General features: G+C 37.6%; 3 protein-coding genes and 1 non-coding gene across 10 annotated transcripts in view; 3 read left to right on the forward strand and 1 right to left on the reverse strand.

Annotated features, from left to right (window-relative positions):
- The first annotated feature begins 17742 nt into the window (after window positions 1-17742).
- Window positions 17743-39542, forward strand: LOC107815577 (mRNA export factor GLE1-like). 7 transcript variants are annotated; one of them, XR_012695348.1, is made up of 17 exons: window positions 17743-17962; window positions 25071-25171; window positions 25478-25645; window positions 25749-25904; window positions 26365-26485; window positions 26614-26762; window positions 28216-28387; window positions 28828-29011; window positions 31477-31586; window positions 34947-35017; window positions 35226-35307; window positions 35584-35670; window positions 36493-36576; window positions 36797-36928; window positions 37164-38666; window positions 38748-38870; window positions 38949-39542. XR_012695348.1 is itself a non-coding variant. In XM_075222575.1 (17 exons), coding segments are annotated over exons 3-17 (1917 nt in total). In that variant the 5' UTR covers window positions 17788-17962; window positions 24497-24593; window positions 25071-25169; the 3' UTR covers window positions 39222-39542. The 7 variants fall into 7 exon arrangements, 5 of the variants coding, with proteins under 5 accessions (XP_075078675.1, XP_075078677.1, XP_075078679.1 ...); XR_012695349.1 differs by having other exon boundaries at window positions 31474-31586; window positions 37338-38666; window positions 38949-39388; XM_075222575.1 differs by lacking the exon at window positions 37164-38666 and adding an exon at window positions 24497-24593 and having other exon boundaries at window positions 17788-17962; window positions 31474-31586.
- On the forward strand, window positions 29145-29250 carry LOC142165582 (U6 spliceosomal RNA). Its single transcript, XR_012696242.1, has one exon. It is a non-coding gene; the product is annotated as a U6 spliceosomal RNA (small nuclear RNA).
- Window positions 39543-41211: 1669 nt separating the features above from the next.
- Window positions 41212-44040, forward strand: LOC107809309 (uncharacterized). The gene is made up of 5 exons (XM_075223646.1): window positions 41212-41424; window positions 42534-42633; window positions 42727-43337; window positions 43379-43390; window positions 43774-44040. Exons 1-5 carry the CDS (start codon window positions 41212-41214, stop codon window positions 44038-44040), a joined length of 1203 nt encoding a protein of 400 aa, XP_075079747.1.
- A 27054-nt stretch (window positions 44041-71094) lies between these two features.
- The window catches only part of LOC107805067 (uncharacterized), a 2027-nt gene continuing 1032 nt past the window's right edge, over window positions 71095-72089 (reverse strand). The window contains exons 3-4 of the mRNA XM_075223647.1: window positions 71487-71930; window positions 71095-71379 (exon numbers count right to left, since the gene is read on the reverse strand). Coding sequence (XP_075079748.1) covers window positions 71095-71379; window positions 71487-71930 — 729 coding nt within the window. The remainder of the gene's footprint in view (window positions 71380-71486; window positions 71931-72089) is intronic.

Below are 72089 nucleotides of genomic sequence, written 5' to 3' on the forward strand. Positions count from 1 at the left end.
ACATGCCCGGATTCCAAAAAAACTCACGAAATCCGACAACTCATTCCGATACAAGTTCAACCATACCAATTTTATCAAACTCCGATAATAACTTGACCTCCAAATCTTGAATTTTTGTTCTTGAAAAGTTTTGCAAAACTCTAGATTTCTTCCATTTAAATCCGAAATAAATGATGAATATAATCATAGAATCATGAAGTATAATTTCTTTCGGATATAGGACACTTACCACAATTCATATGGTGAAAATCCCCTAAAATATTGCTTTATTCTGAGCTCTATAGCTCCAAATATGTTAAAAACGGTCGAAACCTCGAAATATAGCTTCTGCGTAGGTATTTACCCTTCGCGATCGCGGAAAATGCTTCGCAATCGCGAAGCACAAATGCCTAGCTCTTCCAGACAGTCTCTAGTATAATGGCCATAACTTTTTGTACAAAACTCCAAATTGCAAGTGGTTTAACATTTTGAAAACTAGACTCCAACTTTCATGTTTTGCTCATCTCCCAGTTCCTTATAGATTACAACATATAAGCTTCTAAAATCAGCCATGTGCAACATAAATTTCTTTTTCGCGATTTCCAAACTCTTCCCGGATAGGCTGTAGTGTACCACTCATAACTTTTTGTACACAACTTAAAATGCCAAATGATTTATTTTTTGTTAAAACTAAACATAAAGGGCTACAACTTTTATTTTTGGATCAGTTCCAAATTCCTTATAGATTGCGAGATACAAGCTTCCAAATTCGGATCAGTGTAGTAGAAACTTTCCTCTACGCGATCGTGAAAGGCCTTCCGCAATCGCGATTCATCGGCCATTTTTGTCCCACTTTACTCATCGCGATCGCGACCAATTCCCTGCGATCGCATAGTATATTGCTGTAGCCAAAAAAACAGCAGCTAAAAATGGCCTAGAAATGGTCCGAAACCACCCCGAAACTCACCCGAGCCCCTCGGGACCCCGTCCGAACATACCAACATGTCTCAAAATGTATCACAGACTTAGTCGAGGCCTCAAATCACATCAAACAACGCTAAAAAACATGAATCACACCCCAATTCGAGTCTAATGAAACTAAGAAGTTTCAATTTCTACATTCGATGTCGAAACCTATCAAACCACGTCCGATTGACATCAAATTTTGCACACAAGTCACATTCAACATTATGGACCTACTCCAACTTCTAAAATCGGAATCCGACCCCAATATCAAAAATTCCACTCCCTGTCAAACTTCTCAAAAACCTTCAAACTTATAACTTTTGCCAAATGACTCCAAAATGATCTACGGACCTTCGAATCCACTTTTGGGTGCGCTCCCAACACCAGAATCACCATACAGAGCTATTCCCAGACTTGGAATCCCAAACGGACATTGATAACATTGAAATGCACTTCAACCCGAATTTATGAAATTCTTCCAAAATGCTAACTTCTACAATAGGCACCAAAACGCTCCTGAGTCATCCAAAATCCGATCCGAACACACGCCTAAGTCCAAAATCATCATACGAACCTGTTGGAACCTTCAAATCCCGAATCTGAGGTCGTTTACTCAAAAATCACACTTTAGTCAATTTTTCCAGCTTAAAGCTTCTGAAATGAGAATTTTCTTTCCGAATCAACTCCGAACTTTTGGAAATTCAATTCCGACCACGCATGCAAGTCATATACCTGAAGTAAAGCTATTCAGGGCCTCAAACCACTGAACAAGGCGCTAGAGCTCAAAACGACCGGTCGGGTCATTACAACTAGTATAGCCCTTATGTATTTTCCTTGTTGATAGATATTTCTGGAGTTAGAGCGTTTTATATAAACTCTTAGCTTGTGATTCATGGGGTTCTGAATTTTGGGAGTGTTAGGTTGGGATTCTTGTATTGTTATATGCCAGGCGGCATCTTAAACATTGTTTCATTTTGTTATTTCGGTTTTAAATTAGTTTCTTTCCACAAATTGTTTCTTTTCCACATTTGTTAGGCTTACCTAGTCGTAGAGATTAAATGTCGTCATGATAGTTCACATAGGATGAACTGGGGTCGTGACAATTCCAAGCGCATTCCGTCAATACAGGCGGTCCCTCCTGTGTCACCCTTGTGTGCCTGAGCAAAGTTCTCGATCATTGCTGCAAGCTTCCCCAGCTCTGGGCATTCGCTTGCCCGATGTGATCCTTTACAAAAGTAGCACCCTCCTTTAGGAACATACTCGCTACCGTTTTCGACCCCATGCCATTTATCTTGGACCCCTGTTTGTTGTGGGATGGCCCTTTTGATATGTAGATATTTTGACCACTTATTTGCACCCTTTTACTTTTGTTTTAGCCCAAAAATGCTTAAAGGTATTCCCGAGAACTGATATAATGTGCTTATTTGCAGGATTATTGGAAAATGAGCCAAAGAGGTGAAAATCAATTCAAGAAGGAGTAATTTTGGATAAGGACTAAAACAACACCAAAAGAGCAAAGTACGGACCACACAATATTGTGTGCGGGCGCAGACCATGAAGGAACCTCTGATAGATTCCCTTTACAAAGTGCGTACCACACAATTATTATGCAGCCGCAGAAGATGAGGTTCAGAGAGATGAGATTTTGGTCCTTGAAAAAATGCGGACCGTGATCTCGGCCAAACCCACACCACAATTAAGTAGTGAGACGGTTGATGCAATAATAGCCCAACAAAGGTCGGGATCAAATCCACAGGGAGTTAGAATATTGGATTAGGTGTATATCTAAGTTGATTGCATGTTTTGACTTCAATTGTACTTCCACAATGTTGAGTGGTGTACTACTTCTACTTTACTCTATTGAATGCAAAGATAAAATTAAATGACAATATTTTTGGTTTTGAGATGTTTTTCAATTGATAAAGAAATCTAGGGTCGTGACTTCCACCTAGGTGGTTACCTAACTAGTTAACAACTATAGGGCAAGTTTGATTTATCGGGATCGTGTTATAGCAATCACACGCAATTGCTCTCTATACCTCTCGGTAGTTTGAGTGATTTTGCCCAATTTGGCTTTCTCAAGTCCAAATGGGTATTGCATAAATCAAGTGATATAAGCTCAAGTCAGGTCTTACTATCTCTAGATTTGATCCTTTAATTGGGGCTATCAATTTCTTGAGTTCACACTAATTCCTTGTTAGCCAAGTTTTCTAAGCCTAGTCTCTCTTTATCAAGCAAATACTAGGTTAATTAGGCATGAATCAATATTTGCAACCATTAATTCTAGCAATTAAGCATAAACAAGGCTAAATATCACTAACTCAATTACAAACAAGCCCTAAAATTAAATACTCATTAAGTACCCACACTAGGGTTGAGTCACAACCCTAGCTAAAGATTTAGCTACTCATAGAAAATGAAGAAATACAAGAAGAAATTAACGTAGAATGCATAATCATAGATTAAGCAAAGAAGAACTAATGTTAAGAAGTCAATCTAATACAAATTTACTCAAATAAGTAAAGAAAAATGCTCAGGTGCACCTCTGCAAACTAAACTTGACCTAAAAATGACAAAAACTTTTATTTATACTAAGCTGAAAATATCTGACAAAAATGCCCTTACGGAGGTTATGAGACCGCATAATTCTGATGCGGACCGTAAAATGGCCTTATGCGGCCGCACAATTCCGGTGCGATGTGCACACTTGGGAACTTGAGACTGGAACTTGAGATCTTCTACGGTCTGCATAAAAATGGTTGCGGCCGCACTTAGGATTCTGCGGCCGCACAAAAGTGATGCGGTCCGCACTGTTCAGCTTTTGGACTTTGATCAACTCTCTAATTCTTCAATCCTGCGGACCGCATAATAATGATTGCGGCCACATTTGTCCTTCTGTGGTCGTACATTTTTGGTGTGCTCCGCACTGTCTGAGCTGTCTAAAACCTCCTCGCTGAATCTCATTATGCGGCTACACTAGAATTGTGCGGTCCACACTGCTAGCCTCTTTGCCCATTTTTGGTTCTTGTTCACTTTTGACTCCTTTATGAGTTGATTTTGACTTATTTGGCTCGTTTCCCAATATTTCTACAAGTAAGCACATTTCATTAGTTTTCGGAAATACCTTTAAACATTTTTGAGCTAAAACACAAGTAAAAGATAGCAAATAAGCGGTCAAAATCCCTACTTATCAACTCCTTCAAACTAAAACTTTTGCTTGTCATCAAGCAAATAAGGCACTTCCCACCTCCACTAGAAAAAGAGATATTTCAGCTAGCCTAAGGTGAATCAATTACGCATCAATTGAGACCAACAATTACCCACAACACATATGAATTATCAACAACCCATGATATGACTTTTTTGAGTACCATAGTTCAAGTGTGACTCTAGAGCTTCAAGATTCGACTCTAATAATCAAGGGAGCTCGCTCTTTCACGTAGGTCATTGTGGATCCCAGACTCCTCCTCCTCTACTCTCCATTAGCAAATCTTACTATAGAATGAAACACTCGAAGCAAGGATTGTGAAAAGTTTGCTCATCTCTCTTAAAATAATGTCACAAGTCCGGCTTTAAGTACCATAAGCTTGCCCCTAATGTAAATCACCACTAATGTAAGCTCACTCAACTTGAAATCATGTAGGGCTTTTACGGGATGTAACAAAGGCTTTTGGATGAAGGTAGGATTTGTTGGAATAGAATGGTTTCATCTTTCCTTAAGCACTCCATTTTCTCTTTTCGACTCATACTTTCTCAACTCGTGAATCATTTTCTTTTTCCTCGGGGGAACTAGAGAGACGTAACGTGACTCTTTCTTGATCATGACATTCTTTTTTTCTCCTTTTCTATTTACTTCAGCTTTTCCTCCTTTTCTTTTGGATTCCCTTCAACTCTTCACTTTATTCACTTTTTTTGGTATTTTTCTTTTTGTTCTTTCTTTCTTTTCTTTACCTTCCCTTTTCTTTATTTCTTTCTCTTCTTTGTACCTTTCATCACTTTCAAACTCCTCGTCTCTCTCCCAAACTTATGTTTTTGCCAATTGTTTCTCAAGAATACTAAGAAAAGATCGGGTGCAAAGAGAGGGTAATTGTAGAACGAATGAAGACTTGTAACGTGGTTATTGAAAGAAAAAAGGGCTTCCGCTTAAAGGGGTTGACTAGGGATATCATATTGGTAGGCCATGGAAGATTTCAAATTTCAAATCGGATCAAGGAGAGCCTACGATCATTTATCAAGCCAAACTACCCTTAGAATTTCGCCTAGACAAACATTTGGGGCAAGTTCTAGACCACTAGCTCGGGTACTTGGACTTGCAAGTAAACATTTCACCTCTCGCGCTTCTGGATTGCTAAAGAGAACAGAGTCGAGGGACCACAACAACCCTAGCTAAGATTGATAATCCCAAATGGCTCGATTTGAACCACTCAATGACTGCTTAAGTCAACACAAGAGTCAAAAGAGTCACAACTAGAGCTATTTTCTGCCAACAACTTGTTTTTAACCATACGATCATTGGTAAATGTGTTGGTACCAAGTGAAGCATGCTTGAAACCCTTTTTATTCATTGCTAATATATTTACCAAAGCATAAAAGAAAACAGACTCAATCCCTTAAGAAGGTTTTCACACCATCCATCGTTGGGAAGAGCCACCCGGTTCGCACAAAAATCCGTCTTTGGAAAGAACCGTGGCATAAAGAAAACCAAAGGTTTATTGTTCACTCAAACGTAAAAAGAAGCTAGCAAATTAAAAAGAAGCTACTAAAATAAATAAGAAGGTGTACTATTAAGGAAAAACAACTAAAGAAGCTATGAAATAAACTACAGAAAGTGAGATAAAAGAATATACAAACCGAAGTCAAATGAATATATATACATAAAGGAGAAGAATATATACATAAGGGGAATAAATATTTACATCAAATGAGAAAATATATACATACCAAATGAAAATAAAGATGAAATAAAAATAGTATTAGAGTTATTATATCCCAAATGCCAAATCATTAGAATAGACCACCCCCCCTCCAAATGAAAATCAAGCGTTGTCCCCAATGTTTAACAAAAATAAGAACAGGGAAAGGGTAGAGAGTTAAGAGAACTTCCTATGTGGTCTTTGTTTGCATAGGATCATCAGCAACCTCAGCCTCAAGTTGTATCTCATCATCACCAGGCTGTGGGCCAATTAGGTTGCTGAGCGTCCAGATAATCTCCTCAGCAGTGTGGGAAGTGGCAACCGACTCATCAGACTAGCCGGCTGCTGCCTCTAGTGCTATATGTGTTGTTGATGGGGCTGACTCCATGAGCAGATCCAATGGAAAATTCCCTGTAGATGCAATCTTCTCGACCTCCTTTGTCAACTTCTCCATAGACCTCTTTGATGCTTGAGACTTTTTCATCTTCCTGACCTGCTTGGTCAAGTCTGCAATGGCCTTTCCATGTGCCACTAGAGTATCTGTAATAGACTTTTGGTTTTCTAGAATCTTCTTCAATGCTTCCTCCACTGACAGAGGTACATGTGACGGTGCTGGGGCTGCTGGGGCTGAGGACTGCGCTGCAACATCACTGAAAATATCAGTCAACTTTGTAGTAGCTGCTTGCATCAAGTTGTTGCGACTCACCAATGTTTGGGAGACTTGTAGCGCAGTCTGAGGATAGGTAGATGAAGTTGGCACTAGCAATGGAACTGCTAATCTAGCAGAAGCTGGTGGACCGGAGGATAAAGATGGCGGCATGGCTGCTGCCCCGGTAGAGGTACCTACTGCTGTGGAAGGCTCAGTAGCTGAATTAGTAACCACTACCGCTGGCTTCTCAGACTGGCCAGTGGAGGTAGTAGCTTTGCCTTTGAATTTAAGGTTGTCAGCTCCCTGAATGTGGTACGAGAAGAAAGGCTTTTTGGCCTTCACATCTGTGTCATAGTGCTTTGACTTCACCCCTTAATCCTTGAAGTATTCAGTGAGGAAGTTTGGGTACGGATAGGATCTCTCACCCTTCTTGACAGCTAGAGTGATGTTGGTGGACATGATGACACCAACATTTATCGGATACCCAGCCATAATGGAGGCCACCAGAACTGCACGGGGAGGTTTTTGACTATTTTGAGCAATTTGTAGCTACTTTAACACTGAAGCTTCTTTATCTTAGCTTGTAATTAAATCTTATGAATTTTTGTTTCATCTATTTCTTTATTTTCTTCCATTATTATGAGTACCTAGACCCATTATCTAGGGTTGTAGCTCAACCCTAGTGTGGGTATTTGATGGGTCTTGAGTTTTAAGGCTTGAATGTCTATGGGCGTTTGATATTTTGACTAATTTGTATTTTCCATATTGAATTAGTGGTTGCAAACACTAATTTGTGCCTTTTTGACTTGGGCTCTTCTTGATAAAGAGAGCTTGAGTCTAGGAAAATTAGTCCAACAAGGAATTGGGGCGTATTCAAGAGATTGATAGCCCCAATTAAAGGGTTAAACCTAGAGATAGTAATACCCGACTTGAACCTAAATTGCTTGCACATATTATCATACCCAATTGGTCCTGAGAAAGTCAACTAGGGAAAAATCACTCAAACTACCGAGAGGTATATAGTGAGAAGTTTTGTGCATTGGTTATATCGTAATCCCCAATATGACAACCTTGCCTTAGATTTGAGAACCCGTTAAGTATTCACCTAGGAGAAAGTCACTTCCCTAGTGCCTCTTTAACCATTTAGACAACCTTTCAAGTATCTTACTCTTAGCTTAATTTAGCATCTTATTAGCATAATATTAGAAGTAATCAAAAGACCAACTATGATTGGAAGTTCAATTAAGAGCAATTACGCATCTCTAGTTTAGATAGGAATCCAATTCCCACTTCTAGCTCCTTGTGGATTCGATCCCGACCATCTCGGGTAAAAGCTGCTTCGACCACTCTCACTACTTTGTAGTGGTGCAAGGCTGGTTCCGATCAGCCGCGACATTAAATCAGGTGCTTCTTGGGAAGCAACCCATGTGTCTGTTTCTTTATCTTTTTCTTCTTCTTTAGATAGGTTTTGTTTTATGCTAACTAGTTTTGAAGTATATGCAGGAATGAGTGTGCTTTGCAGGGATTGTGCCCAGAAAAATGGATAAGTGTTGGAAAAGTGCAGACCGCATATTTATTGTGCGGACTACACAATATTGTATGCCATGGCAGAGAAGAATCTGCGGCCGCACAATTTTGTGTGCGGCCGCACAACTGGAGACCCCAAAATGCATCTCTCTAAAGTTTGGTCTGACAGAAAACACAGCCATTCTGCGGCCGCACTTGAAATTGTGCAGTCCGCACAAATTTCTATGGCCACACTCATTTTTTGCGGACCGCAGAGCTTCATCAAGGTCCAGGTAAAGAGTGCGGACCGCACTCAAAATTGTGCGGCCGCACTCAGCTTAACTTTTGACCAACTTGGTCAACCTATAAATAGAACCTCAGTGCACTATTCATAACTTTACACACTTTGAGTTCTTGAGACCTAAGCAAGCAGAGTGCACGACAAATTAGTTCATACTCCTAACTCATTTCATCAGTGTAGATTCCTACTTGCATTTTTCATCACTGGTATGTTCAATGCATTTTTGGATTTTTTAATTTCTCTTAGTTTTTGTTCTTCAGTGATATAGTTATTTTTAGGCCTAAAATGTCAAATGTTAGTCATCAACAACAACAACAACAACAACCCAGTATAATCCCACCTAGTGGGGTCTGGGGAGGGTAGTGTGTACGCAGACCTTACCCCTATCCTGGGGTAGAGAGGCTGTTTCCAAATAGACCCCCGGCATCCTTCCCTCCAAGAACTTCCCACCTTGATCTTGGGGAGACTCGAACTCACAACCTCTTGGTTGGAAGCGGAGGTTGCTTACCATCAGAGCAACCCCTCTTGTCATGTTAGTCATGTGTGCTTAAAATCATGTGGGTAATATCATATGTGTTTATTGGGGGACTAGGTAGATCATTAATCATGTTTATTTATAAATACCGTGCTAAATTGTGTCAAAATTGCAAAACCTAAACTTAGTGCTATGTGATTTCAAATTGTGGGGCCGCACACAAAATTGTGTGTGGTTCGCAGATTCTGAGTTAGGGCAAAAGTTTGAGCATGCAATGTGCGGACTGCACTTAAAATTGTGCGGTCCGTGGAAAAGTGTGTGTGACCGCACTCAAAATTGTGCAGTCCACACAACAGGATGTGCGAACGCACTTCGAAATTGTGCGGTCCGCACATGGCAGTCTACGGCGCACTCATTTTTGTGCGGTCCGCACTGTCTCTTATATAGACTGTTTTCCTACAACTGTAATGCAACTGTTTGCACTGTTTGGAACTCTAACTGACTTATATGCCTTGTATTGCAGACAATGGTTCGATCACGAAGTAGAGGCGATACTTCTAAAGGGAGGGGTGAACCCTCCCGAGGCCGAGGCAGGGGCAACCTCCCAGTCTCAGTCCATAGAGCAATAAACAAGAAGGCAACCGCCATCAGAGTCCCTGAACCCTCAAAATCCAGTGAGTATCTCCCGTATAGGGAAGCTTCAGAAGGCAACTCTGTACAAGCACAACCCGATGCCCAATCTCAACCCAAACAAGTTATGGGTAGACTACAATTGAGAGATGAATCCTCCTCCTCTGCTAGTTCTTCTGAGGGTTCAGAAGAGGTCAGCCAAGATTCTAATCCCTCTTCCTCACATGCCCCCGCAACACCTATCCCCGTTGATGATGATGATAATTATAATGCTCCTGTTGATGGTAGAGGGGGTGACACTAGAGTGGGCAGCCTAGAGAGGTTAAAGAAGAAGGAGATATGGGAAGATCGATTTGTGAGCTTGACAACCTTCACTAGGTTCAGAGAATGGTGGCCCCAGAGATCGCTCACACTTGAGCGGCAATTCTTAGTGAAGGACTTGGATAAATACAATCCCAATGTCTTTAGGCAGTTCATGGAGCGCAAGGGGTGGATGTGGTTCACCTGAAGTGTTATGGATGCTAATGAGCACTTGGTACGTGAATTCTATGCCAATGTGGCACACATATGACCAAAGTGAGGAATTTGAAGGTTAGATTCGACCAGTGCACATTGAACACTTATATGGGATTTGAGGAGATAAAAGCAGTCTAATACATGGAGAAGCTTGCTATGGGTGATGCAGCTCACCCTTGGCTAGCAGAGATCTTGACGGCTCCAGGACCACCACCGCCGTAGATCACAGTGGGAGTTTCCATTGCACGAAACACCCTAAATTTTGAAGCAAAAGGGTGGCAAACTTTTGTGTCCAGCCGGATAGACCCGAGCAGGAATGAGAACAATCTTCCGCTTCCCCGAGTAGTTCTGGTGGCATCTATCATGGCCAGGTACCCAATCAATGTGGGTGCCATCATATCAGCCAACATGTCAGTGGTTGTCTGAAAAGGTAAAAGCTCATATCCATATCCAAACACCCTCACTGAATACCTTAAGGATGCCAAGGTGGAGCCGAGGAGATTTGATACACAAGTGCGGGCCAAAAAGCCATTATCATATTACTCTTTGCAAAAACCGGGGAACCTAAAGTTCAAGGATAAAGCAACTACCATCGGTGGCCAGTCTGATGAACCAACGGTGGCGATTACAGATTCAGCTGCTGAGCCTTCTACAACAGCCGACCCTTCCACCGAGACAGTTGACATGCCACCACCTCCATATTCTAGACCATCTACATCAGTACTAGTGCCTGCCTTATCCATATATCCACTCACTCCACTATGAGTCTCCCAGACATTAGCGAGTCTCAACAACTGGATGCAAATAGCTACTTCAAAGCTGTCTGGCATATCCAGTGTCGTTGTAGCACAGTCTTCTGCCCCAACAGCATCACAGGTACCTCTGTCAGTGGAGGGGGGAAACATTGTCAAAAATCCTGGAAAATTAGACGACCATCATGAATACATTAGTGGCATATGGGGGAGTCGTTGAGGAGTTGGGAAAACAAGTGAAGAAGATGCGGAAACCTCAAGCTTCAAAGAAATCAGTGGATAGATTGAGAAAAGAAGTGGCCAAGATAACATCTGCTGGGGATATACCACTTGTTCTGCTGATGGAGTCAGCACCATCAGTGCCTAAGGCATCAGAGGCAGCAGCTGGCCAATCTGAAGAGCCAGACCTTGCTGCCCACACTATTGAGGAGATACTTCAGATATTCACAAACCCTGTTATTCCCCAACCGGAGGATGATGATATCCAGTTGGCGGAGCTCGAGGATGCTGATGATCCCATACACACTGAGACCAAATAGGGAGTTCTCTTAACTCTCTACCCTTGCTTATTATGATTTTTGTTAAGCATTGAGGACAATGCTTATTCTTATTTAGGGGGTGGTCTATTTTGATTGATTTGATATGACATTGGCTTGTAATAACTTTAGTACTCCTTTTCTTTTATATTTATTCTCTCTTTTATTATGTATATATTCCTCCCTCTCTTTTGATGTATATAGTCTATTCCCTTCGGGTTGTATATTTATTTGTCTTACTTTCAGTAGTTTATTTTATAGTTTCTCTAGTTTGTTTTTCTTAGTAATATAACTTCTTATTTATTTTAATAGCTTATTTTTGATTTGGTAGCTTCTTTTTATGTTTAAGTGAGCAATAAGCTTTTGGTTTTCTTAATGCTACGATTCTTTTCAAAGGTAGGTTTTGTGTCAACCGGGTGGCTCTTCCCAACGATGGATGGCGTGACAACCTTCTTAAAGGATTCAGTCTGTTTTTGATATTTAGGTAAAAATAGTAGTATTAATGGATAAAAAGGGTCAAGCATTTTTCACTTGGTACCAACACATTTAACTACGACATTATGGTTAAAAACAAGTTCTTGGCAAGAAATATCTTTAATTAGATCCCTTTAGACTCTTGTGTTGATTTGGGCAATCATCGAGTGATTTAGTTGAACCATTAGTGATTTTTAACTTTGAATATGGTTGTTGTGGGCCCTCGACTCTATCCTCTTTAACAATCCAATTGTGTGAGAAGCGAGATTTTTGTTGCAAGTCCAAGTAACCGTGCGAATGGTCTAGAACTTGCCCCGAATGTATTTTTACGCGAAATTCTAAGTTTTACTTGGCTTGAGAAGTGATTGTAGGCTCTTCTTGACCAGATTAAAAATTTTCATGTCCCACTAATGTTGATATCCCTAGTCAACCCATTTTAGGCTAAGACCTTTCTCTTTTGATAGCCACGTTACAAGCCCTTACCCGTTTTGTAGTGACCCTCTCTTGGCACCATAGCTTTCCTTATCACTCTTAAGAAGTCATTGACTAAAACATAAGTTTGGGGGAGAGACGAGGAGGTTGAAAGTGGTAAGAAGGCACAAAAAGAAAAGAAATGAAGAAAAAGATAGGCAAAGAAAAAGAAAGAATGAACAAAAGACAAAAAGAAAGTGAATAAAGTGAAGAGTTGAAGGGATTCAAAGAAAAGCAATGATGCAAAGCATGAAGAAAATAAAGAAGGAGAAAATGACCATCATGATCGAGAAAGAGTGATGTTAAGTCTTTCTAGTTCCCCCAAGGAAAAAGATAATGACTCAAATAGTCGGCAAAACATGAGCCAAAAAGAGAAAAATGGAGTGCTTAAGGAAAGATGAACCCGTTCCTATTCCAACATTCCCTACCCCTGTCTAATAAGCCTTCATTACATTCTGAAAAAGTCCTACGTGATTTCAAGCCGAGTGGACTTACATTAGTGGTGATTTACATGAGGGGCAAACATATGGTACTTAGAGCTGTACTTGTAACATTCTTTTGAGAGAGATGAGCGAAATTTTCGCAAATCATTGAATTGAGTGTTACATTCTTAAGTGAGATATGCTAACGGAGAGTAGAAGAGGAGAAGTTTCGGATCCACAATGGCTTATATGATAGAGCAAGTTTCCTTGATGAATAAAGTTAACTCTTGATGCTCTAGTGTCACATTTGAACTATTGTACTTGAAATGTCAAATCTTTGCCTTGTCGATAATTCATAAGTATTATGGGTAATTGTTGGTCCCAATTGATATGTGTTTGATTCACCTTAGGCTAGCTGAAATAGCTTTTTTCTTGTGGAGGTGAGAATTGCCTTATTTGCTTGAGGACAAGCAAAAGCTTAAGTTTGGGGGAGTTGATAAGTAGAGATTTTGACCACTTATTTGCACCATCTTACTTTTGTTTTAGCCTAAAAATGCTTAAGGTATTCCCGAGAACTGATATAATGTGCTTACTTGCAGGATTATTGGAAAATGAGCCAAAAAGGTGAAAATCAACTCAAGAAGGAGTAATTTTGGACAAGGCTTAAAACAACACCAAAAGAGCAAAGTGCGGACCACACAATATTGTGTGCGGCTGCAGACCATGAAGGAACCTCTGACAGATTCTCTTTACAAAGTGTGGACCGCACAATTATTTGTGCGGCCGCAGAAGATGAGGTTCAGAGAGATGAGATTTTGGTCCTTGAAGAAATGCGGACCGCACCATTATTATGCGGCCGCACTCAGAAATGTGCGGTCCGCAGAAGTCTCTCATGTCAAAGCTCAAGAGTGCGGCCGCACTCATAAATGTATGGTTCGCAGAATATGAAGTAGTGTGGCCGCAACCCAGAATTGTGCGACCGCAGAGGTCCATCTTGTCAAGCCAACATCAAAGTGCGGACCGCACATAGAATTGTGCGGCCGCAGAACCTCCGCGGGGACAATTTTGTCCGATAATTTCAGCTGTGTATAAATAGTCTTTTTTGTCAAAATTAGGTTAAGTTTTGAATACCAGAAAATAGATACTCATTTTTCCTTTACTGCTTTAAGTAACTTTGTAATAGTTTATTATTTTAACATTGGATTTTCTTCCTTTTATCATCTATTATGAGTTTAATCTTATTTTCTTCTTTAGTTTCTTCAATTTTCTCTATGAGTAGCTAAATTCTTAGGGTTGTGACCCAACCCTAGTATGTGTACCTAATGGGTGTTTATTTTAGGGCTTGTTTGTGATTGGGTGAGTGATATTTAGCCTAGTTCCTGCTTGAATTTAAGAATTAATGGTTGCAAGCATTGATTCATGCCTAATTGACTTAGACTCTACTTGAGAAAGAGAGACTAAGTCTAGAAAAACTTGACTAACAAGGAATTGGAGTGAACTCAAGAAATTGATAGCCCCAATTAAAGGGTTGAATCTAGAGATAGTAAGACCCAACTTGAGCATCTATCACTTGTTTTGTGCATTACCCATTTGGACTTGAGAAAGCTAAATTGGGTAAAACCACTCTAACTACCGAGAGGTGTTGAGTGGGTAATTGTGTGTGATTGTTTTATTACGACCACGACCAATCAAACTTACTCTAAATCCCATAATCCATTAGGTAACCTCCACTTAGGTGGAAGTCACGATCCTAGATCTTTTATAAACTTGAAAAAAACACCAAAAATATTGTTATCTAATTTTTCATTTACAAGCATTAGCATAAAAATTAAAAGTAGAAAGAAGCAACCAAACATGTGGAAGTGCATTTTGGGCATATCATACACTTAGTCTAGATATATACCTAATCCAATATAAGCTCTCTGTGGAATCAACCCCGACTCACATTGGGTAATTATAATTGCATCGACCGCTTCACAATCCCAATCAGTGGTGTGAATTTGGGCAACATCACCCTTGACATTGCCTTTGTATACCTCGGCTATGCCTTTCCCGTTGTCCTTCTCATGATCTCTCCCACCTCTCTCGACATTTCCTACTTTGGACTTGACAGGCTCCATCTTTAAGTCAACGAGCGACTCGGCTACCACCATGTCCTCGTCCACGTTGACTACTTGATGTCGTCTTAACGCCTGCTTTGCCCAATTTTGCAACCCACCCATGAAGTAGAAGAGGAAATCTTCCTTGGACAATGACAGGATTTGCAACATTAAGGTAGTGAACTAGCGCACATACTCCCGAATTATAGTCATCTGTCGGAGCTCCCTTAGCTTTCGCCTAGCCTCGTACACCACATTCATCGGGTAAAATTGCTTCTTCAACTCCTTCGTGAATTGCTCCCATGTCTCAATCTTGCATAACCCCTTCTCCATGTCAGCACGCTTTTGACGCCACCATAGCGCGACAACCTCGGTCAAGTACATTGAGGCGTTGCATACCTAAACAACTTCGTCATCCTCCTTGACTACCTCAAAGTACTTGTTTGTTGTCTAAAATACGTTTTCCACCCCGCATGCGTCCCGTGCACCGCCATACTGCTTTCGCTTAGGGACCTTCACATTGGTCCCTTTTGCAAGTACCATGCCCTTGGTAATTTCGACCACAGTTTCATACAAAGCTTTATTCTAGCAATCTCTTGTATTCGTTGTAACATTCCTTTAGTCATAACGTTTGCTCTAATACCACGTTGTCACGTGATTAGTATTTAACTAAGTATACATGTAGCACTTGATAACTTGTTCACGATCTTGCATAATTTGCTCACGTTCTTGCTATGCCAAGTCAGTTTTACCACACTCAAGATCGCTAAGGGAATATTAGAACTCATGAGAATTGCCAAATGAAACTTTTGTATCAGAGAGAAATTGATTGTTTTGCTTGGTGAGTTACAAATGAATACCCCTATTTATAATAATCACCTATGGGCTAGTGTATAAATAATAATTATTCCACAAGTCCTTCCATATCAAATAAGTACACCTTCTAGAATTTTCTACATGACTAGAGTATTCCAATGCTTTTCAAAAGAGTCTTCCTACCAAGTCTATAAATATCTAGAGGTTTCCCAAGAAAATTCTCCATAGTTGTAGAATATTCCACCAAAAGCTAGTCCCTAACTTATGTAACCCTTCCATATGGCAAAAATATATGCCAAGTGGCACCTACATGGCATGATGATGTGGCGGGTCATGACACTACAATGTTAAAAGTCTAGATGGATAAGACAAAGTCTTTGATCTGCTTTAAACTTTGGGCCGGAGAGGTTCGTCAACCCAAATTGAACTCAAATTAAAAATTGGAGAATCAATCTAAATAGCCATCAATCCAATTGCTTAAACTAAAAATAGTCGGTGGATATATAATATATGTATAATTTATATATTATATGTGTATATTGATGTATAATCATTGTATAATCTAAGTATATGGTTAGAAAAAGTAAACAATGAATATGGCTGGCTATTTTTTGTAAAGATCCCTTAAAAGTTTTGGAGAATTAATCTAAATAGTCGCTCACCCAACTGAAAATAATCAATGAATATATAATATATGTATAATTCACTTATAATTATGTGTATAATCTTATATAATTATGTATGTATACCGATTAGAAGTAAACGGTAAATCAAATCGGCTATTTGTGTAACATATATACCAAGAATCCACAAGACTTTACTCGTGCGGTGTGACAACCTATAAATTCCCTTAGTCAGATTTTTTAGAAAAATACCTTTCTGAGTTGCTTTTGCTTTTCTAGCATTTGCCCCTTCAATAGCCTTTCAAGTCCTGCTCCAGTGCTTCCTGACCTCAACGAGATTCCGGTAAGCCTTTCGCTTGATGAAATAACACAATTGCATCGGGAAAGTGAAGAGAATACTGCCAGGGTGATAGGCTCTTGCAAGAAATATATGTTCATGCAAGAGAAGTTGCTCGTAAGCAGGGAGGAGTGTAGGACAAACTCATGCTGAAAAAACTATTGATATCGTCAATATATATTCCGGAAACAAAATAAAACAAAAGACGTCTGCACATTCTTCAGTAACCTCATCAAAGTAAGGCAACTCAACTCAAACACCAACTAATGTTTCTTAAGCAATTTCAGCCACGAGGGATCACAAGCAGAGAAAATGTAGAATTAAGATATTTGTATATATCTATTATTTCACGCTAGACCTTTATTAATGTTAATGTCAAATAAGGAACAATTTTCTAAATTAGGATTAAAAGTACAACGTTTGAGTAATTTCAAATAGTGCATGAATATATTTGAACATTTTTCCTTTAATTTATTTGAAATCACTCTAAAATTTTAAAAGTTGAATTATAAATTGAGTTAATTTATCCATGGTCATTGAACTTTTGTGTTTGTTACCCAAAAATTACTTTTTTTTGTTACGTAAAAATCATTTAACTTTGTGTTCATTACTCAAAAGTCACATTGCTTTCTTTTGTTACACAAAAATTATTTTATTTTGCTCTAATTATTACAAAAGTCACATATATTATATAAATATTCATATTTATATAATACCTTATGTATTATATAGTACTAGATTAAAGTTATAAGACATAGTGTTTGATAAAAACGAAAAGTAAAAAATAAAAAGAGGTGTAAAAAATTACTTACATTGGTGGTTTTTTTACTTTAGAGTACATGAAGGCCGTGAGGAAATTCTGTCCTACTATTCCTTTATATATACCCATAAATTAGTACTTTTGTGGTTCAAGTAAGGAATAATTTATATAAGTTAAATCCTAATTGATTTTAAACTCCCAATTATTAGGAGTAGTTCAAATAAGGAAAAATTTAATACATAATATTGTAGTCGATTTAAAACTTCTAAATATTCGAAAAAAACTAAAATTACAATTTTGTCCAATGTGAAATATAGATTTAAAGGTTAAAAAAGGCGAACACATTTTGCTAAAGACCTTTGTGATTTTAATATAGTATAGATATAATATATTTTTACCTAGTATTTTATTTATAACTAAAATAACTTAATATTATTTTATTTTGGCATTCGGTTATCTGGCCTTGAGACAAATTTATCAATCTTTTGTGCTTTGAGATCGATCTATTTTTTTGTTTAGGACAAAAAAAAATCATATATAGGGAGGGCGCAGGGGTTTAACCGTTTAAGGGAGCAAAGTGGCAGTGTTTTGGAGTACTGCCATTTTTATCTCTCTTCTCCTCTTTGTGTTTTTCGCTCTCTGATCGAACCACTGATAAGCGCGAGAAAAATACCCTGGTATTCTGATTTCTGCAAGAGGAACTCGCACCGAACAAACCATGGCTTAGCTCGAGAGAGGTAAAATTAACCTCCCTTTTGTTCCGATAATTCCATCAATTTCATCCTTAATTCCCTTAGTTTCTTTATTATTTTGAGCCCATTTACTTGTTGGTTGGAATTGCTAGGGATTTCTGTCTTTTTTTTTTCTTTTTGGTTTCCTTGGAGATATCTTACAAAATTCAAATTTTCCGTTACTTCAAGGAAATTATTTTTATTTTCCTAACTTCTTCTGAATTTCTGAGGTAGCACAAAATTTGGGGTTGTAATTAATTGCTTAGTTTTTGTTTTATCCTGTTCTTGATATTGTTGTAATGTGTGAATTATGTAAGTGTATTTCACTTCTTTTTTCAAAAGATATATTATACCTAGAATATATACACAAAGTTAGAGACATAATTCAAAAGTGTATCCCTAAGATCATGGCTTTTACCCACAATCTTTGACTGTACCATCACACATAATCTAGCATACAATTTAATATTGAAATACTCTCTGACAAGAGCTAAGTCTTAACACTCCCCCTCAAGCTGGAGCGTACATGTCATATGCTCCAAGATTGCTACAAATGTATTCAATCCGAGCCCCTCTAAGGGACTTAGTAAGAACATCTGCCAATTGGTCATTTGAACCAACGAATCCAGTGACAATGCATCCAGACTCGATCTTCTGCATAATAAAATGACAATCCACCTCTATATGTTTCGTTCTTTCATGAAAAACTGGATTTGAAGCAATATGAAAGGTAGCCTGATTGCCGCATAAAAGCTCCATCTATTTGAACTCACCACATTGTAACTCTTGGAGGAGTTGTTTCAACCAAATAAGCTCGCATGTTGCGAGGGCCATAGCTCGATATTCTGCTTCTGCACTAGATTTGGCAACAACATCTTGCTTTTTTGCTTTTCTAAGAAATTAGATTAGATTTCCCCCAATTATGACACATTACCCAGAAGTAAAGTGTCTATCTGACGGAGAACCTGCCCAATCAACATCAGAATATCCAACAATGTTTGTCTGACCTTTGTCTTCATATAATAGTCCTTGTCCTGGGATCTTTACACGGAGCTTGGATAAACTGACTAACCACACTTACTGCAAATGAAATATCAGGTCGTGTGATAGTAGGATAATTTAGTTTATCGACCAGTCTTCGATATCTGCCAGGATCTTCTAATGGATCCCCCTGTCTAGGGACGAGTTTGACATTTAGATCTATAGGAGCGTCAGTAGGTTTGCAGTTTAACATGCATGTTTCCTCAAGTATGTCCAAAGCATATTTTCTTTGTGAGATAACAATACTGGTCTTGGATTGTGCTACCTCGATTCCCAAAAAATACTTTAGCTTCCCAAAGTCCTTGGTTTGAAAGTGGCTGAATAGATGTTGTTTTAGCTCAGATACTCTTTCTTGATCATTTCCAGTTATGACTATGTCAGCAACATAGACGGCCAGATAAATGTTCTTTTCTGGACCATTATGTCGATAGAAAATGGAGTGATCTGCTTCACCTCGAGACATGCCAAATTGTTGAAAAACAGAGCTAAATCTGCCAAACCATGCTCTCGAAGATTGCTTAAGGCTATATAGTGAACGTTTTAGACGGTATACTAAGTTTGACTCCCTTGAGCAACAAACCCAGGAGGTTGCTCCATATAAACTTCCTCAGCAAGCTCACCATGTAAGAAAGCATTCTTAATATCTAGTTGATGAAGCGGCCAACGGTGCATTGCTGCTAAGGAGATAAGTAGTCGGACAGATGCAATCTTGGCAATTTGAGAGAATGTGTCACCATAGTCAAGACCATAAATCTGGGTGTATCCTTTAGCAACAAGGCGAGCTTTCAGCCGATCAATTGTTCCATCTAAACCTACCTTTACTGTATAGATCCACCGACATCCAACGGTAGATTTTCCTTCCGGTAACTGGACCAATTCCCAAGTGTTATTGGTCTCTAGAGCAGTCATTTCGTCGATCATAGCACCTTTCCACCCTGAATGTTTCAATGCTTCGCCAACAGTCTTTGGTATAGGTACATTAGGTAAGGCAGATACAAAGGTATAATATAATGGGGACAATCGATGATAACTTAAGCAGTTAAATCGTACTGGTTTTTGAGTAGTGCGTATACCTTTGCGTATGGCAATTGGTGAAGTTACTGCATTTGACGAAGGCATGACTGGAGGTGATGTAGGAGCAAGAGATGAGTCATTGGGAGCTACCAACGCATTTAGATCAGGAGTGGTGCTATCATTAGTATTAGCTAGAGGACTGGCACGTCTGGAGTATACTTGGAAGGAGGAGGAGAGCCTGAGGTCCGTCTGGAAGACTAGCCTGCGGCACAAGAAGTATTGGCACTGGCAAAACTTGACGCATCAAATTTCTGCTTGTAGTGTTTAGTGAAAAATAGGGAGATGTCTCAAAGAAGGTTACATCTGCAGAGATCAAATATTTATGTGCTTTTGGATCATAGCATTTATAACCTTTCCAGTAACGAGAGTATCCAAGAAAGACACACTTAATTGATTTTGGTTGGAGTTTGTCAGTTCCAGGACTGTGATCATGAACAAAACAAGTACATCCAAACACTTTCAAAGGTAAATGATAGGGATTTTGACATGGAAAGAGAATTGAGTGAGGACTTTGATGTTGCAACACAGAAGAGGGCATCCTAGTGATCAGATAGCAAGCGGTGAGAACAACATCTCCCCAAAAACGAAGAGGAACGTGATGGTGTATAAGTAAGGTACGAGCAGTTTCAATGAGATGCCGATTTTTACGTTCGGCAACTCCATTTTGTTGAGGAGTATATGCACAAGAAGTCTGATGAGTGATTCCTTGAGATGACATGAAACTAGTGAAAGGAGATGATAAATACTCCTTTGCATTGTCACTACGTAATACCTTTACTGAAACACCAAATTGATTGTTTAACTTAACGCAAAAATTTTGAAAAATAGAAAACAATTCAGAACGATTTTTCATTAAGAATACCTATGTGCAGCGGGAGAAGTCATCAATAAAGGTAACAAAATACTGAAATCCTAAACTTGAAACAACACGACCAGGACTTCAAACATCTGAGTGAACAATGTCAAACATAGATGAAGCCCTATTGTTGACTCTTTTGGGAAACAAGGTGCGAGTGTGTTTCCCAAGCTGACAAGACTCACATTCAAAAGAAGACAATATGTAAAGACTAGAAATTAATTTTTGAAGCTTTGCAAGACTCAGGTGGACTAAACGACCGTGGATTAGATCAGCTGATGCAGCGGAAGTGAAGGCAAATGGTGGTTGTGATTTGGACATATGATATAGTCCCTGCGACTCATATCCTGTTCCAATCGTCTTCCTCGTTTTCTAGTCCCGCACAACAACAGAGTTAGCAAAAAAAAGTGACGGAACAATTAAGGTTTTTGGTTAATTTACTAATGGAAATCAAATTGAATGGGCATTCAGGAGCAAATAAAACTGAGTTTAAAGAGATAGAGGAAAGAAGTTGCACTTCTCCTATTTCTTTTACTGTAGTTCGCGAGCCATTAGCAAGGGTAACCGCAGAGAGGATTGAAGAAGGAATAAGGTTTGAGAAAGGATTCTGATTACCAGAGATATGGTCAGATGCACCAGAGTCTAGTATCCATGAGCAATTGGGTGAAGACCTGCTCAGACAAGCAAAGAGATTACCAGTTTGTGAGGTGCCAGTTGTTTAGCCACTTGATACTGCAGGTAATCACTATAATCCACCCCAGATAAGGTAATAAAATTAGCATGTTGATCATCTGTTTCACCACCATTTTGAACTATGTGGGCTGTACTGCGATTGTTTGTACGTGGTGGTCGACCATGCAGTTTCCAACAAGTTTGTCGAGTATGTCTGGCTTGTTGTAATAGTTGTAGTATGGTATGCTGCTTTTACCTTTTCCTCTTTGATAGATATTTTGTTTTTGTGGATTTTTATTTTGCACAGCTAATACAGATGTCTCCACTTTATTAGTATCAAGTATTTCTGTTCCAATACGCAATAGCCGAGCTGAAACCTCAACTGATGAAGGGACTACAGAGCTTGCCAAGATCTGATCTTTTATAGGGCTGAGATCAGATCGAAGTCCTTTCAGTGCCAAAACCATAAAGAACTTATCTCTTTGTTGCTCCTGGGTGGTGACACTTGCAGAAAGTGGCATGAGCGAGTCAAATTGATCTTTCAAAGTATCTATTTGTCATAAATAACTCGCCATATCTTGATTATTCTGCTGAAGTTGGACTAAATCTGAAACTACTTTGTATATTCGTTGTATATCATTCGTATACAAAGCTTTAGCTTTAGTCCAAACTTTATAGCAAGTTTTACAACACTGAAACAAGTTGAGTAATTTCGGATCCCAAGAGTTCCATAAAAGATTACACAATTGTGCATCAATTCGGGTCCACTTAGTCTTTACACTAGCATTTTGACTAAGTGATCCTCATAACTACCTTGTAATTTAACCGTAGTAATAGTGGAAGGATTCAAAATTGGAGAGAAAAATGGTTTGACTTCTTCTGCCGTGGAGGACGCACCTGTCATTTTGATATTTAAATTTCAAGAAGGCAAGTGTACAAAATAATGTGGGAAAGAGGACAAAAGTAATGGCACTATGTAATGAAATAGAAGACTTTGTTGGGCAAGAAAACTTGTACGAATGGCTCCCACATGTAAAGACAAAGTAATAAAGTGTGACTTGAAATAAAGAAAGCTTTACTTTGGAAAAAGCTTTTCAAAACCAAAATTTTACTCTTCTGCTTTAAACGAAAAATCCCCTCTCAAGTTACCCACCAAATCAAGACTCAACAGAATACTTTTCTTTTCTTCTCACCAAAATCACAAGATCTGGCCTGGAAAGGAGCTTACTAATGGAATCGGGTCAGAGGGTAACAAGATATGACCGAAAACTGCTTCGGAGATTTTAGAAAATGTGATGGGTAAGACCGCAATGAATGGTCGACCCTCGCGTATCTGAAATGAAAGTCAGAGATGACCGGAAAAATCTGCCGAAGAAGTGGATGCCGGAAAAAGCAACCGGAAAAGGTGGTCGGAAAAATCCACCGGAGTAGTGACTGCCGGAAAAAGCAATCGAAAAAAGTATTTGAGCCTCTACCAAGATCGTAGAGGCTTTGATACCATGTGAATTATGTAAGTGTATTTCACTTCTTTTTTCAAAAGATAGATTACACTTAGAATATATACATACACAAAGCTAGAGACATAATTCAAAAATGTATCCCTAAGATCATGAGTTTTACCCACAATCTTTGAATGTACCATTAGACATAATCTAACATACAATCTAATATTGAAATACTCTTTGACAAGATCTAAGTCTTAACATAATGGAAAGGGTTATTTGCTTAATTCTGTTGAAGTTAGGATCTTCTTGTAATATTGAGTCTTTTTAGATCCAAATTCAAATTCTTCTAATTTTTGTTGCCGTAGAATTTTTATGCAAATTAATTAGCTACTCTATGAGTTATAAATTTTGGCATTCGGTTATCTGGCGTGGACCCTGGAGTATTCCACCCCGCGCCCACAAAATGGAAAATAACGTGAAAAATCATATTGTTTGATGCTGGTGTTATGATTTGGTAAACCCTAGTGAATACCAAATTGCATTTCACAATTCTGGAAATGATTAGTAGCGACTTGGAATGCTAAACTTAGTGATTCAAATTTGTATGGTTCTGTTTTACAATTTATCAGTGCCTTTTGTCCCTACAGTGAATGAACTCAAGGAAACTATGATTCTAACAATCATTGCTTATTTATTTTACTATTTTAAGTTTTCCAAATTCGCTGACTTGAGAAATGATTAAGAAATAAGGTTTCTTAATGGGTATGTCATATGATCTAAAGAGACCTATCCGTGCAAATTTTGTTTTAGATCTATTTTTAGTTGTGACTCGTTCCCGTTCCATGAACCGAAGCAAACTAATAGTGGTATGTGGAGGTACATTCTTAGAGTGAACTTCATAAGGTCATAGTAGAAGCGCCATAGATAATTGTAACTTGTTAGGTAATGCATAGAGAGATAGTTGTCTCCAAGTTTTGGAAATGGAATTGTTCGAAATACCGACTTTTGTATAATTACTTTAGGATAAGTAGGTCCAAGATAGAATACACTTTCATATAGCCCCCGTCAAAAGAAAGCTAAGTAAGATTAAATGGGGCCGTGTGTCTCAATGAAGACAATTCAGATATATAGGTTTAGTCTACTAGGAGAATGACATGGTAGATGAGCATGAATCACATACAATTAAAGCAGATTGATGAAATGAATTAGTGCTGGAAGAGCGCTGTGCAGTAGGAAGATACTTGATGGAGTGAAAGGCAAGTTTTATAGAAACAAATGTTAGACTGGTGTCCCTAGCTGTAGTACTAGTGTTACCCTTGTGTTCCCTATTTTTAGATTGATATTTTTTTTACCTGAGGTTCTCTTTGCTTAGTTTTATTTTTTGGATGTTATTACTATTTCGTTTGCCGTCGTTCTCTGTCATAACTGCTGTGATTTTGTTGTATTGAGCAGAGGGTCTTTCAGAAATAACCTCTTTACCTTCAGAAGGTAGGGGTAAGGACTACTTACATACTACCCTCCCCAGACCCCACTTGTGAGAATATACTGGGTATGTTGTTGTTGTTGTTGTTGTAGCACTTCCACTTCCTCTTTCACATTAAGCTTCCTTTTCTTCCACCCTTCATCACTTCCTCTTCAATTTCTCAAAATTCATACCCTCAGCTTATGATTTATTCAAAATTCCGTTTATCCAATTCGGAATAGTAAAAAAATCCATTTAATATTATTGAATTTCTATAGCTATTATTTCAAGAAATCACAACTGCAAATGCAAGAAAACTTCAAAGGTAGATGCTTCACAGAGAGCAGAGCCTTTTGTTAAATAAATCTTGGAGAAAATTAATGTAAAGAATGAAACTTCGATCTCAAATCAGCGCCTTTATCCCTTTTTGCGCTATCTTTTCCCCCCTATTCATACTCTTGTCTATATTAGTAATATTAGGGTTTAGTTTTCAAATTTCCCTTATGGGTGTTCATGTTATGATCTTTACATTTTCTGTTTGTAACTTTTGCTTTTCAATTACAGGTAATTAATTATATATCATATTTCAAGACTCAAGTGTGTGAAGCCAGCGTTGTACACAACAACTTTATTTAAAGGTGTTCTTAAGGCAGGAAAAGAATAATGTAAGTTATTACTTTTTTCCTATACCCATTTTTTCACCTCTTTCTCTATTTGTGGTAGTCCATGAAAAATTGATGCCATTTTTTAGTTTTGTTTTAGGGAGGGGTTGGTTCATGTGACCTCTATGCATATGTTTGACAAAATACCTTTCTCATAGTTGTAGTGATAAGAACATCACATTTCAGTTTTTCTTTTATTGCTACAAGTTTATAGAAATTCTGGAACTATAACTTTTTTTTTATAACCTCTGTAACTATAATATTTTACTTGTTCCTTGGTTTGTGCTGAGTTATGGTTATTTTTTTCAGGGGTGCTGTTAAACTGCTACTTCCGTTGCCTAAAAATGTTGATGGAGTGACCCTGGATCCAAACCCTGATTGGAGCTTTGATGCTTTACTGGTCGAGCTCAACTCGATAGAGAAGAAGCTCAATGGATCATCTGAATTTCCAATACCTTTTACCAAAGCAGAATCTCGGTATGTTATTTTAATAAGGTTTCTTAGTGAAATCACATCAAGTATTTTAGTTCCATTTGGATAGTAATTTTTCTGTGTTATTGTCTTATCTGTTTTTACACAGAGAACTCTCGGCTTCAAAGAATAATTCTCGGAGAGGCTTTATTATGCAAGTGTCTGATGACGACATGGAGGATTTGGAAAGAGACACTAAGGATGAAGTTGGTAATCATTTTGTTAAGGGGGGAAAACGTTTTGCCTGTGACGAAATCTATCTGAGGTAAATACTCAACAATTGCAAACATTATAGTGTGTAAGAATGAGAGGAGGTCTATTAGAACAGAGAAACAAGCTGCGAAATATGTTGCTATGAATGCCCTTCCCATGTTAAACATCTCATAATTGCTTGGCTCTATAGTTGTTTAAGGCATTACATGTTTATAGCATTTACTTATTGAGCCAAGAGTTAGGACATCGACATCCTTAGCCAAATAAGGAGGATAGGTGTATGTTTGACGGGGGTGGAGTGTGGGTGCAGGGGGTGCGGAAGCACTTAATATTACCACATAAAGGTTTTTTCCAGGTGCATCATAAAGTTATTCCTATGGTTCCTTAAACTCATGGACGTCATGTAGTACAGCAAGTTATAAGCCAGTGCTTTGCAAGTGTCTTTTATTAATAATAGACTTCCGTTTCATTCTTGATTAATACTTAGTGCAGCATTTCTCATGTTGTTTCAGTGATAGCGACCATTCTGAAGAAGGCCTGGGCATTGAACTGCAACATGATCTAATGGATAAAGTGGGATTAGTAGAAAGTGCTTTATCTGAATTAGCTCATGAGCACCATCTAACTATTGCGGTTTGTAACTTCACTTATATGCTTCCTTAACTTTCTCTGTCCATGTCCACGCCTTGCTTCACTTAGGAAAAGTAAAGAAGGGATGAATATATTAAACCGAATCTCTTTCTCTTATTACCTTACAACAGGATGAAATGAGAGATCAACTATCAGCACTTGAAGCTGAGTTCATGGATGAGAATGAGAAGCTTGCCTCCACACTTGAACGGGTGGAGAGAAATATTGAAGCTCAAAGGGAAATGAACAGAAAATTTGACATGCAGTACCAACGTAAAATGTAAGGCGTATTACTCTGATTTTGTGAAAAAAAACTTGTTTTTGCATTAAGTTTGTCATCTAGTTAATAGTTTTCTCTTTGTTCAATGATGTATAACAAGGAAGATGTTTCTCAGTGGGTTTTGGTCCAATGGTGGTCTGCTGGAACTGATGGAAAAATTATCTGTTTAATCACTAAAGACCAGGGTATACATTTTATCCGTGCTGTGGACTTCACTTCAACTGCTGCTGCTGCTACTCTAGGACCAATGGAAATAATATAATTTCTGAAGACACGCCAATCAAATCTCAATTACTTAAATAGGAGCTGGTTTGTGAGGAATTCACTTACAAAAACATTCACTAAGGATGTTAGATTGACAATTGATAATGAACCACTAATGTTGTTTAGGTTGGGAATGAAAGTGAATGGGGTGATTTGCTCATCATCTATTGTTGACATGAATTACAGATGAAGGTGTAAAACAGATTCAGGGATATGGGCGGCGAGCCGAGTTACTGTATAGAAGGGACACCAACAGGAAGTCATGTCACTTTGATTGCAAGTGAATATTTTCTGATTCAAACAACATGCATGCCCTTGAGAAATTTTACTATGTGAGTTACATAACCATCATAATTTATGTGAGTCTAGTTTATTTCTTGACAAGTGGACTCATGTTCCCGTTTAACTTATTTTAAAATATAAGTTAAAAAAGGCAATGTTTAATTCTACTCTTTTTCCTAATTAGAGGCTTAACTGGTGGACAATAAAAGAAAAATAAAACAGAAAAATCTTGATTATTAATAGTATGATCTACAATAGTATTATCTAAATTAGAGGGGCCATATTTACACATACATAATAAAGAAATTAGATTACATTTTCCATTAAAAAAATAGGAACATTTGAATTTAATAAATTGCATAAAGTTCATGTTGAAGGTTACCTTCGCCGTCAAAATTCACATTGTCAGCAAATTGATTCTCCATACTTTTTAGTACAAAGTATATGTTTTCTTCTTCACCGTAGAATGAATCCTTAAAAAAAAATTAATTTTTTTATTTTATGAAAGAGTAGACCTAGTAATCATTTTGGGAAGATCTTTTCCTGTTTTATTTTTCTTTTATTGCACTAGTTAAGCATCTAATTAGGAAAAAGATTAGATTTAAACATTGCCTTTTTTATTTTATGTTTTAAAATAAGTAAATAGAACATGAGTCCATTTGTCAAGAAATAAATTAGACTCACATAAGTAATGTTGGTTATGCAACTCACGTAATAAAATTTCTCCATGCCCTTGGTCTCAATAAAAAAACTTTGCGACTGACAAATATTGAATTTTTGTTAATGTTTCCTGTTCACTCTATACATGCTTGGAGTACCTAGAATTTAAAATTTAATCACCATTTTCATGTTCCTACAATTTAATTTTAGTAAAAATATACTATAAACTTCAATTGTATTACTGTAGTGCAGAAGCACTTGATGATCACCTAACTGCTGTACAAAGGGATCACGAACACAGATCCCAAATTGAAGAAAGGAGAATAAGAGATGATGCAGCTCGTGAAGAAGCCAAGAGGAAAGAAAAAGCTCTTCAAGAAGAAAAAGCCCGGCAAGAAATGATCAGAGCAGAAGCCAAGGTATGTGTTTTACTCCTATCGAGAGAGATGCACAATTTGATATGCTCATTGGAAATTCTCTCATATGCTTAGTAGAAAAGTTTCTTCAAGGATAAAAAAGTTTAGAAAGTTATATTTATCCAATTGCATTTCTGGTCGCCTGCCGTTTTGTGATTTTAGGATTTTACAAAGTTAACTATTTGTGAGAATCCTCGTCAAACGAGGAAGTAATTGTGCTTGTGTTAATTTACTAACTTAATATTTATTGGAACTGTTTTTTTTTTCCTGTGGCATACTTCTGCTAGTGCTAATGCTCACATTCCCTGGTTCTAGCATCCCTGGCTTTCCTGTGAAAAGCTGTCTATTTGTCTCCCCTCATGCTGCATCTATTACAAAGTTGTTGTTTGTGATTGAATTTTCTCCTTGTGGGTAATAACTAATAATAAGTTTGATTCCATCAGGTGCAGGCTAGGCTGGAAGCTGAAAGAGTTGAAAAGGAAAAAGCCGCAGCTCTGGAAGCTGAGAGGAAAGCAGCAAAAGAAGCTGCAGCTGCTGTGGAGAAGAAGGTATCTGAGTCATTGATGAATGTTCCTTCGGAGGCTAACAAGGTTTCAAAGGAAGTCACTATTCATAAACATTCAGCAGGTATGTCTCACTGTGTAATCTTAGTGAGGGAGTGGAAGTGAAGATTTGGCCTTCCTCCTACCCCTCTTTTTCTTTTTATGTTAGGCATTTTATTTCAAATAAATAATAACTTAAAATAAAATGCTATGTGCATGTCCCTTCGGGGACATCCAATAAAATTAGAATGACACATAGAAAATTAGCATGATGGCCCCTGTGCAAGGATGACAAGCGCAAATCGAGAAATGGTCCTGATTTTTTTACTACCTTGCCTTGTCAAAAATGCTCTGTGCATAGTCTAAGAGGAAAAACCCTAATTGTTTCTTTAAGTATAAGCCATAAGGTTAGATTTATTTTGATCCCTTATATTCAATTTGGACATAAACAGTCCTTTATCTTTGTAAAAAGTTACTCCCTCCGTTTCAAAAAGATTGTCTTAGTTTGACTTGGCACAAACTTTAATAAAGAAGGGAAGACTTTTGAGATATGTGGTCTTAAATAAGCCATAACATTTGTGTGACTGTAAGACTTTTGAAACTTCTGGTTTGAAATCTGTCATAGCATTTGTGTGCTTATAAATGTTTCTTATTAAGAAAATATTGAAAGGTGCCAAATCTTTTTGAAACAGACTAGTAAGGAAATAGTGTCAATCTTTTTGAAACAAAGGGAGTAACACTTCTGATCCAGGGCTAGATTGCAGGCTATTCATTACGGAAAAGATAACAAAATTTAAAAGCTGGGAACTAGGCCTTTGGGAAAGAGACTAACTCTGAAGATAAAACTCTCTCCAAGATATATTCCTAATAAATATACTTATTAAAATATTCTTACTTGGGATTATCCGGGTCTATTGTTCACAGCCATGCTTTTGACATCCTCCATTGGGGGATGTGGGGTGGTAAAAAAACACAGTGGTTTTAGAGGTGAACTTGGGGAATGAAGTCTTGAGAACTACAAAATATTAAGCGGGTGACTGATCAGTATATATGTGTCTGATGAACCATCGGATTTTTACAAGTCACCTTCAAAGCTGTGAAACTTCTTTGTGGCCAAGGACCATGCAATTGCGGTGTACTGGTTTATGAGAACCAATGCGGAGAAAGTGCATGATGGAGCGGAGATGAAAATTGATTTGATGTAGAACTAGTGTTGTTGCTATTGTTCGTCAGCAAGTCTAATAAATCTGTTCGAAGGGAGAAACATGGAAATCATTTCACTGATGTTGTCTTTCTCGTCTGTTTTCTCATCTTTTTGAGCAAAATGTCAATCTTTATTCTGGATTAATGTTCTCTAATTGCTATTGCAGACTGAATAATAGCCTGTTTGGCCAACAGGCCAAGCTTCTTTTGGGCCAAAAGTGCGTTTTTTGGGATCAAAAGTGCTTTCCCCCCAAAGTTAAGGTGTTTGACCAAGCTTTAGAAGGAAAAAAAATGCTTTTGAGTAGAAGCTGAAGCAGTTTTTGAGAAACAGAAAAAATAGTTTCTCCTTGAAAGCACTTTTTTTTGAAAAGCACTTTTGAGAAAAAATACACTTAGAAGCACTTCTTAAAAGCTTGACCAAACACTAATTGCTGCTCAAAAGTCCATCTCTTTCTTTGATTGGAAAAGGTTTTTCTACCATCAATAATAATAGTATACTGAGACAATCAATTAATATGTCATAATTTGCTACTCCCTTCGGTCCAAATAAGTGATTTTTTGGCCTTTTTTTTGTGGTCCAAAATAAGTGATTTTTCCAGATTTCAAGAATGAATTAATTATTTTTTTCCTACATTATCCTTGGAGTAAATAGTGTTGGAGTATGTGTTAGGAGTGTTTATGTGAGATAGTAAAGGTTAATATGGTCAATTTCATTGCTCATTAATGTTAAAAGGTGGATTTCTTAATCTGTGTGGAAACATCCAAAAAATCACTTATTTTGAATCGGAGGGAGTAATAGATATGCTTTGCTTAGAATTAGATATGATTTGGTTAGATAGAACAGAGAAACATAATTCGCTAGTTTGATAACTTCGTCAATTGGTAAACGAATTTCCATAAGCTAATACTTGTGGCTTCTTTCTGTTCCGTTAGTGTTGTCTCTTTTCCCATTAGTTCCATTAGTCCCATTATTTTTTTTAGCCTTTGGTGGTATCTTTTCTGTTAGTGAATGGTCTTGAGACTAACCTGGACTAAAGGTGCTCACTAATTACAAAGATAAAGGAGTGTTCATGCTCAATGAAATGTATAAAAGACCAAGTTAGAGCTACCCCTATATTTAAAGGACTATTCTAGTCTTTTTCTCCATAGTCTAAATATAAAGATTTATTGTCAGAACTTTTAAGTACTTTTTATAAAGTCAACTGGATAATATCCTTTTATCAAATAATGTATTGTACGCCAATCTCCAAGTGGCAAGATGAAATATTTAGATGTTGTTTTTCTTTCTATTTCTAATGCTTGTAAATATATGCGTAGATTTCAAGTTTGCAATTTTGGATATAGCAGGAAATACAATCAGGGTGTCAGAAAATGCTCAAAAGCTGGAGGAGAAAAGATTGATGATTTGCAGTGAAATAGCTTCACAGAATGAAGCGCTGGGATCGCGTTCTAACAAGGTAACCTTGCAAAACAATATTTGAAATTTCATTGCTGATTTATCACACTATTATGCTTCTTGATGCATAAAGTAAAGTGTTCTTCGCAGAGGCTCTGGAGTGAGGGTTCCTAAACAGTTACTCCCTTTATCCTAATTTATATGGCATTCTTCCATTTGGATATCCCAAATGTTTGACACCATTTTATTAATACTGTTATTCTATTTGACTTGCACAGTTGCTAGAGTTAAAAGCCATTGGAACTATATACATTTATGTGTTTTTGCTATATCAGACTAATTTTTCAACAACTGTTTTTATATTTTTCTTCCACCACTACTAATACATTAACAAAAAGTCAAATTAACATCTTAAACTTCGTGGTCGGTGAAGTAGTCTCACATTTCATGAGACAGAGGAAGTAATGACTTTTAAAGTTAACTCTTTCCCTGCTAACATAATCATTTACCCATCCAATTATCTGTCGGGAGTTGTTGGTTCAAGCTCTTGGAACTGCTTACATTTAACTGTGCGATCCTTGCATTTTTGAAAAAGTTATTGAAACATTTTGATAAGTTCATTTGAGTCTTCTTTTAGCTGAAATAAACAACAAAAACAACTAAGTATGTCTCAATCCCAAACAAGTTGAGGTTGGCTATATGAACCCTCGCTGACCATGTTTCTCCATTGAAGCTCAACTCATGTCATCGTCATACCAAATAAAAATAAAAGTGAAAAATAAGTTAAGTACATCTAAACAGTAATAATAATAATGATATTAAGATTTCTTTATATTTTTACTGGTTCTTTTTTGAAAGGTAAGGTAATTTATATATAAACAAGCACAAAAGATGTGCTGCAAACAGGTGAACAGTATTTACAGAAGCAAAAACAGCAAAAGTATGCCCCTTCTAATCCTTTAGGGGTTCTGACATTTGTAGGACTGATTCTGTATCATTTGCATTCTCCATTCTACACCTTGTGCTTTTACAAAATAATACATCTGGATTTTATCCTAATGATAGAATTAGCAGAGTCTTCAAAGCATCTTCTATTCCTTTCGGTCCAAATAATCCACCAAATACAAGATATCGTATTACACCATCTAAGTTTGCCATTACTAAGCCCAATTATGTTCCAGAAGCTAAGCAAATCAGTTGTTGAACTAGGCATTACTCACTGCAGACCAATTATGTTCATAAAAGCTGCCACAGTTGGACAGTAACTTGGCAATGCAAAGACACATGCCGAATACTCTTGGGTTGTTTCCCGCATAGGAAGCATTTATTGCATAGAACCAACCCTCTTTTTTTGTAAATTCTCGTAAGTAAGACAATCTTCTTTGCTCACTATCCAGGTAAAACAAGCTACCTGAAAGGGGCTTTTGTATTCCAGATTTTCTTCCAAAAAGACACACTAAACGTTCTTTTACTGTTGTGATGCCATCTTCTAAATCAGTAAACTGTTTGAATGTGCTTAAGTGGTTGTAAAATGTTGTAGCCCTGTCGATCTCCCAGTTTAATGAAGGCTCATTTCCAATCCACATATCCCCTTCAGAAGGATATCCTCATCCCATTGCCCACCTTGAACCTATTCTAGACGTGAAACAAGACCAGCGAGCTCTAATTATTCTCCAAATTGAGACTCTATATGCAGCTTTTACTTCTCTGGTGCACCATTGATTCTCAACTCCATTTTTGTTCTTAATCACACCAACTCAAAGGGCATCAACCTCCGAGTTATATCTCCATAGCCACTTCATCAACAAGCTTTTATTGTGTTTTCTGAGGTTTTTAATCCTCAGTCCACCATTTTCCTTTGCCTTGATAGGTTCTGTTCACTAAATTAAATATCCTCTGTTCTTTATTACCTTTCCAAATAAAGTTCCTCTGTAGCTTGTCAATTCTTTTTTCAACCTTACTAGGCAAAGAGAAAAGAGACATCACATATGTTGAGCCCAGCACATTGTTAACTAGTACCAATCTTCCTCCTTTGATAAATACTGTTTCTTCCAGTTTACTAGCCTTCTTTCACATTTCTCCTAGACTGCTTCCTATATACTATTAGCTCTATGCTTGGCCCCTAAAAGGCAATACCAAATAGACAGTTGGCTGAGTGCCAACCTGACACCCTAAAGTTCCAGTAGGTCTGCTGCAATTTGTGATGACATTAACTGGATATGAAAAGCTTATTCTCCAGTTAACATGAAGACCATAAATTGCTTCAAAATATACAAGTTTGAGCTGCAGATGCCTAAGTTGCTCAATCTCCGCATCAGACAACACCGTAGTATCATCATCATACAATAAATGTTAGATTTCCATGGCATTTGGCTACTATTTTGACTCTGAATCCTCTTATTTCTCCATTCACATATGTAACAGATAGCATTTACTAAAACATTCCATCACCAGTAAAAATAAGAAAGGAGAAAGAGGATCTCCTTGTCGTAAACCTCTTTGAGCTGCAAAAAAAAAACCCCACCGGTTTCTCATTAACAAGGACAGAATATATACCTGTACTGGTGCAAAAGGAAATCCACTTGATCCATCTTCTACCAAATCCCAAATCCTCAAGCATGTTCATCAGAAAGTTCCAATTGACATATCATCAGCTTTTTCGATGTCTAACTTGCAAACAATACACCGCTTGTTGCTTTTTTGTCTAGAATCTAAACATTCATTAACAATGAGAGCCGCGTCCATGATTTGCCTTCCTCTTATAAAAGCTAAACCCCCCTCAATTCGACAACAGTATTTTTTACTGGTATAGAAATCTATGATTACGTCAAAATACTCCTAGAAAAGCAATAGGTCCAAAATCTACGTATTAACAAGTAAAACTTGTTCCCAAGTAGTAGATTTCACCTATATGGATCTTTTTCTTCCATTATGCCTATCTTTAGCCAAGTCTTGATTGATTCCAGGTAATTGTAGTTCTTTCAAGACAACTTCTTCCTTCCATGTGATTTTAGGTCTACCTCGTCCTCTTTTTAACACCTTGACTCCACATAGTTTCACGCCTATGGACTGCTGCATCTGTAGGTTGACGAAGGACACTAACGTACCATTTCAAGTGATCTTCTCTCATTTTATCCTAAATGCATGCTACTTGCACCTTCCAGCTAATATGGTCATTTTTTAATAAAAGAAAAAGAAATAGTTGCTTGTTTAGTTGGAATGTCATCAGATGCATTTTGAATTATTATATTCCATCTTAGCGTACCGAGATTTAGTCCAGAGTTCTATTTGAGATCCTAAGGATGTTAATTTGGGTTAATAATTTCTGATATTTTATAAAATTACTACTACAACTACTCCACAATCCGGATTTGGGGTACTTCTGATATTCTATAGTTTAACACAAATTCTTTCTTAACAGGCTTACCGAAAATATGAAATGGAAATAGCCAGACGAATCAGAACTATCACTGGTACAAAAGAAAATGTCAGGTACCTGGAAACTCGTCTCTTAGATTGTTAGCCCTATCTCCTGTAGCTTTAATGATTTTCTTGTTGAAACCATTTTCTACCTCCCATATTTAAGTCACGTATTTGGTTGCTTTGACCTATATTTTTGAACCAGTTTTGGGTATAAACTTCATGAGGTGCAAGAACTATATTGATGTTTGATACATGTATGTTACTTTTCCTTGTGCAGAGTGAAAGCAGATGAATTAATTAAGCTAATCAGTGATTCAACATGTCCACAATCCATCAGCATTGCGATGTTTGCACAGAAGGTAAAATCCTGAAGTACTTCAACTGGGATTTTTTCTTTAGGTATCTTTTATGATGTCATTGTTTTTACTTCTTTCTCTTTTTCCTTTTCTTTTTCGGGAGGGGCACGGGACGGTGACGGATGTTGGGGATTTGGGGTTTGCATATGTTTATGCTTGTAGAAAATTGTGGGTTCTTGATGCAGCAGTTGATTAGTGTATATTGAATATATTCTACTATCTGAGCTTTGTCCAAACATCTAAGGATATTGACTGTGATTCTGGTTTTCAATTTTATAGGTTGTGTCCCTGTGCGTGAACCCTACAGGAAGCTTTAACAGTGCCGTCTATGCGTATGGTCGTGTAATTGTCCTTGTTACTTCAAAGGTAGTTATGATATTGTTCTGGTCCTCTTGCTATTATAGGTCAATATTAGTTCTTGCTGTCTTATAATCAGGTGATCAACTTGAATAACTGAAAAGAAAGCAGTTAAAGCATTTTTGTTCCTTCACTAATCAGTAAAAAACCAATATGCTTTCATCTAAACCTAGTCATGCTCAGTCCCAGATTGAGTGTCACGTTTTGACTTCACATTAAGGATGCTTGTTTCTTATACCAAACTTTCTAACCTAAACTTGTTCTCCAGAACCAAAACAAATTGGGGTCTCAAATTGTCAGGCAAGCCCCTCCTCCGCTGCCAGTACAGTGGCTGGTTAAGTACTGGTTACATCTCCACTTTACACTTTAGAATCCCGCTTTCTTTTTTCTCCAAAAAAATATTTGTTGTTTCTCTTCAACCAAATCTTTTAATTTTCACCCATTTGAAGGCCTAAAAAATTGCTTAAGGATTTAGTGATACTTTTACCAAAAGCCATATCCAAACACAAACCCGAAGCTAAATTTCCTAAAACCACCAAAAATAAAATTGTTTTCCATCCAAACTCACTATCCAGACCTGAGCCCAAAAGGTGAATTGCTGGAAAAAATGGGGAATACCTTCGAATTTAAAGTAGATGTCAGGAATTTCTGACGAAGGGAAATCTAGAGGTTGTATTGATAGCGCGAGAAGGGCTCTAGGATGGTTAACATAAAAAGGTTTAATTTAGGACAGGAGACTTGAGTGTTTGAAAAGGGATCATGAGTATGGATCAGAAAGTACTAACTAATGTAGATTACCATCCTTACATATTGGTTTGCTTTTCGTCACAGGTCCCTCTTGCCATGGATGTTCTCATAGGCGAGTTGGATAAAGTTTGCATTTACGCAGTTCCTAAGTACATTATTTACTCAGAGGTACTTCTTATTTACCTTAGTATTACCTGTTTGGCATCTACACATCTCATTGTTGTCTTTTGTGGAATTCTTTTTACTTGATTGTCTTGGAGCATGATTTTTCTAAAATTAAGTGATGAGAAAAGAACTTGTCGCAGACGTTAACCTTCTGCACCCCATGATTCACATCGTACTATACTACCTGCACGAAAATTAACTTTGATGTGTTCTTTCACTTCAGACAGCATTTCAGACAAAAGAAGCTTATTACAAAGCTATTGGCTATGCAGAGGAAGATGGGAAGATCGAAAGTACTGATAGTTATGTGGATCGCTTAAGTGCATACATGAAATTATATGGTGCTCTTGTTCAGGTCAGTTGCTTAGACATTTGTTACTTTTATCCTCAAGAATCCTTAATGCTTGTGTTGCCGACACTCTCGTCTATCTTACTCTTTTGGGAAAATAGTGGTTTGGCCTCTGAGTTTTGCTTTATTCCGGTTTTAGTCCCTGCATTATTTGCATGATCATATCTGATCTTCAATTTAACAAATGTGGATTTTGGTCCAATCACTCATTGAAACTAACAGAACATCAATTTGGATTCAGTCGTTTCTCCATCAACCTGGCCATTCTTCCTCCTTCAGTTAGCACCAACATTAGCTGTTTCTATGCATTGATGATTTCAACTTGAAAATAAAGGGAGTACCAAATATACATATAATCATCATAATTCGTGCCCATCGTCTTTTTGAGTTGTGGTTTACTTCAACTTCTTGTTAGGTTCCCTTTAAAGCCTCCAAATAGAGACCAATTCTCTTTGAGAATGTGTGTGCCCTTCAAAATGGAAATTATGTTGGCATTTCCACCTACATGATATTTGGAGTGGATCAGTGCTTAATTGATGCTCTACGTTCAATAAGAAGCCATCGCCAGTGTGATAAACCCATCTTCGTCACTCGCTCCCAGGTATAAGGAACACAAAATTGAGCATGACGAATATAAGTTGATTGCGATTTGCGATGGGGTGCAACAAATGAAGCCCTAGGGGCTAAAGAGCTCCGTGAGAAGAAAATGCATAATAATGACTTTGAAGGGACTCAAGAGGTTGCCTTGAAATCTGAAGGACTTTACCCTCAACTATAGAACATATCTCAACTACTTGTCTCTAATGTCCATTTTCTAGCTCAGAGCAGTGGAGTGGGATTAAAAAAGATTGCAATGGATCCCTCATGTTGATAAAGTCACCATTAGACATCAATATTGGAGACTTGTGCTTCATCCAAACAAGAGCCTTCCAGGTGCAGAAGCGGCTTTCATGTTAGGTTGGGGAAGTAGATGTGGTGCTCTCCGACCCAGTTAAAGAGCTTTGCATGATAGAAAGTGCTGAATTTTATCCGGGGTTACAGAAGCAAAGCCACTATCTCATCAGGTTATTCGAAATCCTCCAGTTTGACAAAGCAATATTTCAATTGGTTTAGCATTCAGTTCAGTATGTGAATCATTGTCCACAAACAGAACCAACTTCATCAGCAGAGCAGGAAACATTCTAGACAAGATGTCCTTTTTGCAATATTAGTTACCAGTGCTACAGGTTGTGACCGAGCAGTACGCTGCCAGAAATGATCAAAGCCATATGATTGTGCTAATATTTGTTATTCCACGTATAGGAATTTTGTTTAGGGAGTTCTTGGTGCAGACTGCAGAGCTCCTTTGGCCTGAGGTTTGATGGAGAAGTAACAGAATCCCAAACTAATATTTGTTAGTAGAATATGACATCCTGTTATATTTATTTGGTGATTGGACTAGAACTGCACATTTTGTTTAATTGGAGGTCAGATGTGCTCAGCCAAATAATACAACAACAACAACAAAAAAAAAAAAAAAAACAAGTGGGGTCTGAGAAGGATAGGATGTATGCAGCCTTACCCAACAGAGAGACGGTTTCCGATAGACCTAAGGGTAAAGAAAGGATGGAAGAAGCACTCATAGCAATACAAGGTATTTAAAAAACAGAACACAAGATAGCAAAAGAGAGTATGAAAGAAGTACTAATAGTCAGTAATAACAGTACAATGTATGAAACGATAGCAAACTAAGGGCGTATGGAAGGCAAGTAACAACAGTACAAGATTTTTTCCTTCCTTCATTCCTATAGTAACTGATTTAGTAGTAAACTGCATTTTGTGGCAGACTGAAGTTGAAGGCTGCCAAAATTTGCATGGTCTCAGAGAAGGTTGGGCATGGATAGCCAGATTCTTAAATGTTCTCCCAGCAAATTTATATACTGCAGCCGCCTTGCAGGCTTTTCTTGAAGTAAGTTGAAGCTCTCTCAGTTCCTTTTATGTTAATGAAATGGGGTAGGAGTTAAAAGAAAATGTCTTGGTTACGTAGATGGCAGGTTTTGCTCTACACAAAAGATATAAGACACAATTCAGAAAGATGTTGGATATCATTGCTAAAGATTTTCTAACTGCATTGAAAGATCGAGGCGATGCAAAGTTGAACAAGGTGATTGTGAATATCCGAAACTATATAGAGTCAAATCAGTTCCTGAAGGAACCTGAAGGCTGGCGCCTCAGGAGTAACTTGGAATCACACAATTTCACTCCAGAGTCAGATCATCAACAGCAATATGGTTACCAACAGAATAGCTACTATCGCTAGTTCCGTACTGTAGAAAACTTTGGTCCCTTCTTCTTTTCCATCAGTTACTGAAAATTTGTTCAAGTCCAATGATATCATTAAGACGCTTTGTTCCCATAATTTGAATATGTAGCTCCTGTATCATTTGTATATTGTTAAAGATTGTAAAAGGAAGTTGTGTACCTCTATTTCTACACTTATATTTTTCACTCCATAGAATCTCATGCCAGGGGGTAAGTCACTGTAAGGGAAAACAAAGAATTATGAGTTGGTGGATGTAAGAGTTAACTTAAGATTATTATATAAAGTTTTACTAATAATCAAGCTCTTTGCATTTCCGTCTATGGTGATAGAAAGACTAAATGCTTTTTTGTGTCAACTATTTTTCTTCATTCAGATTTTCATTTTGATGATTAAGCTATGTTAGTGATTCAATTCAATGCCAAATCGGGTAAACAACTTCATAACTTTGATGGTCTCATATGCTAAGAAAACAAAAGAGAATTTTTTTATTATATATCTTTTTCTTATTTTAATTTTGGCCCTCAAACATTTTTCAACTTGATGCATGTGAATATCCTTGTACATATTCTCTCTTTTCCCTCCACCAGATGTTAGGTATTCACATTGGAGATCGACATAATTTCTGTTTATGCGCGAATGACTGTTATTACCCTAACCATTGCAAATTAACCATTTAACGGATAATCAATGTAATAAATATGAATAACGGGAAGGAATTAAATAGCGCAAGACAGTTACATATTATGCCCTTATATAAATCCCCTTTATCATAACTTATAGGAGCATTACGAAATTATATTGTCAATTGCTTATATTTTATTCTCTGTTATTTGAAGATCTTATTTTCTCCTTTGGGAAGGAAGCTGCGATAATTAGGGGTGTACAAAACCTAACTGAAACCGAAAATCGAACCGCAAAAGTGGCTTAATGACTTATTGGTATCGGTTTAACGGATGGGGAACAAATTAGAAATTTTATTATTAACGGCTTATCGGTTTGGGGGCGGATTATTCAATTTTCTTATCGGATATATATATATATATATATATGTGTGTGTGTGTGTGTGTGTGTTATCTTCTTTTAGTTAATTTAAAAAAAGGGTTAGGTATCCACTGTTGAAGAATTTTCATTTTTTCTGTTGCTCAAACCTATAACATGCCAACAATCTCCTTCTTTGCATGTTATAAATATGGGAAATTTTCATAAAGCACCATCTTTTAATGGTAATTAGTTATTTATAGATATCATTTGCTATAGTACAGTCTGTAGATACGTTTTCAGTTGTTATAAGATATATTTGATGTTAGACTACTGTATTCATGAATATATTAGAAAAAGAGGCGTGAATCATAGAAGTCCAACTAATAAGTTGTTGTATTCAACTGTATTCAAGAGCTGTATCATTGAATACAGTAACGTATATTCCTTAAAAAAGGGACCTTTCAACTGATTTAAAACGGAAAGAAAATCAATTTAGCAAATAGTCTCCTAATATAACTCAACTAACACAATATATCACCCATAATCTGTATTTCTCCCTTCATTAAAGATTTTCCATCCGAAAGTATCCAAAAACAGAGCAATCTGTGGATTTTCAATTCTCCCTTCTTTCTTTTCAGTTCCTTTGTTACAGTTCGTACAAAACAATTTCAACCAAGATAAATCGAGATTGATACAATTGTATACAGAAATACGTCCAAATTCGATTTTGTATATGGCAAGTTTAACAGTGTTATTGCGTCATTCTGGAAAGTGAAACAGTGAGAGTAACTACGTTGATTATTCGATTGAGAGAATACTGATAAAGGAGTATGCGTCGTATAATGATGTGGTTGCATCAATTTCTAAGCAACTGGACATAGATTTGAGCTCAAAGACCATTAAAATTCAATACAAAGTAGAAGGAAATTGCACGCCAATGAAAATACACAATGATATGGGTTTTAGGGTGTATGTATAGTTGAAAAAAGAGAACAGAAAATTCGGGATGTATCCTTTGTGCATAACAACAATTGACAAAGAAGTTGTAGCCGGAGGTAGTTTAATTCAAGGCGACATTGTCCAAATGGACGAAGCAGTTCAAAGGTATAATTTCAATACAGATAGTACCCTTGCCCTTGATGTTGTCAATTCAGGCGAACCAATTGGGGTGTTTGAACTGGACAAGGATTTGACAATTTCAAAAACAAATCAAAGGGAGGTATGGTTGGACAAGTATATCAGGATAAAGCTACATTGAAAGAGGTGATGGAGCATTACACTATATCAGAAAGGTTTCAATTCCGGGTTGATAGGTTTAATGCAACCAGGTTTGAGTGTTCTTAAGTATTCATTATTTTTTTTGTATATTGTATTTTTGGTAAGACTTGTACAACGTATGTAGGTGTATTTAGTTGTATTTGTGAATTTTTACTTGACCTTCTCTGTTGTGCGTTTTTATTTATTATGTATTAATAATACATGTATTGTTGTGGAACATTACACTAGTACATAAGAATTGAATGTAAAATCAAACTGTATGTAGATGTATTTAGTTGTATTTGTGCATGTTTACTTGACCTTCACTATTGTTCTTTTTATTTTTTTATGCATTAATAATACATGTATTCTTGTGGATTATAGTGGCTCTAACTGTTTTTTATTAAATGTATTAGTTGTATTTAAATGTATGCTTATAAGTACAGTGTATTCAGACATGTTAAATGTATAACAATGTATATATTTGTGTTGTATACTACTCTCTCTCTCTCTTTCTCTCTCTCTCTCTCTCTCTATATATATATATATATATATATATATATATATATATATGCAATAATATATTCAAATGTATATGAGTGTATTTTTTGCAAGCATTTATACTGATCATATGTGTTATGATAATTTCTTTGCAGCTATGCATTATTATGTATGTCAGAAGATTGTGAATGGAGGTTTAAGGCTTCTAGCATTAACAAATCATAATTATTCAAAGTGAGAGAGTTCAATAATAAGCATACATGTCTGTTGAAGAATAAGGTGTATAAGCAACATCAGCCAAGTAGCAGCCTTATAGGTGGTATGATTAGGCCCAAGCTTACAAATCATAAGAGGAAATACATTAGGTGTGAATGTTAGTACATGTTGGCACGACGGGCTAAAGAATAGGCAATGAATTTTTTTAGGGGTGAACCGACTGATTCATACAATAAATTACCAGGATACTTGTATACAATGGATATGACATATCCTGGTTCGCATATTAGAATGGTAAAATTCCCACAAAATGAGTTCAAGTATGTGTATATATCCTTGTATGCCTTTATAAAGGGATTCGATCAATGTAGACCCATTGTGGTTGTGGATGGAAGCCACTTAAAATCGTATTACACTGGGACTTTCGTCTCGGCTAGCACTTTGGATGGTGCAGGTGAGTATGTTGATTATAATAAAATATTATAATATTACTGCATATTAAATATTGAAATACATATTTATAATATGTATGCAATTTTATTTACAGGTCATATACTTCCACTAGCATATGGTATTATTGATTCAGAGAACGATGCTGCTTGGACGTGGTTCTTTGAGCAATTTAAGGAAGCATATGGGGAGAGGGAAAGCATGTGCATCGTTTCAGATAGGAACGAAAGTATCATCAAGTCTGTATCAAGAGTGTATCTAACTGTACCACATTTTGCTTGTATATGGCATCTTTGGAACAACGTATATAAAAAATTCAAAAAGAGTCATTCAAAGTTGAGCGAGATATACTTTTCGATGGCAAAAGCATACACACAGGCTGAGTTTGACAGTCTAATGGAGAAGGTGGAGAAGGTAGATATTAGGGTGAAGGAATACTTGGAGTTAGCTGGATACGAAAAGTGGGCTAGATTGTATGCACCTGTCAACAGGGGATGGACAATGATGTCAAATATTGTTGAGTCAATCAATGCCGCACTTGTGTCAGTAAGAGAATTGCCAATATACGACCTCCTCGAAGAAGTTAGGAAAATGTTTGGACGTTGGAATTGTAGCAATCGGAAAGAAGTTCTACAGACATACACAACGTTTGGGAAAAAATACCAGGAGATGCTTACCTTAAATGAGGCAATGTCTACACGAATGACTGTAAGTTGCCTTTTATTTATGTATCTGTTTCCTATATGTAGCCATGGTACAAGGTATTTAACTGTATATATTTCAAAGTAGCAATGGAAGTTGTATCCTATATTCATTCAAGCCTACTCTCTAATATTCTGCCAGTATTCATATAGTATATGTATTCTAATATATTCAATGTATTTAACTGTATATACATGTATGTCTTTGAATTCTGTATGTACAAATATGTTTGTATCTAATACAGTTATATTTTAATATAATATATATATATATATATATATATATATATATATATATATATATATATATATATATATATATATATATATATATATATATATTGTGATTCTTAAAGCTAAATAAAATTCTAATACTCTATATTAAAATCATATTTAATACGTCTATTCTTTGATATATATATGATTTGTTTTTTTAAATGTAGGTGGTTCCATCGACTGAATATTTGCATACGGTGAACGATGAAGGAAGGCATTACACCGTATGCCTCTTAGAGAAAAAATGCAGTTGTGGGCGGTTCCAAGTCGATGAATTAGCGTGCCCACACACTTGGGCTGTCCTGAAGAGCAAGTTTCTAATGCCAGAAGATTATTGCTCTGATTATTACAAACCAAAGTCTATTGTACTGATATATGAAGTGCAGTGTATCCTTTGTCGGACCGGAAAGAATGGAATATACCAGCACATATAGCAGATGAAGTTGTATTACCACCCAAATGGAAAAGACCTCCTGGAAGACCAAAGAAGAAGCGTGATAAGCCGTTCATTGAATTGCTGCAGAAGAAAAATCAACATTCGTGTAGCATATGTGGGCAGGAAGGACATAATAAGCGTACTTGTAGAAATACTCCATGTAGAAATTAGTTCACATTCTGACTTGTATTAATGCAAAACAATTTGTCATAGATTCCGGTGTCATTTCGAATATATTTTGAATATACTTAGTTGGTGTATTAAATCTAAATACATAATTAAAATATGACTATTATATCTTCATTATATATGAATACAATCATTGCATATATATGATTACACTCAGTTATATACATAGGATATGATTGTATCATAAAAAGATGTAATATTTCAATAAACAGAACTGGTGATTTTTTTGAATACATATCGTATATCAGAGATTGAATACGATTTATGAATATTAAATACATATATTCAAATACACCTGAATACATATTAATACAATCTGTTATACACGTATAGATATCTAAATATGTATTGTACAAGTGTCTAAATAGACTTGAATAATACATATGCATATAAATGAATACAGATGAATAAAATCAGTTATATACATAAGACGTATTCAAAATACAGCTGAATACATATTAATGCAATATATTATATAAATATGAAGGTCTAAATACACCTGCTAAAAATATGTGAACATAATCTGGTGAATACATATAAATACAACTTAATGAATATAGATAAATATATCATGTTGAATACTGACTGATACAATAAGTTGAATACATATCAATACAATATGTTGCATATATACTAATACAAACTGATGTAAACATACAAAAAACCAACAGGTTGAAGGACAAATGAATTCAGAAGCACAAAAATAGTCAATACATCGATTGGATGCTTGAAATGATAGTATATAAACACTGTTGATACGGTCAATAAATTAAATTGTTTTTTTGCTAAACTAACACCATCTTGACCAACACACTGTCCAAGAAAACAGTATTCACAAAAACCCTCATCGAAAACTACATTCACCTAATAGCCTGTTTGGTCAAGCTAGAGAAATCAACTTATTTTGAGAAGTGCTTTTTTCAAAAGTGCTTTTGAAAAAAGTACTTTTGGAAAGAAGCAGTTTGTGTTTGGCTAATCAGTCTGAAAAGCACTTGTGAGAAATAATTTGTGTTTGGCCAAGCTTTTTAGAAAGTGTTTTTAAGTGTCAAATTATGAATAAGGACATGAATAGATTTACTTCATAATTAATATTATAAGTAAATAAATAATCTCAAAATTTTGTTATTACATGCAATAATTAAAAAAAACATTTTATTTAAGTAAAATATGAAAATAAAATTAAAAAATACTTAATTCTTTTAATATAAGTTAAATATATTAAAATTCCTTCAACAAATATAAAAGCATTCACCCCTAAAGTCACTATATATTAGAAAGTTTTCCTAAAAATAAGAAGAAATATTTATAAATTAATATTCTAAGTATTGGGTTTAAGGGTTATTTTGGTATATACTATATTTTGTTAAGAGTATTTTAGGTAAGAAGAAAAACCAAAACTGCTTCTGCTTCTGCTTTTGGAAAGAAGCTACTTTTTTCTGCTTCTCCGAAACTGCTTCTGCTTCTTCCCAAAAGCACTTTTTCCCCCCAAATAAGCTTGGCCAAACACCTCAAGTTAGGAAAAAAAGTGCTTTTGGGAAAAAAATCACTTTTGGCCTCCTGAGAAGCTTGGTCAAATAGGCTATAAGACTACTCTAACATTATCTTCACCGACGTATCAGAATCAGTGATATGCCTAAGAATCTTTGAAGGTGATTCGTTCTCGCTTATGGCATCAACGTCTATCTTCCGCATAGCATAGTCCCAAAGGAGGGCACCATATCTTTGATGGAGTAAATTGGCATAAAATTTTGTTTGTGGAACCAAACCAACGGTGCTCAGAAACTCTACGTATGCCGCGACATGCACCCCACAATCCCTGAAAAAATACATCAAAACAGTTACAAACAATTCATATTATTAGAAAAATGATACAAGGAAGAGGATTAAACACATACATGCTCCCGGAATTTTGTTGAGACAGATTTGAAATGAAAACAACACCAAATGGATCAGTTGGTGCCTTGTCACAGTATGCTGAGTCATGAGTCCAATCTATGCCTTGCTTATCTCTGTAAAAACCACTAATTGATAGATACAGAAGTACAAGCTTAGCTAGCTTATCTATCTCTGAAGTCACATAGACATCACGCAATGCTTATCTAATGGAGTCATACACTTTGATACATCTATCCTTGAATGAGACAACTGTCAATACCCAATGCAGTTTTTCCTTTAAGTTGATTGGTATCAAGCCATTGTTAACAGTATGCCACAGTACATTAGCCAACAATCTGTAGCCCCTTATGTATTCACATACCGCATCCTCTTCTTTGGATACATTTGCATTACTATCTATATTAGCATACCTATCGAATATTTCAGCTATTCTTGTCTTGAATATACAATCAACAGTTGTATACTTGAAGTTGGGTATTTGGTTGTACTTTTCCTTATTTCTTAAGTAGTAAAAGATGACATCAATATGCTACATGTATAATTGAATACATAGCGTCAGTACATTGAATGAAATTGAGAAAATATCAACTACTGAAAACAGAATTGAACACATGTATTTGTATGTTAAATATCACCTGCTGAAAATAGATTAGTAAAATTGTATGTTACATACATAATGCCGAATACATGTTTTTGTTTGATAGCAGTGTACATTTAACAAACTAAATGTGGAAGGAGTTTATCTTACATTGTCATTCCATAGTTTGCCGTCAAATGAGAGAAGGTAAAACCAATTGTTTGAAGTGACTTGATCAACGCCAAAATTCAACGGTATATGCAGTGTTGACTTGTTCTTTTTGTAATGGTCTTCCAAATCACTTCTATAATGAATTTCCAAACACAATATGTCTATTATTTAAATTATAAATATATTGAATAGACATACAGAGTAAAAACTTACTTTTGATAATGTTTAGCGAGAAGACCATCACAAACCCATTTCTCATACTCTTGAATGACTAATGTAGTATGTGGTCCCGAAATCAAATCATCTTCAAATGAGTGTTTCTTATCGAATATAGGAGTCAACTTAACTAAGGTACCTATTGTTCAGTAAAGTCACGAATACAACCATTTAATTATAGATACAAGGGGGAAGAAGATCATAACTTTATAATACATTGTTTTTTAAAATAATTTACTAACCTGCGGAGTTGAAGTTTGACTCATAAGGCGAAGAATACCATCTACTTGGATGCCGATTCCTATGTGAGGCTAATGGGGTTGCATCTGTTGGATTTTTTGTTGCATGATGTATCACAATTCTAGCTTCTGGAATTTGACTTGGAAGAAACTTGTCCGGCAACTCAAACTGTGATACATGTACTTCTTTGGATACACATATAGGTGGTATGATACACAACATCTCAGATGTATTATTCCCATCAACTATTGCTTCATCATAAACAGGATTAACATCTGTATTCTGTTAATGTATATAGATATATATGAGTGTTCTATAAAGTGGAAAATAAATATACTGTATTCTGCTATTCTGCTAATGTATACAGATGTATGTGAGGATTAACATCCGTATTCTGTTAATGTATCCGGATGTATGTGTTTCAGTTACTCTGCTACTGTGTACTGTAGTTTCAATTATAATAAATACGGAAATCTTTTAATGAATATTGTATTCTGCAAACCTTGAATACAAATACATTTAGATTATGTTGTATGTAGCTGTATGGAACTGTTGATTGTATGCAAGTTGAAAATACAGTATACATTAACAGAATACAGCTCTAAATTAATCATAGATACAACTACATACATGTCTCAGTTTATATATGTATTTATATAATATTGAATACTTATGTATAACTTAAGTAACATGTATTTACTTGTATTTCAAAATATGTATGGTGTGGTATAGATGATTACTGTGAATAAATAAGAAACATATAGTCTTATTATGTTCATATAAACATAAACTAATAGAGGTTAAAAAATGTTAACCTCCAAATTCTCGCCGACAGTTATATCACTCTTTGGCTGGCCTTTGGGATTATCTTGCACGTCGACATCATGCGACATTTGAATACCATCATCACGTGTCACTGTGGGATGATTTGCTTTAATCTAGTCAGAAATCTTCTTAAAGTTTTCATTGATCAATGTTCTTAAAGACGTGAACTCGCCCATCACCTAATCAAAACATAAAAAATTAGATAGGTGTTGGAAAAATATATGAATGTTAATTGACAAAACTGTAATGTTTACTAATGGCAGACAAAACTCAGGTAGTCTTTGAATGAATTTAGATCATTCCTCAAAGAATATACTTCATCTGCTTTAGAATCTGCCAGCTTCTTATCACGCAACATATTTTGATTGACCTGCATCAGGAGTCTTGGGTTTAGTCTCTGCCTCTGAGTGATGTATAATCTACTCTTTGCGCTTCTTGTGGGGCGGAGATGAAAAAGGTCCAACACTTGCATTATATTTCTTCTCAGGCTGAAGATGCGGTGTAGGACTAAAGTCATCTGAATCATCCGAATCATTTGCATGCTTGTCTAAATGAGTATTGGTTGGACTGGTATCTACCTCAACGCCTCCCATAGGAATCTGAATAACAACAAGCTCTACATCGCTTGGTTGGATGTCGTTGTAAACAATCTGAAAATTGAAAATTGTATGTTATATCCAACCTATATTTACTTTTGATCACTGTATTGAAATGTATATTGTGTGCAACTGTAGGCTATATGCAAATGGAAATTATAGTTTGTATACAGATGAATGGTGTACCGGATATGAAAAATTTAGGTTGTATTTAGATGTATATTGTATGCATATGTATGTTGTATGTAGATTATAATGTATGTATCTGTATGGAACTGTTGGTTGTATGTAACTTGAAAATATAGTACATATTTAGATGTATGTTATATGCAGAATACACTATACTTAGCAAATATTGTATGCAAAATTAAATTTCAGGAACTTATGAAATAGTAATTTACCATGTTTCCCTGGTCTTTGAACATACCGTTCATCAGATAAGCATAAGTTGGTTGATTGACAGTGGTTCTCCAATTAAGTAATATGGGTACCCAATTACCAAGGCGCTTTGCAATTTTGGGGTCAACCTTTGAACAACACTCATAAAACCAAACTTGCATAGCGAGAGGCATCCCAACAATCCTATAGTACTTCTTGTGATAATCTATTTTCTTACTAATAGATGTAATAAGGTTGCTGAGTGCAAAAGTACCCCATGGATAATCAGAGTATCTCCCACTCTCGACCAAGTCAAAATGTAGTCGTAGGATGGTTGTGGTTTTCTTCTCTGATGAGAATATCCATGTGTGTATGAGATAAAACCATTCTATCTTGATGGCATCCCCATCGTTGTCATCACCCCATTTACTTTCATCAAAACATGACAACAAAGCTTCCCTTTTAACTAGCTTTGCACCGCCAAAGTATGTCTGAACAATATGGTTGGGCACCTCTGTGTTGAACTTAAATTCATGTGGATCACCAACACATTTGAGACCAGTGACGAGCGCAAACTCCCTGATTGAGAAGGAAATCGTTGTACCATTTACGTGTATTGAGAATACATCATCAGTACTTCCTTCTAACTGCAAAACCATGAAACACCTGAAGAGCTGATGTTGTACCTCACACTGATCCATATCAAGAAGACTTCCAAAACAAGTAGAACTTAATAGTTTATACTATTCTGGAGTAAGCTTTTCTTTGAGATTGGATACTATGTTTGTGTTTGTATATGAACAAATATGCGGTGATAATCTTGGCAGGTGTTTCACAAACATTTTATTTTCCTGCATACAAACAAGAATTTAGAAAAGGTTTCATATTCATCATCAATACATAAACTCATTAAGTATTATGAATACATATAAATACAACTAGATACGGTTAAATATTGAAATACATATTCATACCATTGTGATGACCCAAAAGTCATCACTTATTTTAGAAATAAATTCTATGTTCTGATGCCTTAAAAACCTCTTTCTGTCTCGTCTCAATGTGCATGCACAGTCGGGGCGTGTAGCCGGAAAGCCATTATGTGAAAGTCTGTGAAAAATAATAAAAAGTGCCTTTAAATGAATTTAAGCTGACTTCGGTCAACATTTTGTGTAAACGGATCCGGCCCCGTGATTTGATGGTCCCGAAGGGTCTGTAGGAAAATATGAGACTTGGGCGTATTCCCGGAATTGAATTCCGAGGTCCCAAGCCCGAGAAATGAATTTTTAAAGAAAATTTATTTCTAGAATATATATGAGTTTTTGGAAATGAAAAATATTTGGAAGTTGATGGTATCGGGCCTGTATTTTAGTTCCGGAGCTCGGTACAGGTCTTATATATGATTTAAGTCAAGCCTGTAAAATTTAAGAAATGGACTTGAAATGACGTGATTCGGAACCGTAGTTGAAAATTTTGAAACTTTGAAAGTTCATGAAATTTTCTTTGATTTTGGTAGTAAATTCCTAGTTATTGATGTTATTATGAGGATTTGATTGCATGAGCAAGTCTGTATGATGTTTTTAGGTTGGTGTGCATGTTTAGATTGGAGTCCCGAGGGCTCAGATGAGTTTTGGATAGGCCACGGGGTAGAATTTTAACTTAGGATGTTGCAGGGTTTTAGCTGGTATGTTGCAGGTCTGCAGGCTTCACATTTGCGAAGCCTGGCTCGCAAATGTGAGAAAATCTCCACAAATGCGAAAAGACCTGGTCCGCCTTAGGGTCGCAAATGCAACGCATTCATCGCAAAAGCGATGTCGCAAATGTGAAAGGCCAATCGCAATTGCGAAATGGCCTGGACACCTTTAGTGTCGCAAATGCGACAATTTCATTGCAAAAGCAAGTTCGCAAATCAAACATCAGTCACAAATGCGAGAGTAGCAGTCTGAGTCGTTCGCAATTGCGAACCCAGGTCGCAATTGCGACACCTGCAACCTATAAATTCATAACTTAGACGCATTTCAACCATTTTTCAAACCCTTTCAAAACCAAAACATTCTTGGGCGATTTTTCAAAGACAAGTACTCTTCCAAATCGATTGTAAGACATTTATAACTTGTTTTTATCAAACTTTAACATCTTTCCTCATGATTTCAACTCAAAATCAAAGGTTTTCATGGGGGAAAATTGGGTGTTTTGGGTAGAACCTAGGTTTTTCAAATTTTGGGGATTTGAACCTCGATTTGAGGTCCGATTTAAAAAAAAATCATATATTTGGGTTCGTGGGGGAATGGGTAATCGGGTTTTGGTTCGAACATCGGGTTTTGACCTTGTGGGCCCAGGGTCGATTTTTGACTTTTTGAGGAAAACATTGAAAAACTTATTTTCACACATTAGAATTGATTCAGTAGCATTTATTGATATAGTTAAGTAACTTATGGCTAGATACGAGCGAATTGGTAGTGGAATTAAAAGGTATAGCGATAGTTTAGGCTTGAATTGTGTTCGTGGCATCGAGGTTAAGTGTTTGGTCTAACCTTAGCTTGAGGGATTAGGAGTTGTGTCCTATTTGCTATGTGTTATTTGTTGAGTACGACGTATAGGCATGGTGACGAGTATATATACTTGGTGTCAAGGATGCCCGTGAGTCTTAAATTGAAGTCGTTGTGTCCCTAATAAGTACTACAAATGCTTAAGTTGTTGATTCTCTGTGTTGGGCAAGAATTATGATTAATCTCGTGGAAATTGCTTATGGTTGAGTATTGGTGCTAGATGAGGTTCTTTTTTGTGAAGTTAAATGTTGGAACGAGTTTGGTTATAGTTGATTCCCTTGCCGGGACGTATTTACTTCTTACTGTCGCTTCCCTTGTCGGGATATTGTTATTTCCTTATTGTTCCCTTGTCGGGACTTTTTTGTGATTGGTGTTGAATTATAAATCAGGATCAGGTTACACACTGCAATAATATTATGTTTAGACCGGGTTGCACAATGCAATAATATTATATTTGGATCGGGTTGCACGCCACAACAGTGATATATGATATGGATCGGGTTGCACGCCGCAATAGTATTTTTATGATTTGGATCGGGTTGTGCGCCGCAACGGTAAATGGATAAAAGTGGATATTGATTTGTTACTATTTCCTTATTCTTTCTACTGCGAATTTTAGATTGTTCTTTATGCGTTTCTCCCGAGTTACTGTTGGTAAATGATATCCCCCACAGCATGTCCCCTTCCCATCTTTAACTACTAGTTTCCTTTATTATTACTTGCTACATATATTTGCTTTAACTACACATGTTTATTTGGTAGTCTGGTCCTAGCCTCGTTACTACTTCGCCGAGTTAGGCTAGGAACTTACCAACACATGAGATCGGTTGTGCTGATACTACACTCTGCACTGTGTGTAGACCCCGTAGCAGCAGCATTTAGACCTTAGCTTGGGTGGCTGCCTTCAGTCCAGTCGGAGATTTCGAGGTAGCCCTACACGCGTCCGCAGGCCTTGGCGTCTCCTCCTATCCTTTACTCTGTTTCTTTACATATTTCCGAGACAGTATTGTAATAAATCTTCAGACTTCTATTTGTAGTATTCCTAGATAGTCTGTGGAATTGTGACACCAGTCTTGGGTAGTTTGTTTTATGGATTGTTATTGGTATCTTGCTTAACTTATTACATTTCCATCTTCCGCTTATTAGATTTTTCGATGTTTATCAATTGTTGGTTATTAATTGTAAAAGGACTAAAATGGGAAAAAGGTAAATATTTCAAATGGTTGGCTTGCCTAGTTTTTGCTAGTAGGTGCCATCACGACTCTCGAGGGTGGAAAATCCAGGTCGTGACAAGTTGGTATTAGAGCTCTAGGTTACATGGGTCTCACAATTCACAGACAACCTTAGTAGAGTCTAAGGGATCGGTGTGGAGACGTCTGTATTTATCCCCAGAGGCTACGGATTTAGCAAAAGCTTCACATCTATTCTTTCCTATCGTACGGTTTGGTTTCTAAATGCTAATTGAATTTCTACTCTGTTCTTTCACAAATGGAGAGAACACGTGCTTCCTCATCCACCGATCAGTAGCCCGAGCCCCCAGCAGTAGCTCCCACGAGGGGTAGAGGGTGAGGCCGAGGCCATGCTAGAGGCCGAGGTAGGGGCAGAGCTCATCCCAGAGTAGTAGCACCAGCGGCAGAGCCTCAGGTTGAGTTTGATGATGAGGTTCTGGCTCAGACAGTTCCGGTGGGCCTAGCTCAGGTCCCAGAGGGGTTCATTGCTACCCCAGTACTCCAGGATGCTCTGGTCCGTCTAGTGGGATTTATGGAGAGTGTTACCTAGGTAGGCTTGCATCCTATAGCATCAGCCGTCTCTCAAGATGGAGGAGGAGCCCAGGATCCTGCTACTCGCACTCCAGAGTAGATGGCTCCCCAGTTTCAGACTCCATCAGCTCAGCCAGTTGGAGCAGTTCAGCCGGGTGTGGTAGATCAGACCGATGATGGAGTAGCTATGTCTGCTGATGCTTTGTGGAGATTGGACAGGTTCACCAAACTCTTCACTACTACTTTCAGCAGTGCATCTTCTGAGGATCCCCAGGATTATCTAGACAACTGTCATGAGGTTCTCAGGAACATGGGGATAGTAGAGACCAATGGGGTCGACTTTGCTACTTTTCGCTTATCTGGATCCGCCAAGACTTGGTGGAAGGATTATTGCTTGGCTAGACCAGCCAGATCATCAACTTTGACTTGGGAGCAGTTTACTCAGCTATTTTTGGAGAAGTTTCTCCCTATCACTCAGAGAGAGATCTATCGGAGGCAGTTTGAGTGTCTCCAGTAGGGTTCTATGACTATTACTCAGTATGAGACCAGGTTGACTTGGCCCGTCATGCTCTTATCACAGAGAGAGAGAGAGAGAGAGAGAGGGTGAGAAGGTTCATTGAGGGACTCATTCAGCCTATTCGACTTCAGATAGCTAAGGAGACAGGGAGTGAGATTTCTTTTCAAGAGGCGGCCAATGTGTCCAAGGGAGTTGAGATGGTTCTATTATAGGGGGGTGGCCAGGGGTCTGACAAGAGACCTCGTCATTCAGGTAGATTCAGTGGCGCCTCGTCTGGAGGCTGAGATTCATATGGTAGAGGCCATCTTCCCAGGCCCTTCCAATCAGCACTTCAGGTTTCTCATGGTGCTTCAGGTGGCCGTGGTTCTCATATGCAGTATTCTGATCAGCAGCTCTATAGTGCACCACCAGCTCCTATCAGTGCACCGCCGCTCCAGAGTTTTTAGGGTGGTCATTCAGGTCGCCAGGGTCAGTCTTAGTTTCCTCAGCCACAACACTCGGGTGGATGCTTTGAGTGCGATGAGTATGGTCATATCCGGAGAGCTTGTCCGAGATTAGTGGGTATTCAATCACAGTAGCAGGGTTCCCGTGCCATGGTTCAGGCTCCATATGTTTCACCGCCTGCTTCGCCAGCTAGGAGTGGGGGTAGAGGTGCTAGAGATGGAGGTAGAGGTATTAAAGGTGGAGGTCAGGTAGCTAAAGGTGGAGGCCATCCAGCAGCAGGCCGTCCTAGAGATGTAGTTCATGTGGAGGGGCACAACCTCGATGTTATGCTCTTCCAGCCAGGTCTGTGGCTGAAGCTTCCGATATGGTTATCACAGGTACTGTTCTGGTTTGTAGTAGAGATGCTTCAGTTTTATTTGATCCAGGATCTACATACTCTTATGTGTCATCTTATTTTGCAATGCATATGGTCATGCCTAGTAATTCTTGAGTGCTCCTATATATGTGTCTACACTGGTGGGTGATTCTATTATGGTAGATCGAGTCCATCATTCATGTATAGTTATGATTGGGGGTCTTCAGAATCGTATAGATTTGTTACTTCTGGACATGGTTGATTTTGATGTCATATTGGGGATGGACTGGTTATTACCTTACCATGCTATTTTGGACTATCATGCCAAGATTGTAACCTTAGCCTTGCCGGGTTTGCCTCATTTAGAGTAGAGAGGGACTCATGATTATTCTACCCGTAGTGTTATCTCATATATGAAGGCTAGATGTATGGTCGAGAAGGGGTGTTTGGCCTATTTGGCACATGTTCGTGATTCTAGTGCCGAGGTTCCTTCTGTTGATTCTGTGCCTGTTGTTCATGAGTTTTCTGAGGTATTTCCTTCAGACCTACTGGGCATGCCACCCGACAGGGATATTAACTTCTGCATTGATTTGGCTTCGGGCACTCAACCCATTTCTATTCTGCCATATCGTATGGCCCTGCCTGAATTGAAAGAGTTGAAGGAGAAGTTGCAAGACTTACTTGAAAAAGGTTTCATTAGACATAGTGTTTTGCCTTGGGGTGCGCCGGTGTTGTTTGTTAAGAAGAAGGATGGATCGATGCGAATGTGTATAGATTACCGACAGTTGAACAAGGTTACAATCAAGAATAAGTATCCACTGCCAAGGATTGATGACTTGTTTGATCAGCTTCAGGGCGCTAAGGTATTTTTGAAGATTGACTTGAGATCTGGCTACCACCAGTGGAGGATTAGGGCATCTAATGTCCCTAAGACTACTTTTCGCACTCAGTACGGGCATTATGAGTTCTTGGTGATGTCATTCGGCATTTGAAGATTTATGAGAAGAACTATCTGATTCATAATTTGGAGTTAGCAACCATTGTTCACACGTTGAAGATTTGGAGGCATTATCTATATGGCGTGGCATGTGAGGTGTTCATGGATCACAAGAGTCTTCAATATTTGTTCAAGCAGAAGAAGCTAGATTTGAGGTAGAGAAGGTGGTTGGAGCTTTTAAAGGACTATGATATCACCATCTTATATCATCCAGGAAAGACCAATATGGTGGCCGATGCTGTAAGTAGGAAGTTAGCCAATATGGGCAGCCTTGCGTATATTCCGGTCGAGGAGAGACCGTTTGCTTTAGATGTTCAGGCTTTGGCCAATCAGTTTGTGAGGTTGGATGTTTCTAAGCCCGGTCGTGTGTTAGCTTGAATAGTTGCTCGTTCTTCATTATTAGAGCGTATCCGAGATTGGCAGTATGATGATCCTCATTTGTGTGTCCTTAGGGACACGGTGCAGTACGGAGGTGCCAAGAAGGTTACCTTAGGATATGATGGAGTTTTGAGGCTGCAGGGTCGAGTTTGTGTGCCTAATATGGATGGGCTCCGGGAGTTGATTTTAGAGGAGGCCCATAGTTCCCGGTACTCTATTCATCCGGGTTCCGCTAAGATGTACCAGGATTTGCGGCAGCATTATTGGTGGATGAGAATGAAGAAGGACATTGTTGCACATGTGTCTCGGTGTTTGAACTGTCAACAGGTTAAGTACGAGCATCAGAGGCCCGATGGTTTGTTCCAGAAGATTGAGATTCCTGAGTGGAGGTGGGAGCGTATCACTATGGACTTCGTTGTTGGACTCCCACAGACTTAGAGGAATTTCGATGCAGTGTGGGTTATTGTTGATAGGCTGACCAAGTCAGCATATTTCATTCCGGCAGCAGTCTCCTATTCTTCCGAGAGGTTAGCTGAGATCTATATCCGGGAGATTGTTTGTCTTCATGGTATGCCCGTGTCTATCATTTCGGACCAAGGTACGCAGTTTAATGCGCATTTCTGGAGAGCAGTTCAGCAAGAGTTGGGTACATGGGTTGAGTTGAGCATAGCGTTTCATCCTTAGACGGACGGGCAGTCCGAGCGGACTATTCAGATTTTGGAGGATATGCTCCGAGCTTGTGTCATTGACTTTGGAGGCTCGTGGGATCAGTTTTTGCCTTTAGCAGAGTTTGCCTACAATAACAGCTACCATTCGAGTATCCAGATGGCTCCTTATGAAGCTTTATATGGTAGGCGGTGTCGGACTGTTGGTCGCCGGTTGGATGGTTCGAGTCGGGAGAGGCTCAGTTGTTGGGTACAGATCTAGTACAAGATGCATTGGACAAAGTCAAAATTATTCAGGATAGGCTTCGTACAACTCAGTCCAGGCAAAAGAGTTATGCCGACCGTAAGGTTAGTGATTTGGCCTTCATGGTCGGTGAGCGGGTATTGCTTCGGGTGTCGCCTATGAAGGGCGTAATGAGATTTGGAAAGAAGGGCAAGCTTAGCCCTAGGTTCATTGGCCCGTTTGAGATTCTTGATTGAGTGGGAGAGGTGGCGCATTGCCTCCAAGCTTATCAGCCGTGCATCTAGTGTTTCATGTGTCCATGCTTCGGAAGTATCACGGCGATCCATCCCACATGTTAGATTTCAGCAATGTCCAGTTGGACAAGGACTTGTCCTATGAGGAGGAGCCGGTAGCTATTCTAGACCGGCAGGTTCGTCAGTTGAGATCGAAGAGTTTTCCTTCTGTTCATGTTCAGTGGAGAGGTCAGCTTGTTAAGGCATCGACCTGGGAGTCCGAGTCCAATACGCGGAGCCGTTATCCCCATCTTTTCCTCGACTCAGGACTTCCTTCTTATGTCTGTTCGAGGACGAATGGTTGTTTTAGAGGTGGAAAATGTGATGCCCCAAAAGGTCATCACTTGTTTGAAAAATAAATTCTGTGTTCCGAGGCCTTAAAAACTCTTTCTGTCTCACCTCGATTTGCATGCGCAGTCCGAGCGTGTAGCCGGAAAGCCATTATGTGAAAGTCTATGAAAAATGATAAAAAGTGCCTTTAAAATGAATTTAAGTTGACTTCGGTCAACATTTTGGGTAAACGGACCCGGACTCATGATTTGACGGTCCCAAAAGGTCTGTAGGAAAATATGGGACTTGGGCGTATGCCTGGAACCGAATTCCGAGGTACCAAGCCCGAGAAATGAATTTTTAAAGAAAATTATTTTATGGAATATATATGAGTTTTTGGAAGTTGATGGTATCGGGCCCGTATTTTGGTTTCGGAGCCCGGTACATGTCTTATATATTATTTAAGTCGAGTTTGTAAAATTTGGTAATAAACGGACTTGAAATGACGTGATTCGGAACCGTAGTTGAAAATTTTGAAACTTTGAAAATTCATGAGATTTCCTTTGATTTTGGTGGTAAATTCATAGTTATTGATGTTATTATGAGGATTTGGTTGTATGACCAAGTCCGTCTGATGTTTTTAGGTTGGTGTGCATGTTTGGTTTGGAGCCCCGAGGGCTCGGGTGAGTTTTGGATAGGCCACGGGGTGGAATTTTAACTTAGGATGTTGCAGGTTTTTAGGTGGTCTGTTGCAAGTCTGCAGGCACCGCAAATGCGAAAAGACCTGATCTGCCTTGGGGTTGCAAATGCGACGCATTCATCGCAAAAGCGATGTCGCAAATGCGAAAGGCCAATCGCAATTGCGAAGTTAGATGCACTTCAACCATTTTTCAAACCCTTTCAAAACCAAAACACTCTTGGGCGATTTTTTTCAAAGACAAGTACTCTTCCAAATCAGTTGTAAGTCATTTCTAACTTGTTTTTATCAAACTTTAACATCTTTCCTCATGATTTCAACTCAAAATCAAAGGTTTTCATGGGGCAAAATTGGGTGTTTTGGGTAGAACCTAGATTTTTCAAATTTTGGGGATTTGGACCTTGATTTGAGGTCCGATTTCTAAACAAATCATATATTTGGGTTCGTAGGGGAATGGGGAACCGGTTTTGGTTCACGCTTCGGGTTTTGACCATGTGGGCCCGGGGTCGATTTTTGACATTTTGGGGAAAATATTAAAAAACTTATTTTCACGCATTAGAATTGATTCATGTAGTATTTATTGATATAGTTAAGTAACTTGTGGCTAGATACGGGTGAATTGATGGTGGATTCAAGAGGTAAAGCGATAGTTGAAGCTTGAATTGCGTTCGTGGCATCGATTTAAGTGTTTGGTCTAACCTTAGCTTGAGGGATTAGGAGTTGTGTCCTATTTGCTATGTGTTATTTATTGAGTACGACGTATAGGCATGATGACGAGTATCTATACGTTGGTGTCAAGCATGCCCGTGAGTCTTACATTATGATTGTGTCCCTAATAAGTACTACAAATGCTTAAGTTGTTGATTCTCTGTGTTGGGCAAGAATTATGATTAATCTCGTGGAAATTGCTTATGGTTGAGTATTGGTGCTAGATGAGGTTCCTTTTTGTGAAGTTAAATGTTGGAACGAGTTTGGTTATAGTTGATTCCCTTACTGGGACGTATTTACTTCTTATTGTCGCTTCCCTTGTCGGGATATTGTTGTTTCCTTATTGTTCCCTTGTCGGGACTCTTTTGTGATTGGTGTTGAATTGTATATTGGGATCGGGTTGCACGTTGCAACAATATTATATCTGGATCGGGTTGCACACCACAACAGTATTATATTTGGATCGGGTTCCACGCCGCAACAGTGATATATGATACGGATCGGGTTACATGCCGCAACAATGTTTTTATGATTTGGATCGGGTTGCGCGCCGCAACAGTAAATGGATAAAAGTGGATATTGATTTGTTACTGTTTCCTTATTCTTTCTGATGCGAATTTTAGATTGTTCTTTATGCGTTTCTCCTGAGTTACTGTTGGTAAATGATATCCCCCACAACATGTCTCCTTCCCATCTTTAACTGCTAGTTTCCTTTATTATTACTTGCTACGTATATATGCTTTAACTGCACAGGTTTGTTTGGTAGTCTGGTTCTAGCCTCGTTACTACTTCGCCGAGGTTAGGCTAGGCACTTACCAGCACATGGGGTCGATTGTGCTGATACTACACTCTGTACTGTGTGCAGATCCCGGAGCAGCAGCATTCAGACCTTAGCTTCGTTGGCGGCCTTCAGTCCAATCGGAGATTCCGAGGTAGTCCTGCAGGCATCCACCTGCCTTGGAATCTCCTCCTATCCTTTGGTTTGTTTCTTTACATATTTTAATACATTATTGTAATAAATCTTCAAACTTCTGTTGTGATGACCCTATTTTAGAAATAAATTGTGCATTCCGAGACCTTAAAAACCTCTTTCAGCATCACCTCAATTTGCGTGTGCAGTCCGAGCGCGTAGCCGGAAAGCCATTATGTGAAAATTTATGAAAAATGATGAATTTTGACTTTAAAATAAATTTAAGTTGATTTCGGTCAACATTTTGGGTAAACGGACCCGAACCCGTGATTTGATGGTCTCGGGGGGTCCATAGGAAAATATGGGACTTGGGCGAATGCCTGGAATCGAATTCCGAGGTCCCAAGCCCGATAAATGAATTTTTGAAAGAAAATTATTTTCTGGAATTATTTATGAGTTTTGGAAATACAATGTGTTTAAAATTTGATGGTATCGGGCCCGTATTATGGTTCCGGAGTCCGGTACATGTCTTATATATGGTTTAAGTCGAGTCTGTGAAATTTGGTAAGAAACGGACTTGAAATGACGTGAATCGGATCGTATTTGAGAAAATTGGAAAATTTGAAGTTCTTAAGTGATTTCATGATTTTGATACTAAATTCATAGTTGTTGATGTTATTTTGGCGATTTGATCGCACGAGTAAGTTCGTAGGGTGTTTTGAGGTAGTGTACATATTTGGTTTGGAGCCGCGGGGGCTCGAGTGAGTTTCAAATAGGTCTCAGAAGGTTTTTGAACTTAGAAAAATTGCAGAAACTGTTGTCTGCTGGTGTCCAGGTCCTTGTGCTATGCGATCGCATAGGAAGGTTCGCAATCGCATAGTGTAATTTTAGGGGGTCCTATTTTGTACTATGTGATCACATAGCTCCTTCCGCGATCGCGTAGAGTAAATTCTGGGAAGGGAACCATTTTTCTTCTATGCGATCGCACAACCTAGTCCGCAATCGTAGTGCCCAATCCCCCTTACCCTATGTGATCGATACCCTTGTTCGCGATTGCAGAGACCAATTTTGCTCAGTCATTTAAATAGTAACAGAACACATACGACATTAAACCCAAAACTCATAACTTCTTCTTCCAAACTCCAAATTGAGCGATTTTTGAAAGAGAACTTCACCACAAATTCATAGGTATGTAATCTTAGACTCATTTTCTTCAATTTCCACTAACACCCATTAGATTTCTAGGCCTAAATCATGGTCTTAAGGGTAGAAAATTAGGGATTTGGGTAGAGTTAGGGCTTTTTTGTATAAATGGTATTTAGACCTCGTTTTGGGGTCGGATTTCGAAATTAATTATATATTCGGGCTCGTGGGTGAATGGGTGATCGGGTTTTGGTCCGAACCTCGTGTTTTGACCAAGCGGGTCCGGGGTCGATTTTTGATTTTCTGAGAAGAATGATAGGAAATCTATAATTAAGCATTGCGATTGAATTGTTTAGCGTTTATGGATGTTATTAAGTTGATTATGTATAGATACAATTGATTTGGAGCCAAATTCTAAAGGAAAAGCAATGTTTGAGGCTTGAGTTGGCCGTAGAAGTTCGAGGTAAGTGTTTGGTCTAACCTTAGCTTGAGGGATTAGGAGTTGTGTCCTATTTGCTATGTGTTACTTGTTGAGTACGATGTATAGGCATGGTGACGAGTATCTGTATGTTGGTGTCAAGCATGACTGTGAGTCTTAAATTGAAATTGTTGTATTATTAATAAATACTACGAATGCCTAAGTTGTTGATTCTCTGTGTTGAGCAAGGATTATGATTATTCTCGTGGAAATTACTTCTGATTGAGTGTTGGTGCTAGTTGAGGAAGTTAGATGCTGGAACAAGTTTGGTTAGCTGATTTTCCCTCGCTGTGACGTATTTACTTATACTGTCAATTCCCTTGCCGGGATAGTGTTGTTTCTTTATTGATTCCTTGCCAGGACTCTCGTTGTGATTGGTATTGAACTGTATATGTGGATCGGGTTGCGCGCCGCAACAATATTATATTTGGATTGGGTTGCACGCCGCAACAATATTATGTTTGAATCTGGTTGCACGCTGCAACAATGATATAATTGGATCGGGTTGCACGCTGCAACAATAACATAATTGGATCGGGTTGCACGCCGCAACAATAACATAATTGGATCGGGTTGCATGCCACAACAGTGATAAATGATATGGATCGGGTTGCACGCCACAATAATGTTATTATGTTTTGGATCGGGTTGCATGCCACAACAATAGATAATACAAAGTGTTTATAGATTGGTTACGAGTTCCTTATTATTTTGCTGTAAATTCTAAATTGTCCTTATGCCTTTCTCTTAAATTACTGATGGTAATGATATTCCCCCGCAGTATGTTCCCCTCCCATCTTTACTTGTTTATTTCTGTTTTATTTTTCGTTGTTTATTATATAACTGCACAAGTTTATTTGGTAATCTGGTCCTAGCCTCGTCACTACTTCGTTGGGGTTAGGCCAGGCACTTACCCGCACATGGGGTCGGTTGTGCTGATACTACACTCTGCATTGTATGTAGATCCCGGAGCGGCAGCTTTTGGACCACAGCTTTGGGTGGCTGCCTTCAGTCTAGTCAGAGATCCCGAGGTAGTCCTACAGGCATCCGTAGGCCCGACGTTCTCTTCTATCTTTATATTTTGTTTTCATTTACTTCAGAGACAGATTGTACCTTTCTTTTCAGACGTTTGTATGTAGTATTCATAGATGATCCGTGGTGTGATACCGGTTCTGGGTAGAGATGTACTTGGTATTGTCGTACTTGTTTTGGGCTAAGTTATCAGAATTACGTCTTCCGCATGTCTTTAATTATTGATAATATTTCACTGTTGATCGCATGTTGATTAAAATTGTTAAAAAGGTCTAAACAAAAGAGTTAGTGAATCCATAATACTCGGTTTGCCTAGCTTTCACGAGTAGGCGCCATCACGACTCCCGAGGGTAGGAAATCCGGGTCGTGACATCTATTTGTAGTATTCCTAGACAGTCTGTGGAATTGTGACACCAGTCTTGGGTAGTTTGTTTTATGGATTTGTATTGGCATCTTTCTTAACTTATTACATTTTCGTCCTTCCGCTTATTAGATTTTTCATTGTTTATCAATTGTTGGTTATTAATTGTAAAAGGACTAAAATGGGAAAAAGGTAAATATTTCAAATGGTTGGCTTGCCTAGATTTCACTAGTAGGCGCCATCACGACTTCCGAGGGTGGAAAATCCGGGTCGTGACAACCATTGAGTACAAAACAGTGAATATCTACATACAATATGCAAGGAAAATTGTAATAAGTACGGAAATACAGTGAATGTAAATTTGAATACATCTGAATACATTTAAATACAACATATAATAACCAAGTAAGCACAACTCAGTTAACGACATTGTAAATGTGCAAATGAGTTCTGGATTGTTTTAATACTTATGAATACAACTAAATACATGCGAATACATCAACATACATATAAATCACATGAATATTATGAATACATCAATGTACCCCTAAATCACATCAACAACTTTGAATGCATATTGATACAATAACAATTACCTTTTCATGTCGTGTATCCGAGGTTTTTTTTTTGCATCAAGTTCCTTAACCTTGACACATAAAGAATCATTCATAGTTTTTTTTCCTCTTTTTCGCAACTGGAATTTTTGTTTCTTTTGAAGATTTCTCAACTTGGACTTCTTTCAATTTGTCATTGTGTAATTTAGTTCTTCTCTCTGAAGCTGTAGTTGCTGATACACCTGCAAATTCCGACTCCGCTTCAGTTATTTGCAACGAGAAAGAGGACCCATCAAAATTTAGAATTTTGGTGGATATACCTCTAGTTACCATCTTGTGTGACGTTGAATACGTCATTGGAGAGAAAAACGAAAGCTTTTTGTTGAGTAAACAATAACAATGGTTATTGTTTAAGAAGCAAACAAAAATCTGTATCAAAATCGAAGAAGCTAAATACTTGTATCAAAATCTAAGAAGCTAAATACTTACCGGAAGAACTTGTATCATGAAATAAAATCGTGATTTTAGAGAGAAACTAACTAGGGAGTGATAAGGGGAGACCTAGCGAATTTGGGTGGGAGAAGAAGTCTGAATCGTGGTTTTGTGTGAGAAGAGAGTAAAGTATATTCAAAAAGAGAGAGAGAGAGAACGTCGTTTGTGAAATTTACCGTGATTATGTGAGAGAAAATCTGAAAAAGGAGAGAGAAAAATATTAATTAGCGCATATGGTTCCTTAAGTGTAGGATGTAATTATAATTAGATATTTGCTATAAAGGGTAAAAGGTAGCTATATAATATAATTTTTTAAAATGATATTTATTTAAAATAAATAGGGTATTAAGCTTTTCTATAGGGTATAAAATTTCCTATAAATATATAGGTAAATGGGATCCTAATGCCACTAGATGGACCAGATTGTTGGCCAAAAGAAGATAGTAACAAGCAATGGCTTGTGTTTTACGATTATTGAAGGTAACAGTAAAAAATGGTGGGAATACATGCAAAGTAAACTGGCTTTTTGCTGGTATTTACTAATAACAGTGTAACACGAAGGACCAAAATAGGCCTCTGTAATGCAGATTCAACCAGGCCGATAAATCGCCCGATAATAGCTAAACCACTACCAATCCGCCCGATATCTTATCGGGTGGCTAGCGGATTAATACATTTAAAAGCTGATAACTGATAAGCCGAATCGTTAAGAGTAAATAACCATCCGATCTGTCCGATAAGCAGCCCTAGCGATAATCAATGGATTTTATTTTCCTTATTTTCTCAATATTTTAATTTTATTATTTTCCATTCATCTATATTAGGAAAAGTGAAGTAGCATTGGTTATTAGAAACCCGAGTTATTTTTTTATTTGCTGTGCCACAAAAATTATTTTTTGGTTAAACAATTACAAGCTTCTCTCATTATTTATTTATATTTATTACTTTATTTCTTTAAGAGTATAAGCAGGCACCTGATGGTCAACATGCTTGCCTGGAATAGGGGTATTGTTGGAATTACTGATTTTCCTTGCTGAGTTGTATTGCACCGATTGGAATAAAGACTTGACTTTTTGCTGAAAAATCAGCATTATTTTTTCTAATTCTCATTGTATCCTTGTACAGGTAATAGATTGAATTGCAGCAACTTTTTAAGTCTCATTTTGCCCCTACTTTTGCTTTTTTAACAGTAAATGCACTTGTACATTTTGTAAATCCAACGAATAGTACAACCTTGTTTCAAAGTCCAAAAAAGCTTTACCTCATAAATTCACAAGTGTCATCAGCTTATAGGAGTATCTTTTACTCACATGCGCTTTAAAATGTTTTCTTCTCTAACGTAAACTTTAAAAAGTACTTAAAACAGAAAAACATCATTTGTGTATCTCATCACAAATTAAATTTCATCCAGCTTTAGCATATTCAATTGTAAAATCTTATACGAAAATTAATAGCAAGTCCGTTTTGGGTAAACAAGATAAGTTCATTCTATAAATTAAATTCAAATTTTTTATTTTCATTATATTGATCTAACTTTAGCATACCTATCTCTAAAATCTTATATATAATATAATTTTTGTTTTGGGTAAAGACTTTTTGTTAGAGTAAAACTGTGACGACCCGACCAGTCGTCTCATGAATTACCGCTCTGTTTTCCCCATTTCTGTTTCTTTATGCCTCGTTATCCGCGTTTTATGTGATCGAGTTGATTAGTTTGCGTTCGAGGTGGATTTGGTAAGAAATGAGACACTTAGTGTCTTTTAAGAATGTTTAAGTTGGAAAAGTCAACCGGATGTTGACTTATGAGTTAGAGGCTCGGATGTTAGTTCTGATGGTTCGATTAACTTCGGGAGGTGATTTGTGACTTAGGAGTGCGATCGGAATTGGTTTTGGAGGTCCGATGTAGAATTAGGCTTGAATTGGCGAAGTTAGTATTTTGGCGATTTCCGATTGGTAGGTGAGATTTTGATCCGAGGGTCGAAATGGAATTCCGAGAGTTGCTGTAGCTTCATTATGTTATTTGGGATGTGTGTGCAAAATTTCAGGTCATTCAGATGTGTTTTGGTTGGGTTTTTTATCGAAAGCGTATTTCGAAAGTTTTTAGAAAACTTAGGCTTGAATTCAATGTGAATTGATGGATTTGGTATTGTTTGAGGTGTTTCGATGATTGGAACAAGTTCGAATGAGGTTTTAGGATGTGTTGGTGCGTTTGGTTGAGGTCCCGGGGGGCCTCGAGTGAGTTTCGGGTGGTCAATCGGACCATTTTCTAAGTAGAAAAGTTGCAGATTTTGGGAGTCCAGGTGTTGCAGAAAATAACCCTTCGCGTTCGCGTAGAAGGGATTTGAGAGGCAGGAATTTAAGCCTTTGCATTCGCGTTTGAAGGCTCGCGTTCGCGGAAGGCTAAGAGTGGATGCTTCGCGTTCGCATGAGTTTGCTCGCGTTCGCGTATAAGGAAATGGGGTCCAAGAGCAATTGTTCTTCGCGTTCGCGTGTGAGGGAACGCGTTCGCGTAAGTGTAAAGCCTGAAGCATCGAGTTCGCGGAGGTGAGTAGCGTTCGTGTAAGGTTAATTTTGGCTAATTTAAAAATGTGCTTTCGCGAGGCTGAGGTCGCGAACGCGATGAAGAGATAGCAGAACTGGGCAGAAAGTTTATTAAACATTTCATTCGCGATTTTGAGTCATTTTTCCTCCATAGCTGAGCATTTTGAGAGCTCTTTGAGGGAGATTGAAGATGGATTCAAGGAGAATTGATTGGAGGTAAGTTTTATGAATAAAAAACGTGATCCTATTGTGAAATTAACCTAGAAATTCATGGAACCTAAGCTAAAAATGGAAGAACTAGGGCTTGAGATTTTGAACTTTTAAATTGGGATTTGAAGGACCATTTGAGGTCGGATTTGAGAACTTTTGATATGTCTGAGCTCGTGGGGTGATAAGAAATCTAATGATGTGAAAATTTCTGAGTTTCGAGAAGTGGGCCCGGGGCTCGGGTTTTGCTAATTTTGGGATTTTTGATATTTTTCGATTGTTTTCGCTTGAGTTTTGTTCCTTTAGCATATTGTGACGTATTCGTTCTGATTTTGGATAGATTCGACGCGCGTGGAGCCCAATTCGAGTGGCAAAGGCGTCGCGAGCTATAGTTGTAGCCGGTTCGAGGTGAGTAATGATTGTAAATGATGTCCTAAGGGTTTGAAACCCCGAATTTGCACATCGTAGTGCTATATTGAGGTGAGACGCACTGGATGATGAGCGTGGGGTCTTTTACTACTGGGGATTGTGACTTAGTCCGTCCCGATTGATGACTTTACCGCGTATTCGATTGAAATGTATTTGTTATCATCATGATTTGGGCTGATTGCCATATTTGGGCTTCGTGCCAACTATTTAGACCCTTCGGGGATTTTTTTATCACCGTTTCCTCACTGCTTGACTTATTATTTGAACTCAGTCTTGTTGATATCTACTGTTTTACAAACTCAACCACTTTTACTCAAATTTGAAACTTAAATGATATTTCTACATCATGTTTTGGGCTGAGGACTATTATTTTACTAATGCCCAAGGGGCTTGTGATGATTTTCGGACTGAGTGAGGCCGAGGGCCATATGTGAGGATATGCTGAGTGATATGAGGCCAAAGGCCTGAGATACTTTATATGCCATGAGGTGGCTTGAGTGATGTGAGGCCGAGTGCCGAGTGATGTGAGGCTGAGTGCCAAGTGATGATGCCACGAGGTGGCTTGATATAGCGCTTGGATCGTAAGGAGCCCCTCCGGAGTCTACACACCCACAGTGAGCTTCGGACTGAGTGAGGCCGAGGGCCATATATGAGGATATGCTGAGTGATATGAGGCCGAGGGCCTGAGATACTTTATATGCCATAAGGTGGCTTGAGTGATGTGAGGCCGAGTGCCGAGTGATGTGAGGCTGAGTGCCGAGTGATGATGCCACGAGGTGGCTTGATATAGCGCTTGGATCGTAAGGAGCCCCTCCGGAGTCTACACACCCACAGTGAGCGCAGGTACCCATTATGATATGAGAGTGAGCCCGAGGGGCTGATACTGTTCTGAGCGATTGATACTGTGCCCGAGGGGCGGATTTCTACTTGATATTTACCTATTAAAATTTCCTATTTTACTTGTTTTAAAAAGGGGTTTCATTTGACTTCTTCACTGATTTACTACCTTAAGTGATTTTACTGCTTAATATGGAATTGCTTTGTACCTTTACGTGTTTTCATACTTTCAACCATTATTTATAGTTATTACTCACTGAGTCGGAGTACTTACATTACTCCTTGCACCATGCGTGCAGGTTCAGGCATCGCAGAGTCCGCTCCTGAGTGCTGATTCTCCCAGTCCAGGCAGTGATTCGGAGACTACGAGGTAGCTGTTGACGTTCGCAGCCCCGTGCCTCCCTTATCTTATCATTTTCATATTTTTAGAACTATTGTATCAGATTTAGTGTTCAGTAGGCTTGTATCCGGATTTCTTAGTTGCTCATGACTTATGACACCCCCGATTTGGGCTGTGTCGGGATGGTTTCTGTTGTTAGTAATGTTAAATTCTGCAATTTATGGATATTATATTATGTTTTATTGCCGTTTATGATAATTAATTGTTTAAAATAGGTGTTCCCTTTTGGTTTGGCTGGCCTTGTCTTCACGAGGGGCGCCATCACGATCGGGTTCGGGAATTAGATCGTGACAACAACATAGTAAACTTGAAGTAAAAAAGAAAAATAAATACTGTCCATTACTATTACAAATGGATAAATGAAGAAACAAATATACACTTTAATATGCTTTTCAGTTACTATGGAAATTAGAAAATAAAGGATCCTAATTGTGTTAATTATTACTATGGCAGAGGAATGACTCAACAATTAATTATATACGATTATTATACTTTTCACTTACCTGAATTGTTTGTAAATAAATTGTATTAATTATATTAAGATTCCATTAAAACCTCAAATTCCTTAATAAAAATACAAAAATAGAAAAACAGAGAAAGCAAGAATCCCAGGGTAATCATCAGTTTGCTCCATCGTAGCTTAACTCTTACCACTGAGAATCTCTCTTTATTTCTCTTAATCTTCTTAAAGTTCAGTGATAACTTACTTTACCATCCAACTGACGACTTTGTCGAACAACTTAGAGCCTTAGATATCCCCACCAACTTCATTTTCATCAACAAGAAACTCAATCGAAACCCTAATTTTTCTTGTCAAAAAATTTGATACAACATAAGAACCGATGCATTTAAGATATTAATACAAAAGTGGTACAAAATTCACAAAGGAAACAAATTAAAATTTGTATGATTGAGGAAAGAAGAAGTCCAAAGAGATAAATACTTACAGACCAAAGGCCCAAAGTTAAGGGCAAGAAGAGCGATTAGAGACTGAATAGACATACTAAACCTAAATTTTTTGTTAAACTATAGCCAATTTTTTATATTCAAAACATATTAAAGAAAATGTAAGAATTGAGAATTGGTAATTAGCTTTTGTATTAATCACTAGTAAATATTTACATAGCACCATAGTTAGTTATCATATATACATTAGTCTCATACTCTTCCTATTATCTATTCAAAATCTATGACTTTGCACTATATCAACTATACTAGGAGGAGCTCGTGCACAACAAAAACACACTATCTCCTTTGCTATCTTCTCCCAGCTCGTATCCCTTTTCTAAAAAATTCTCTGATTTCTCTCTATCCATATATTATGTACCATTTCCGTGTATAACATCCTGAATAATTGTGCTTCTTTGGATCTACCTTTAGCTCTCTTAATCACTTCTTGAATATGTTGTTCCCAGTTTGTTCCTGTCAAGCTTTGTTTCTGTGCCCAATTCATCACTTTACTTATTACCTCTTTTGTGTATGTACACTCCACATATATGTGATCTCAAGTTTCTTCTTCTTTCTGGCATAGACTGCATCTGTCCTCTCCCTGAATACCCCATTTTTTAGCCTGTCAACAGTGAGTAGTCTGTTCTACATTTGTAACCAAAGAGTGAACTTTGCTTTTGGCCTTCCAGCATTACCAAACATCAGACATTTCTATAAGACTCTAGGTTGGTCATCCAGTAGCTGCAGATATATCTGTTTGATAATCCATTTTTCCTTGCATATTTGCACATTATTATCTTCTATGATCTGCTTTGCTTCAAATATTTTCCTCACCATCCAGCTTGCCTGCTTTGGTAGTTTAACTTGATCCATCTGCTGCCCTTTTATATAGTATGCATGTATCCATTTTATCCACATTCTATCTTCTTTATGTGCCACATTCCAGTATAGCTTACTAATGGCAGTTTTATTTCACAATCTCATGTTTATGATATTCCATCCACCACTGCTTTTTGGACAACATACTATTTCCCAACTGATCAAGGCTTTCTTTGTTATGACATTATTATCAGTCCATAAGTAACTTCGACCGAAGCTTTCCACTGCTTTCATTACTTTAACTGGTAATATGAACACTTGAGCCCAGTACAATTGAACTCCAAATAAGACACTGCTAATCAATTGGCTTCTTCCTGCATATGATAATTTTCTTGCTGTCCATGAAGTGATTCTTACCACAATTTTATCAATGATTGGTTTCCATTGTATCATTGTCAGTTTTCTAGTTGAAAGTGGTACTCCTAAATATTTAAAAGGTAGTTCTCCCCTTGTAAATCTTGATTCCTGCAGTATCTGCTCTTGTTCTTGTTGTCCCATTCCTCTAAAATAAATTGAGCTTTTCCCTTTATTTGCTTGCAATCCTGAAGCTTTTGAGAATCGATTAAAGCGCTTCATTATAGCTTTTACTGATTCAGCTTCTCCTTTGGAAAATATTAAAAGATCATCTGCAAAACATAAATTAGTTAGTGATAATCTGGCACATCTGGGATGGTATTTGTACTGCTTGCTTCCTGCCATGTCCTTCAGTGTTCTGCTCAGGTACTCCACTGCTATTGCAAACAAGAATGAGGACATAGGATCCCCTTGTCTCAAACCCTTCTTAGCATTGAAAGGTTCTGTTGGTTCTCCATTTATTATGACTGTGTAGTTAACTGCTTTAACACACTCCATCACCCATGCCATGTATCTTTCTGGGAATCCCATTAACCTCATAACCTACTCCAAGTAGCTCCATTCAACTGAGTCATAGGCTTTTTGTAAGTCAATCTTGATCATGCATCTTGGTGTTATATGCTTCCTTGTGTAACCTTTAACTAATTCATGAGCCAGAATAATGTTGTCTCCTATTCTCCTCCCTGGTACAAATCCAGCTTGTGCATCACAAACGATCCCTCCTAGTATCTTCTGCATTCTAGCTGCCAATATATTTGAGATCAGCTTGTATAGCACTGTGCAATATGCTATTGGTCTATATTCTTTAATTGTTACTGGATTCTCTATCTTTGGTATCAAAGTTATGGCTGTACAACTAATAGCTCTATACAATCTTCTTGTACTGCTTTAGTCACCTCATCACCTATAATGTGCCATGCTCTCTTTAAAAATACTGCATTATAGCCATCTATCCCTGGTGCCTTATCATCTCCTATTCCTTTTAGCCCTTCATACACTTCCTGTCTGGTTACTTCTGTGTTTAGGATCATTCTCTGCTCTTTGTTCAATGTAGGCCCCTTCTTCATTACTTCTCTATTAACTGTTGTTAGATTCACAGTTGCTGTGTCCATAAGGCCTTTATAGAATCTCAAAATTTCTTCCTGAATCCCCTCCTGTTTGTTTATCTTGTTACCATCGGATCCCATCAGTTCTTTTATTTGTTTCCTATGATTTCTTTCTTTCATTACTGCTGAGAAGTATTTGGTATTTGCATCCCCTAGTTTTATCCATTTATCCCTAGATTTGTGCTTCATAATGCTTTCTTCTATCATTGCCCACTTCTCTAATTTCTGCAGTTCATCCCTCTCTTGAGCTTGCAATACATCATCAAACTTTTGCTACATTTGACTTTATATTTTCTTTATTTCTTCCCTTGCATTTTCCATTTTTTGCTCAGCATTCCTAAATTCTCTGTTGTTCAGTGTCTTCAATGTAGTTCTTAGCCTTTTCAACTTTCTCCATATTCCTCTCATTAGCCAAAGATCTTGACACTGTTA

This window comes from Nicotiana tabacum, chromosome 10 (assembly GCF_000715075.1).
Source record: "Nicotiana tabacum cultivar K326 chromosome 10, ASM71507v2, whole genome shotgun sequence".
NCBI lineage: Eukaryota > Viridiplantae > Streptophyta > Magnoliopsida > Solanales > Solanaceae > Nicotiana > Nicotiana tabacum.

Coding starts and splice junctions, on each gene's coding strand:
- LOC107815577 (XM_075222574.1), top strand. Junction 25,905..26,364: donor TGTGACGAAATCTATCTGAG/GTAAATACTCAA, acceptor ATGTTGTTTCAG/TGATAGCGACCATTCTGAAG. Junction 28,388..28,827: donor TGATCAGAGCAGAAGCCAAG/GTATGTGTTTTA, acceptor TGATTCCATCAG/GTGCAGGCTAGGCTGGAAGC.
- LOC107809309 (XM_075223646.1), top strand. CDS start 41,212: ATGTATCCTTTGTGCATAACAACAATTGACAAAGAAGTTGTAGCCGGA. Junction 41,425..42,533: donor CAAAAACAAATCAAAGGGAG/GTATGGTTGGAC, acceptor GCCTTTATAAAG/GGATTCGATCAATGTAGACC. Junction 42,634..42,726: donor TAGCACTTTGGATGGTGCAG/GTGAGTATGTTG, acceptor TTTTATTTACAG/GTCATATACTTCCACTAGCA.